Genomic DNA, 72,089 nt, shown 5'->3' with positions numbered 1-72,089 from the left:
TCCTAGGACCCCTATGGACATATGTCATCATCTAATGGGTTGAAGGGGAGCATAGGTCAACCTATGACCTCCTTTGACCATATGGACGATTCTAATATGTCCCTAGGGGTCTTAGGACCCCTAGGGACATATGTAATCATGAAATAGGTCGATGGGGGGTCATAGGTCAACCTATGACCCCCTTTGACCCATAAGAACGATTCTATTATGTCCATACGGGTCCTAGGACCCCTAGGGACATATGTCATCATGTAATGGTTCGAAGGGGGTCATAAGTCAACCTATGACCCCCTTGGACCCACAAGAACGATTGTAATATGTCTCTAGGGGTCCTAGGACCCTTAGGGACATATGTCGTCATGTAATGGGTCAAGGGGGGTCATAGGTAAACCTATGACCCCCTTTGACCCACAAGAATGATTATATTATGTCCTTACGGGTCCTAAGACACCTAGGGACATATGTCATCATTTAATGAGTCGAAGGGGGTCATAGGTCAACCTATGACCCCCTTTGACCTATTTGAACGATTCTAATATGTCCCTAGGGGTCCTAGGACCCCTAGGGACATATGTCATCATTTTTTGGGTCGAAGGGGGTCATAGCTTGACCTATGACCCCCTTTGACCCATAAGAACGATTCTAATATGTCCCTAGGGGTCCTAGGACCCTAGGGACATATGTTGTCATTAATTGGGTCAAACGGGGTCATAGGTACCAATGACCCCCTTTGACCCATAAGAACGATTCTAATATGACCCTAGGGGTCCTAGGACCCCTAGGAACATATGTCATGTAATGGTTCGAAGGGGGTCATAAGTCAATCTATGACCGCCTTTGACCCATAAGAATGATTGTAATATGTCGCTAGGGGTCCTAGGACCCCCAGGGACGTATGTCATTATGTAATGGGTCGAAGGGGGTCATAGGTCAACCTATGACCCCCTTTGACCGATAAGAATGATTCTAATATGTCCCTAGGGGTCGTAGGACCCCTAGGGACATATGTCGTCATTTAATGGGTCGAAGGACCTATGACCCCCTTGGACCAATAAGAACAATTGTAATATGTCTCTAGGGGTCCTAGGACCACTAGGGACATATGTCGTCATGTAATGGTTCGAAGGAGGTCATAGGTCAACCTATGACCCCCTTGGACCCATAAGAATGATTGTAATATGTCTCTAGGGGTCCTAGGACCCCTAGGGACATATGTCGTCATGTAATAGGATGATGCGGGTCATAGGTCAACCTATGACCCCTTTGACCCATAAGAACGATTCTATTATGTCCCTATAGGTCATAGGACCCATAGAGACATATGTCGTCATTTAATGGGTCGAAGGGGGTCATAGGTCAACCTATGACCCCCTTTGACCTATGACCCCTTTTGACCCATTTGAACGATACTAATATGTCTCTAGGGGTCATAGGAACCCCAGGGACATATGTCGTTATGTAATGGGTCATAGGGGGTCATAGGTCAAACTATGACCCCCTTTGACCCATAAGAACGATTCTATTATGTCCCTATAGGTCCTAGGACCCCTATGGACATATGTCATCATTTAAATGGTCGAAGGGGGTCATAGGTCAACCTATGACACCCTTTGACCCATTTGAATGATTCTATTATGTCCCTACAGGTCCTAGGACACCTAGGGACATAAGTCGTCATTTAATGGGTCGAAGGGGGTCACACGTCAACCTATGACCCCCTTTGACCTATTTGACTGATACTAATATGTCCCTAGGGGTCCTAGGACCCCTAAGGATATATGTCGTTATGTAATGGGTCATAGGAGGTCATAGGTCAACCTACGACGCCCGTTGACCCATAAGAATGATTATAATATGTCCCTAGGGGTCCTAGGACCCCTATGGACATATGTCATCATCTAATGGGTTGAAGGGGGTCATAGGTCAACCTATGACCCCCTTTGACCATATGGACAATTCTAATATGTCCCTAGGGGTCTTAGGACCCCTGGGGACATATGTAATCATGTAATGGGTCAAGGGGGGTCATAGGTCAACCTATGACCCCCTTTGACCCATAAGAACGATTGTATTATGTCCCTATGGGTCCTAGGACCCCTAGGGACATATGTCATCATGTAATGGTTCGAAGGGGGTCATAGGTCAACCTATGACCCCCTTGGACCCACAAGAACGATTGTAATATGTCTCTAGGGGTCCTAAGACCCCTAGGGACCTAGGACCCCTAGGGACATATGTCATCATGTAATGGGTCAAGGGGACCTATGACCCCCTTTGACCCAAAAGAACGATTCTATTATGTCCCTACGGGTCCTAAGACCCCTACAGACATATGTCATCATTTAATGGGTCGAAGGGGGTCATAAGTCAAACTATAACCCATTTTGACCCATTTGAATGATTCTAATATGTCCCTAGGGGTCCTAGGACCCCTAGGGACATATGTCGTCATTTATTGGGTCGAAGGGGGTCATAGCTTGACCTATGACCCCCTTTGACCCATAAGAATGATTCTAATATGTCCCTAGGGGTCCTAGGACCCTAGGGACATATGTTGTCATTTAATGGGTCAAAGGGGGTCATAGGTCAACCTATGATTCACCTTTGACCCATAAAAATTATTCTAATATGTCCTTAGGGGTCCTAGGACCCCTAAGGACATATGTCATGTAATGGTTCGAAGGAGGTCATAGGTCAACCTATGACCGCCTTAGACCAATAAGAGCGATTGTAATATGTCACTAGGGGTCCTAGGACCCCTAGGGACGTATGTCGTTATGTAATGGGTCGAAGGGTGTCATAGGTCAACCTATGACCCCCTTTGATCGATAAGAATGATTCTAATATGTCCCTAAGGGTCCTAGGACCCCTAGGGACATATGTCGTCATTTAATGGGTCGAAGGGAGTCATAGGTCAACCTATGACCCCCTTGGACCCATAAGAATGATTGTAATATGTCGCTAGGGCTCCTAGGACCCCTAGGGACATATGTCATCATGTAATGGTTCGAAGGGGGTCATAGGTCAACCTATGACCCCCTTGGACCCATAAGAACGATTGTAATATGTCTCTAGGGGTCCTAGGACTCCTAGGGACATATGTCGTCATGTAATAGGTCGACGGGGGTCATAGGTCAACCTATGTGCCCATTTGACCCATAACAATGATTCTATTATGTCCCTACAAGTCCTAGGACCATTTGAGACATATGTCATCATTTAATGGGTCGAAGGGGGTCATAGTTCAACCTATGACCCCCTTTGACCTATGACCCCCTTTGACCCATTTGAACGATACTAATATGTCTCTAGGGGTCCTAGGAACCCTAGGGCCATATGTCATTATGTAATGGGTCATAGGGGGTCATAGGTCAACCTATGACCCCCTTTGACCTATAAGAATGATTCTATTATGTCCCTACAGGTCCTAGGACCCCTAGGGACATATGTCATCATTTAATGTGTCGAAGGGAGTCATAGGTCAACCTATGACACCCTTTGACCCATTTGAATGATTCTATTATGTCCCTACAGGTCGTAGGACCACTAGGGACATATGTCATCATCTAATGGGTCGAAGGGGGTCATAGGTCAACATACGACCCCCTTTGACCTATTTGAACGATACTAATATGTCCCTAGGGGTCCTATGTTGTTATGTAGTGGGTCATAGGGTGTCGTAGGTCAACCTATGATGCCCGTTGACCCATAAGAATGATTCTAATATGTCCCTAGGGGTCCTAAGACCCCTATGGACATATGTCATCATCTAATGGGTTGAAGGGGGTCATAGGTTGACCTATGCCCCCGTTTGACCATATGGACGATTCTAATATCTCCCTAGGGGTCTTACGACCCTTGGAGACATATGTACTCGTGTAATGGGTCGAGGGGGGTCATAGGTCAGCCTATGACCCCTTTTGACCCATAAGAATGATTCTATTATGTCCCTACGGGTCCTAGGACCCCTAGGGACATATGTCATCATGTAATGGTTCCAAGGGGGTTATAGGTCAACCTATGACCTCGTTGGACCCACAAGAACGATTGTAATATGTCTCTATGGGTCCTAGGACCCCTAGGGACATATGTCGTCATGTAATGGGTCAAGGGGAGTCATAGGTCAACCTATGACCCCCTCTGACCTACAAGAACGATTCTATTATGTCCCTACGAGTCCTAAGACCCCTAGGGACATATGTCGTTACTTAATGGGTCGAAGGGAGTCATAGGTCAACCTATGACCCCCTTTGACCCATTTGAACGATTCTAATATGTCCCTAGGGGTCCTAGGACCCCTATGGACATATGTCATTATTTATTGAGTCGAAGGGTGTCATAGCTTGACCTATGACCCCCTTTGACCCATAAGAACGATTCTAATATGTCCCTAGGGGTCCTAGGACCCTAGGGACATATGTTGTAATTTAATGGGTCGAAGGGGGTCATAGGTCAACCTATGACCCCCTCTGACCCATAAGAACGATTCTAATATGTCCTTAGGGGTCCTAGGACCCCTAGGAACATATGTCATGTAATGGTTCGAAAGGGGTCATAGGTCAACCTATAATCGCCTTTGACCCATAAGAAAGATTGTAATATGTCGTTAGAGGTCCTAGGACCTGTAAAGACGTATGCCATTACGTAATGGGTCAAAGGGTGTCATAGGTCAACCTATGACTCCCTTTGACCGATAAGAATGATTCTAATATGTCCCTAACCCCCTTTGACCGATAAGAATGATTCTAATATGTCCCTAGGGGTCCTAGGACCCCTAGAGACATATGTCATCATTTAATGGGTCGAAGGGGGTCATAGGTCAACCTATGACCCCCTTGGACCCATAAGAACGATTGTAATATGTCTCTAGGGTTCCTAGGACCCCTAGGGACATATGTCGTCATGTAATGGTTCGAAGGGGACCTATGACCCCCTTGGACCCATAAGAACGATTGTAATATGTCGCTAGGGGTCATAGGACCCCTAGGGACATATGTCATCATGTAATAAGTCGACGGGACCTATGACCCCCTTTGACCCAGAAGAACGATTCTATTATGTCCCTACAGGTCCTAGGACCCCTAGAGACATATGTTGTCATTTAATGGGTCAAAGGGGGTCATAGGTCAACCTATGACCCCCTTTGACCTATGGCCCCCTTTGACCCATTGAAACGATACTAATGTGTCTCTAGGGGTCCTAGGAACCCTAGGGACATATGTCGTTATGTAATGGGTCATAGGGGGTCATAGGTCAACTTATGACCCCCTTTGACCCATAAGAACGATTTTATTATGTCCCTACAGGTCCTAGGACCCCTAGGGACATATGTCGTCATTTAATGGGTCAAAGGGGGTCATAGGTCAACCTATGACACCCTTTGACCCATTTGAACGATTATATTATGTCCCTACAGGTCCCAAGACCCCTAGGGACATATGTCGTCATTTAATGGGTCGAAGGGGGTCATAGGTTTGACCTATTTGAATGATACTAATATGTCCCTAGGGGTCCTAGGACCCCTAGGGACATATGTCATTATGTAATGTATAGGGGGTCATAGGTCAACCTATGACCCCCGTTGACCCATAAGAATGATTCTAATATGTCCCTAGGGGTCCTAGGACCCCTATGGACATATATTATCATCTAATGGGTTGAAGGGGGTCATAGGTCAACCTATGACCCCCTTTGACCATATGGAGGATTCTAATATGTCCCTAGGGGTCTTAGGACCCCTGGGGACATATGTAGTCATGTAATGGGTCGAGGGGGGTCATAGGTCAACCTATGACCCCCTTTGACCCATAAGAACGATTATATTATGTCCCTATGGGTCCTAGGACCCCTAGAGAAATATGTCATCATGTAATGGTTCGAAGGGGGTCATAGGTCAACCTATGACCCCCTTGGACCCACAAGAACGATTGTAATATGTCTCTAGGGGTCCTACGACCCCTAGGGACGTATGTCGTCATGTAATGGGTCAAGGGGGGTCATAGGTCAACCTATGACCCCCTTTGACCCACAAGAACGATTATATTATGTCCCTACGGGTCCTAGGACCCCTAGGGACATATGTCGTCATTTAATGGGTCGAAGCGGGTCATAGGTCAACCTATGACCCCCTTTGACCCTTTTGAACGATTCTAATATGTCCCTAGGGATCCTAGGACCCCTAGGGACATATGTGGTCATTTATTGGGTCGAAGGGGGTCATAGCTTGACCTATGACCCCCTTTCACCCATAAGAACAATTCTAATATGTCCCTAGGGGTCCTAGGACCCTAGGGACATATGTTGTCATTTAATGGGTCGAAGGGGGTCATCGGTCAACCTATGACCCCTTTTGACCCATAAGAACGATTCTAATATGTCCCTAGAGGTCCTAGGACCCCTAGGGACATATGTCATGTGATGGTTCGAAGGGGGTCATAGGTCAACCTATGACCGCCTTTGACCTATTAGAATGATTGTAATGTCGCTAGGGGTCCTAGGACCCCTAGGGACGTATGTTGTTATGTAATGGGTCGACCCTTTGACCAATAAGAATGATTCTAATATGTCCCTAGGGGTCCTAGGGACATATGTCGTCATTTAATGGGTCGAAGGGGGTCATAGGTCAACCTATGACCCCCTTTGACCCATAAGAACGATTCTAATATGTCCCTACGGGTCCCAGGACCCCTAGGGACATATGTCTTCATGTAATGGGTCAAAGGGGGTCAAAGGTTGACCTATGACCCCCTTTGACCCATATGAATGATTTTATTATGTTCTTATGGGTCCTAGGACCCCTAGAGATATATGTCCTCATATAATGGGTCAAAGGGGCTCGTAGGTCAAGCTATGACCCGCTTTCACCAATTTGAACGATTCTAATATGTCCTTAGGGTTCTTCGTTATTGGGTTGAAGGGGGTCATAGCTTGACCTATGACCTCGTTTGACCCATAAAAACAATTCTAATATGTCCCTAGGGGTTCTAGGACCCCTAGGGACATATGTCGTCATGTAATAGTTCGAAGGAGGTCATAGGTCAACCTATGACCCACTTTGACCCATAAGAACGATAGTAATATGTCGCTAGGGGTCCTAGGACCCCTACGGACATATGTCGTTATGTAATGGGTTGAAGGGGGTCATAGGTCAACCTATTACCTTATTTGACCGATAAGAACGATACTAATATGTCCCTAGGGCTCCTAGGACCCCTAGGGGCATATGTCGTCATTTAATGGGTCGAAGTGGGTCATAGGTCAACCTATGACCCCTTTTGACCCATATGAACGATTCTAATATGTCCCTACGGGTCTTAAGACCCTTAGGGACATATGTCATCATGTAATGGGTCGAAGGGGGTCATAGGTTGACCTATGACCCCCTTGGACCCATACGAACGATTCTAATATGTCCCTATGAGTCCTAGGACCCCTAGGGAAATATGTCATCATGTAATGGGTCGAAGGGGTTCATTGGTCAACCTATGACCCCCTTTGACCCATAAGAACGATTCTATTATGTCCCTACGAGTCCTAGGACCCCTAGGGACATATGTCCTCATGTAATGGTTCGAAGGGGGTCATAGGTCAACTTATGACCCCCTTGGACCCATAAGAACAATTGTAATATGTCTTTAGGGGTCCTAGGACCCCTAGGGACATAAGTCGTCATGTAATGGGTCGAGGGGGGTCATACGTCAACCTATGACGCCCTTTGACCCATAAGAATGATTCTATTATGTCCCTGTGGGTCCTAGGACCCCTAGGGACATATTTCGTCATTTAATGGGTCAAAGGGGGTCATAAGTCAACTTATGACCTCCTTTGACCCATTTGAACGATTCTACTATGTCGCTAGGGGTCCTCGGACCCCTAGAGACATATGTCATCATTTATTAGGTCGAATGGAGTCATAGATTGACCTATGACCCCCTTTGACCCATAAGAACAATTCTAATATGTCCCTAGGGGTCCTAGGACCCCTAGGGACATATGTCATCATGTAATGGTTCGAAGGGGGTCATAGGTTAACCTATGACCCCCTTTGACCCATAAGAATGATTGTAATATGTCTCTTGGGGTCCTAAGTCCCCTAGCGACATATGTCGATATGTAATTGATCGAAGGGGGTCATAGGTCAACCTATGACCCCCTTTGACTGATAAGAATGATTCTAATATGTCCCTAGGGGTCCTAGGACCCCTAGGGACATATGTCATCATTTAATGGGTCGAAGGGGGTCATAGGTCAACCTATGACCCTCTTTGACCCATATGAACGATTCTAATATGTCCTAACAGGTCTTAGGACCCCTAGGGACATATGTCGTCATGTAATGGGTTGACCTATGACCCCCTTTGATGTATATGAACAATTCTAATATGTCCCTACAGTTCCGAGGACCCCTAGGGACATATGTCATCATGTAATGGGTCGAAGGGGGTCATAAGTCAACCTATGACCCCCTTTGAACCATATGAACGATTCTAATATGTCCCCAGGGGTCCTAGGACCCCTCAGGACATATGTCATCATGTAATGGGTTGAAGGGTGTCATAGGTCAACCTATGACCCCCTTTGACCCATAAGAACGATTCTAATATGTCCCGAGGGGTCCTAAGACCCTTGGGGACATATGTCATCATTTAATGGGTTGAAGGGGTTCATAGGTCAACCTATGACCTCCTTTGACCCATAAGAATGATTCTAATATGTCCCTAGGGGTCCTAGGACCCCTAGGGACATATGTCATCATTTAATGGGTCGAAGGGAGTGATAGGTTAACCTATGACCCCCTTTGACTCATATGAACGATTCTAATATGTCCCTAGGGGTCCTAGGGGTGACCCCTAGGGACATATGTCATCATGTAATGGGTTGAAGGTGGTCATAGGTTGACCTATGACCCGCTTTGACCTATAAGAACAATTTTAATGTCCCTAGGGGTCCTAGGACCCCTAGGGACAAATGTCATCATGTAATGGGTCGAAGGGGGTCATAGGTCAACCTATGACCCCCTTTGACCCATAAGAACGATTCTAATATGTCCCTAGGGGTCCTAGGACCCCTAGGGACATATGTCATCATTTAATAGGTTGAAGGGGGTCATAGGTCAACCAATGACCCCCTTTGACATGTATGAAGAATTCTAATATGTCCCTAGGGGACATATGTCATGATGTAATGGGTGACCTATGACCCGCTTTGACCCATATATAAGAACGATTCTAATATATCCCTAGGGGTCCTAGGTCCCCTAGGGACATATGTCATCATTTAATGGGTCGAAGGGGGTCATAAGTCAACCTATGACCCCTTTTGACCCATAAGAATGATTCTAATATGTCCCTAGGGGTCCTAGGACCCCTAGGGACATATGTCGGCATTTAATGGGTCGAAGGGGGTCATACCTATGACCCCCTTTGACTCATATGAAGGATTCTAATATGTCCCTATGGGTCCTAGGACCCCTAAGGACATGTCATCATGTAATGGGTTGAAGGGGGTCATAGGTTGGCCTATGACCCCCTTCGACCCATAATATTATAATACTATATATATATATATATAATATTTATAGATTATAATACTAATAGGATAATATATTATTATATATTAATGACATAGCTCATAATAATAATAATATATTATATATTATAATAATAATAATATATTAATAACATATAAATATAATATATATATATATATATATATCTATTATAATACTAATAAGATAATATATTATTATATATTTATATATATATATATATAATATTAATATATAATATTAATATATTATCTTAGTATTATAATTTGTAATATATATATTAATAGATTATAATACTAATAAGATTATATATATATATATATATATATATATATATATATATATATATATATATATATATATATATATATATATATATATATATATATATATATATATATATATATATATATAGAGTATAATAAGCATAACATAATATATTATTATATATTAATAGATTATATGTTATATCTTTACGTTATGTTATTTTATATATATAATATATTATAATATATTTTTACATTGTAATATAACTCAAATAATTGATAAGTTATAATCTATAACTCACAAACTCATTTGCCCTCTAAAATGTATGAAGATTTCAAATTTTCCTCCAAACATGGCTTGGTGGGTCACCAAGCCATATCAGATATCCGATTAGGCTTGGTATTTACCAAGCCTACCCGGTCAACCCAAAAGATGTGTTTGAGGAGGGTTTTAGTGATACTCAGACTTCAGGTAGCTGTCTGACAATGTTATTTTGATCGAAATTGAATGAAATAAAAAGAGTTTTTTAATATCGCTCTCGAGATTCCATCGATATAATTTCTATCAAATTCTGAGTTCGATAAGTATTTATTAGTTAATTATCAATGAAGATTATTGTAAAGTGTTGATTGACATATTGATTGAAAAATAGCCATAACTTTAAAACGGTATAACATTTTTAAAATCTAAAAGTTGCGTCACATTCTATGCTTCGCCTAGTATAAGAAAAAATAAAAATTAAATTTGGTTAAATTTTCTATTAGTTAAGTTGGTCAGACACGAGACTTTTTTTTTTCGAATTTTTTTTTGTAGAAAATTCATATTTAATTATTTATTTGGAATAAAAATACTGAAAAATATGCGTCACATCCGAGCATGAGTCTACTTTTCATATCTATAATTATATTAAAAAAATATTATCATTTTATTTTGATTAAGGTGGTTAGACATACACCTACTTTTTATTTTCGCCTTGAAATTTTCGTAGTACTGCATTAAAATTCAAACTTTTGACCAATCAATTATTTTTTTCTCCTTATAAGGCCTTGTAGTTTAGAAACTACATTCAATTTCCTATAGATTATTTTCTTACAACTTTTTGATATAAAGTCCATAACCACTTTAAAATTATGTGTTAAGTTGACATAACCTTGATTTGCTGATTTTTCACTGCAACTTAAGGCCATAGTTTGGTACACCATGATCCTGCACATACCCTTAGTTATTTTTCACATTTCTAAGTATTATTTTCTCGGTTTACAAGAAACATTAGTTACGATCTTTATTAAATCTGTATCCTAATGAATCCTAAAGTTGTAAGTGATTCATAACAAGGAGTTTATAGATCACAATCATATGGCGAAGAATGAAGTGCAAAATTCAATCCTAGAACGTGTGGGGACTTACCATTCCTACATGTAAGTTTCATGTCAAAAAATATATTAAGAGTAATCAAATAGATGTTCTTATGCTCCAAGAAGTGAAAGTTGGCGTTGTTCACTTGGATGCAACACTTGCTTTGATTTGGCTTGTGGCTCATTTTTTGCATACCAATCATATTGACGGTGGTGTTGGGGTTGCCTTGGGCCTTGCCTTGTGGCATGCTAAACATATTGTTGCTAGTGGGGTTGACCCTATTAACCACGTGAAGGTGGAAGCTAAATTGACCCCCCTCCCCCCTGGGTCACCATCCTTATTAAGGATGTGCTTATAGAATTTTGCTCTATCTATGCTCCTAATTCCCCTTTTGATAGAACCATTCTTTGGGAGTAGATGTACAATAACCTTCCTCCTATTGATTGGGTTTTGGAGGGTGATTTTAATATGGTTGAACACCTTTCTGATCGTAGTTGGTTTTCTTTTCTCACCTATCGAGTCCAAAATTTGAAGCTCGGACCTTAACTAGAAATTCTCTTGATGTCCATGATCCTCTTCTTGGTAAAAGTAGCCTTCAAATGCCTCACTAGTATACTTGGAGCAATCCTCGCATAGGGTTCTTTAGGAAATTGAGTCAATTAGATCAGTTTTACATCCCTCCTAATTGCCACATCCTCCCCTTTCCAGGTGGTCAGATGGTCTCCCTTGATTTGTCTACCACTCTCTCTAATCACCTTCTCATATTTGTTACCATCTCCCTTTCAAACTCTACCCCAAATCATAAAGATCTCCTTTTTAAGTTAAATGTTTCCCACCTCAAAAATCAAGATTGTATAGATGGTCTTGTAGCTATTTGGAAGACGGAGCCCCAACCACACATTGATAGATGGATCGGCTAGTGGGAAAACATGATTGCTAAATGTACTTCTTTCCTTCAAGACTATGTGAGGTAGGTTGCGGCTAAACGTCATTGACTTGAGCAAACTCTTAAAGGGCAACTAGAGCATGTACACTCACTTTTAGCTTATTACCCCCATGACAGTTCCATACATCAATCTATTTTGAATGCCGAAAATATGCTTCGTAAATTGAATACTTATAGAGGCACAAGTGCTCAAATACATTCCAGCCTCCAATGGATTAAAGATGGTGACCAGGGCTCCAAATGTTTCTTTCACTTTTAGCTTATTACCCCCATGAAAGTTCCATACATCAATTTGTGTTGAATGCTACAAATATGCTTCATAAATTGACTACTTATTAAGTCTTTCAATGGGTCACTGCAACACAATCAATATGATATCATGAAAATCTATTAATAGATGATTCCAAAGATGACATTCCCCTCCCCATCCTTGAAGAGAGTGTTGCAGCCTGTATTCCTAAGAAAATTGATTTTGGTTATAGTAGATTCCTTGATCATCTTCGGAATATTGAGGACATAGATGAGACCTTCTACTCTATGGCACTAAGAAAAAGCCTGAGAATAGATGGGCTACCAGTTGAATTTTACTGAGCTCTTTGTCTTACTAAGCTCATTGTCAACACCTTGGTGAGGACTTTTACAATGTTTATCTTGAAGGAATTGAAATTGGGTCATTAGGAAACATTATCAATCAAGCGTTGATTAAATTGATTCCCAAAGGTAAGGATGATGACACTGTGAATGGATGGAGACCCATTACACTTCTCAACACCTCATACAAAATAATTGCTAAAGCTTTGGCTCCAAGAATCAAATGTATCGCTCAAGAAATTGTTCACATAGAGCAAAGTGGATTCTTAGTGAGCAGATTTATCTTGGATAACTTGGTGTTAGCTTGGAATGGGCTCAACAATCAGCTCAAGATGTTCCAATTATTAAACTAGATTTTGAAAAAGAATACAATCACATTTGATGACCTTTTATTTTAAAAATGTTAAGATGTCTCAGTTTTGGCCCAAAAATCCTTGATCAAATTAAAATGCTTTTCAAGTATGCTAATGCTAGAGTAGTTGTTAATGGTGTTCTCTCTCCGCAGTTTCCCTTGCAAAAATCTATCTGCCAAGGCTATCCTCTAGCTCCTTTCTTGTATGTTCTCGCTGCTAATGCATTGGGATATCTCGTCCATCATGCTCTTAACATTAAATTGATTAGAGGAATCACACTTCCAAGGAATGTTACAGCTCTTAACTCTCATTTTGTTGATGACAACATGTTGTTTACTGAACAATGTGCTTGACGTTCTGGAGCTTTATTATGCAATTTCAAGTTCAAAATTATCTATGCATAAAAATGAGTTTTTTATGACAAGACCCAATTAGTGCCCTCCATGGATCCCAACTGACTGGAAGGAAGTGAAACATGGTACCATCACAAGATATCTTGGGATACCCTTTGGTGTTGGGGTTTCTCTCAAAGATACGTGGAAGTTGTTCTTGGCCAAAATAAAGCATAAACTCCTAAATTGAACCAATAGGTTTCTTTCCATGGCTGGAAGAATTCAAGTCACTAATATGATCCTATTGGCTAGCCATGTTTATATTAAACTTCCTAGTTACTATCTAAATCATGCTACACTCAGTTAACATAGTTAATTAGAAGCTTCTTGTGGTCTAACTGGGGACATAAGAAAGGTGTGCCCATTACATCTTGAAACCATTGTATACAACAAAAAGATAGAGGAGGATTGGGGATGATTGACCCTTACACCAAAGGCATCTGCCTTACTACTAAATGGATAATTAGAGCCCTCAAAGGTAGTGCTCCCATCTGGTTCGTCATCGAATCCAAACTGCTACAATTTGGAGTAGCTCATGGGATGCAGTCAAATGGGAGGACAAACTTTTGCTTGCTCCTTTCTTCAAGACCCATGGCTCAGCTCCATTTAAGTCAATTTGGTAAGCTTGGCAGAATACTTCAAATAAATTAGTTTGGTATGATCAGTCCTTGAGAGATGGGCTAAGTTTTGCCTCCTCATATGATGGAATTTCTTGGTTCAACTTGGCAATGCTCCTCTGGCTACTATCAAGATTCTGAAAGGAAAACAGCTGTTCAAAAAAGGCATTCAAACCTTTCATGATTTACGAGACTTGGTTAACTTTAATTGGAAATCATGGAATTCCCTTAAGTCAAAATTTGGTCTTTTACCCATTCACAAACCTCTGATTTTACAAATTCAACCGCTTGTTCCTCCATAACATATTTTGTTGTTGTCCACCCCATGCTAGGATAACTTCATTTCTGATTCAAATGACCTAGTAAACAAAGTTGTTGTGCTTTACCACTTAAAGCCATCTTGCCCCAAGTTCACTTGTTCACCTACTTTAATTTTAAATGGCATTGTAATTTTAAGCACTCTAGATGGAATAAACTAAGTGTTCTTATTTGGAAAGCTAAAGCTGATGCACAGGCTCAATTGGTTGATTGGAAAATCTTGCATGTTAAGCTCCCTATTGGTGAATGTCTTTCCTTCATATCTCCCTCTATGGCTTGTCCTTTTTGTGCCAAAAAAGAGACAATAAAACACGTGTTGTGGTTTCTATCCTCATGCTCAATGTCTCTGGTATCAACTTTTCTCCAATCTTCTAGCTCTTTGCCACCAAGTTTGGACTTGGAAAACTATTCTACTTGGCCTTTCGCCACACCATAATGTTATTTCATAGGCTTTCAGGCATATAATCCTAAAATACTTGTGGAAATTTCATTGCTTAGCAGTTTTTTCCCACACATTCTATTCCACTCAATTGGAGTGCTCGTGATTTGTGTGAATCTCTCCCCACATCACTGTCCTCCAGTCTCATACCCAAAACAATGCGAAACTCCAATCCTTCCTAAGTGAGCTGCAAATTCAATTCAATGCATTTGAAGATACCATTATTAGCTCTGATTGTGCATAAGGCAAGCGACTGATATCATTGAAGACTTTGGTTTGGTTTGAAGGCATGTATGTATGAAGAAGAGGGAGAGTGCTTATGTTATACCAATGAATTGGTTTTTTTTATTTCTTAGAAGATGTAATTTTTTTTTCTGACAGGGATGTTTCTTTTCATGATCATCAAAATAGCCATGCTTAGCTAATATGATTTCCAGAATTTGTGAGATTCAAACTGTTGTCCAAAGCATTGTATGGTTGCTTTTTGCTGCTGTATTTCTATTGAATATTGCAATATTCAATCTATTTCTAATGAATATCACAATATTCAATCTATTTCTAATGAATATTGCAGATCTCTGACAATTCTGACAATGACGAGATAGTCAGTGGATGGGCATGGTATGCCATGGTATGAGTATGCATTTGGACACTGGGAGAATTCATCGGCTGCATAGACGGCTCTTTGCATGCAAGGGCTCTTCTCATTAGACAATCCCCTAAAAATGGTGCTGATGAGTTTCTTAAATTGATGATGAAGAAATAGCCTTCAACAGTACAATAAATTTAAATCTGATGTTGGAATTCTTTAAAAATAAGGTTTACACTAAATTTAAATGATATCACTAATAGATTGTCAATATGATTATAATTGGATAAAAATCACTAGAAGGAGAGAGAAACGCTATTTTGAATTGCTAATGGTTGACATCAGTGGAAGGAGAAGAAAAAGGAAGTTGACTTAGAACAAAGGTAGAATCAGACACAATGAACCCATAGTGAACAATGAAGATTCACACTCAAAACTTAAATGATATCAATAGATTGTACACTATTTTAAATTGTTAATGGTTGACATCATTGGAAGGACAAAAAGTTGACTGTTGATTTTGAATAGAGGTAGAATTACACATTGTGAACCTGTTGTCAACAAAGAAGCCTTACACACTAAATGTAAATGATATCAATAGATTGTGCACTGTTTTGAATTGTTAATGGTTGACATCACTAGAAGTAGCAAAAAATGGCCTTTGATTTAGAATATAGGAAGAATCAAACATAGTGTTATTGATAAGGTTGGTTGAAGATAAAGGAGAACCCATTGTTTAACGAAGAACATAGAGATCCAAAGAAACACACCAAAACAATATTGAAGCTAATGACGCTAAAAAATAATTGAAAGCAACAAAGATGGAATGGAGACGTTTAATAGATATTAGAATGCATAAAATTGAAAATAGTGGAGTCGAATTTGAAATGTAGACAAATTTAGTAGATAACAAAACAATTATTCAAATGTGGAAAACTAAAAGCGATTAATGCTAAATGCAAATAGACTAAGTGGATTATTAGAATGCATAAAATTAAAGACCATAAAGCTTGAACACTAAAAATATCAACATAAATTCCAAACTGAAGGAATCTGAATCTGAATCTGAAACCCTGACGGATTCCAAACTTCCAAAGGTACCAAAACATAAAATGCCATAAATACTGAAAAATTCTTGGCCCTATTGGTAAACAGATTTGTCACTTTGAAAATGTACGATTTGGCCCAATGGAGTATGTGGCAAATCGATGTCTCCAACAGTTGGATAGGCCCTTGATATCCGGCCTTCCTCCGCATTTAGAGGGGTAGCTCCCTTGTAAGATAAAATTTGTGCTTTTTCAAAAAAAAGATGAATAGAACTTAGAAAATAAAAGGAAAACCATTGATAGCGAATGCACCACACGCCTTCAATGTTTTCGTAAAAATGATGAAATCTATTAATGAGAGCAATCAAGGACTACACTTGAGAACTATCACTGACACAATGCTAATTCAACCATTCATGAATACTCACACCATACCATGAAAATACTCATAAATGAATCAACACTCCAACCATTCAGATTCCTTAGAAAGAGAACGCCAAATGTACTTCCTTTACTTCCTTGCACCAAGAAAGTAAGAAATAACTGATTACAAAAACAACAATTGTACACACTTTCCAAAAATTGCTTTGTTATCAGAGCATAAGTGTTCCCTGTATCCAAGTCCAAAAAGTCCCTTATTACATTGATTTTCAGAAATTTATAGCCAATCTAGATTAACCAACTTTTCGGGTTCATAACCACTCAAAAAGTCAGAGTTTGGAATTTGGCACACATTTGAAAACTGACTCTAACTCTTACTCATATCAATAAAAACTCTAGATCCTAACTCCAGTTACAAATAAGTGACATAAGTCACTTTTACAAAAGGTATAACATTAAGCCCACATAGATTGAGCAAAAGATAAAGGAATTTACTTATGATAAGTTATGCATTGCATCTTCTCTCAATACAAGCAAAAATCCGCCAACCTACCCATTTAGGAAGGTTCTCGTTGGCTACATCATTATCATCATCATATCCTTCATTCATAAGAATTCCTATGGTCCACTTTATAAACTTTCTTACAAGATGATGAGCATTTGAAATTTATTACCCATTGCTAACCAAAAAGATCCATGTTGGCTATGTAGAAAATGCCTCACAAGTTTATAAGTAGTCAAGAAAAATCATTGTGTCAATGTCAACAGTAATGACTTCAAAAAATGACAACTTGTTTGATGAATTTCTCTGCAATTGGTGCTTCATAAAGGTACTGCCACTCGCTGAAAATAAGTATAAGTCCCAAGGGCAATGATAGGGAATTGTTGAGAGGAACCATGGAAAATTCATTCAAGTTTCCAGATTTTGTGACTTGTTTTGCTACATCTATGAGCCTCCATAATGTAAGTGAGTATGAAGCTGTGAGCAAACAATTCAAAATTTGCCACATATAGCCCACTGCATGAAAGGAAAGATCTATAATGCCTCCACAAATGGCGGATATAATCATCAAGAAGAGGGCAGTCCAAACTTTGTTGTTATGCTTTTTCTTGAAAAGATAAACCTCCCACAGCTGTTATAATATTTGTAACATTCTTCGAAATTGTCACCATGGAAACATTTATGTACTTCAAACTAAAAATGCTTGTGACAAGCATCCCAACAAATATAATATTGACAGGAAGCCAGACTTTAACAAGTTTCCAAGTGAGTGGTTCAGCTGTTATGATGCCAAAGGAGCTCAGTGTCATAACAATTGCCACACCAACAAGATTCTGATAAAACATTATGGAAATTCCACCATCAAAACTATAACTAGATAGAACAACTTTATTAACCAAAATCATGCCACATGATAAAAGGCAATATGTTATCCTAGACAGCAGGGCTTGATTCCAAAATTTAATAAACCCATGCTCCCGCACAGTTTTCTCAACATCTTTCTCCACACTACTATCTTCTAAATCGGCGTTATCATTTATCAAAGGCCTTGCTACTGACAATGATCTGCTACTTCTTCTCCCAGCACCTATCAGGCTATGGATACTCGGTGCCTGACTCAATGTTGCATTAGGAAAATTATTCATTACTTCATTTGATTCTCCATTTATATCTATTTTATTGAAGTCTTCCAATGTAGCTTTATCAACTATTCAACTTCCCATTGCATTTAATGAGACATGTAAAGCCGTGACCCAACGAGCCCTCATAAACTTTCTCCTATTAATGCAAAAAGACTTCCTTTGTTCCATGCAGTGGCTCTATTCCTATTATCGAGTTGGCAATGACATTAAGTCAAACACATCATATTCATGGTCACGTCTGCGACTTTATGTGCTTTGTCTATGTTTGGGACTTGCTGGAAGTCCTGCTATGCATTTGCCGCTTGGATTTTCTTCAGTTCTGTGCATGATGGAGTATTAATAAAACTTAGTTCTCTGCCTTCTAATGCATCAACGCATTGTGTCAAACATTTGGAATACAAAATCTGCTCCAAACTTTCTTCATATTGGTCTGCTCACATGTTTGGTCTCAGGCCTGTATTGACTTAGAAATAGCTTACTTTACACAGGAATTTAGACAAACAATTCGAGTGCCTTTGCTGGAGAATTATTACCAAATGTGTCACGTGCCTTGACTATGTTTCCATTGGTCGATTTGAAGGTGAATTTCCCCTGCCAATAAGCTTGAGAAATGGATATTTGCCACCGGTATTGATCAATTCATGCTGGGTCGGAAGACCAGATCAAAAATAGTTCTTCAATGTGCACAGGGGTTGGCATACTTACAAAAAGAGTGTGAATAGAGAATAATTCAATTCGACATCAAACCCCAAAACATTCTGTTGGATAAACATTTCAATGCAAAAGTCTCAAATTTTGGGCATGCAAAGTTGACCAACAGAGAGCAAAGTGAAGTGATAACTATGTTGAGAGGAACACCGGGCTACATGGTGCCTGAATTGTTGAACATGCATATTATAGAGAAGGCAGATATATATATAGCTTTGGTGTTATGTTGGTCAAAATTGTGAGCTGAAATGACATGAGCCGCCTCCCTTCTTATGTTTTGTCTCTTATCAGCAACTTTAATAATGGAACGAATGCCAGGCCGCAGGTCATAAAGAAAATAGTGCACATGCCTTGTCTATGGTCCCAAGGAATGCCGTGAGTGCTATTTTTTTATTGTTTCACACACGTACAGGATGAATTCTCTCCAACATTAGGAAGTTGCCTCTAACTTTCTTCCTCTGTAGCCTACAAGATATTTGACCAATCACCCAAGTGAAAACCTCTGTGCTTTTGAGTTTTCATGGAATAACTAACACTGGGGAAGTTCGGGTTAGGATTAGGTTAAAAAGTTGGAGTACGTGGAGAGAGAGTACTTTAGTACGTGGAGAGAGAAGATTGTGAATGAGAAAACCCAAACCCGTACTTCTCTCTAAAAGTTTGAGTACGTGGAGAGAGAAAAGTATGGGGAGAGAGAAAAATTGGTTTAGCTGGGAATTAATCTCTCTCTTTCCGGAATTAATATAATTAATCCTCCCTCTAAAATGTCTGGGTAACAGGTCCAAACAAAAGCAAGGGAATTGAAGCCTTCAAATATAAGCATGCGTTTACATGGTAAAACAAAAGCAGAAAGATTGCAAATGTGCTGGAATGACATGCAACTAAGGCTAAAACATCTCCTAATATATATATATATATATATATATATATATATATATATTTGTGGGCTTTGTACTTGTGTAATTTATATTTTGAATATGCTCCTAATGCTCTTACCCGAGAAAGCAATTGACATCCACTCTGCCCAGATTGGGAAAATTGTCAAATTGTCAAACATATTACAAGGCATTATATAAAATTCAATAGCACATGCAGAGCCATATAATGGTCCTTGAGTTAACTCACAACCCATCCTCATATATAAGTAATGGTTTATGAAGGGTGATCATTTAGGGGATTTGGTTTATGAAGGGAAAACAAAGAGTTGAGAGGAGGTTGATGTGAAGTGCTACATTTAGGGGATTTGGGGAAACTATGCTGTTGTGAAAGAGATACCAGAAATGATTCAATTGCTATGAATTGGTCCATGTTTGCTCTGCATCCCCACAATGGCTGGAAGAAAGCATTTATGGAATTTGTTAACGGGCTGAAAACAATTTGTGTTGGTCTTGATTGCAAAAAGTGGGGAGAAAGACCATGCTAGGGTTTTACACCATCTGAAGAGGCCAAGCTAAAGTTCCAAGTCAAAGGTGAGGGACAAAAAAAATTATATATGCTAAGAATACTGTCTTCGAATTAGATTACCAATCTGTCTTTGAAAACCATTTCAAATTGCATCTACAGAAAATTTCAAATACTATTATCGTTTCTTCCTATGCATTGTTAGCTTATCTATATTGCTACGCTTTGTCCACGTTCAAACTGCATTAGAGACATCCAGATCATTCTAGCTCATGTCATCAAGCATTTATTTTTCCTCAGATACTTTCAGCAGATTTCTATAATTTAAGACGACTTAGGGTATGCCCCTATGAAGGGTGCTTTCTCAAATATTTAATGGGTGCTGCTAAATTTTTTTATGATTATTTCAATGAAGATGATTCTATGAAATTTCTAGTTTAGTTTATGTTTGACATTTTGAGTTCTAAAATTTATAAAACCAGTAGTGGTCTCATGGATTGTATTATTTAGCATATTGATTAACAAATAATGAAATAGTAAAAATTGATATGGTTGATAAGTGGCAGAAAATATCTAAAAGCCTAAGTTGGTGGGGTAATTTCTAGCTTTCCACCTTTTAAAGCCACTTAAATTTGTATCTTAAAATAGAGAGACTGCTATTTGCATTTTTTTCTTTTGAAATCCATGGGACCTCCTTTAAGTTAGATCTGAAATCCCCTCCATAGGACTGCACCCTTTGAATCTCAGAGTTAAGTATTAGCCTCCCTTCTTCTCAGCTTGTAAAAATCAGTTCATAACAGAGAACAACACCAGAATTAGACCCAAATCGTTGCAGATGTTGAAGTCACTCAAAGCTCCATAAGTTTCCCAGCCCTAGTCAACAAAGTGCATTATTTCAAATGCATGAGATCTCTAAGCTCCAGTCTTCCATGGAACCCAGCTACAGATCTCTAAATACTTTGTTCAGTCTCTTAAGAAGCCACCCTTAGGCAAGAATCAGCGAACAAAGACCCCATTGATAACCATTCAAGCATCCAATATAGGAGGTACTATTGAAAGTTGATATGCAGGAAAGCAAGTTTTATAATAAAGAGCAATGGACTATGGATTCGCTGTCAAAACTCAACCAATGAAGTGAATGTAATAAAAGAAAAGCAACCCTCTCGTTAGGGGTATCATTTTGGTTTTATTCCCTTCATCCACTATTGGCAATGTGTTGCATGTACCAACAATTTTATGTCCATGTCTAGTAATTTTTAATCTGCACCAATAACCCTGATGAGTTTAGAGTTTAGATCCCAGAGTACTTACAGGAACATGAAACATAGATCCTATATGTGGGAGGAAGAAAAACAACCTTTCTACAAATCAATTGATTCAATGAAAACACTCTCCCAACCCAATAAGGACTACATATAACAGGTAAATGAGAAATAATTAATTCGAGACATTCATGTCTTGATTAGTGATGACCTAGATAACCACATTACCTTTCAATACCAGGGCTTGTTTACCTGTATACTGCTAACCCAGATGTCATTGTCCCTTGTTAAAATGTTTCTATGATTCTATCATTCGTTGGAAACACCAATCTACTCTTCCTACCCCTCTTGAGGTAGGCCATTATGAATGTCAAACCCGAGTCTACTTGAATTGATCCTTATTTGTGTTATATATACTTTCTCTCCCTGTTTCATTTTTTCCCTTATCTCCTGATAATACGTGGATGAAATATAAATAAATAGTATTGTCAAAACGTTGTTGGCTTCATCTATTTTTTCTCTAGAAGGCTATTCCAAAGTTTGAACTCAACTTTAACATAGTTTTTGATGGAAATAATTGAGTTTACAGCAATCAGGTGCCCTTCGCCCTAATCTTATATACTGAATCCATTGAGTTTACTGCAACAAGGTGCCCTTCGCCCTAATCTTATATACTATGTTCAATTTGTTTTTCAGCCATTGAGTTTCTATCTCATTAAAACGTTCTGTAGTATGGCAAACCTTGGAATCTAACTGAACTTTACCAACTGGACTGCACTGTGACTATTGCAAGATGATTCAATGCAGTCATTTCAGACTGGGACAGTTTGATGATATATATATCATGGTAGGCAACACTTTATTATGGGCACTTTTGCAGAAATAAATTTAATGAAGCTTCAATAATAGAAAACAATTCTGGAGCATAATTATTCTCACCTAAAGGTCAGATATAATAAGAAGGTGATCTCAATAATACATAGGGAAAACATCAAATAATTAATTATAATTATTTCTTTGATATATAAGAGGCTGAAGCTGAGATAGATGGATTCATATTGAAATATAAGCAAAATATAAAAGGTCTAATATCTAACAGATGCTCATAAATCAGCTAAAACCAACTATAGCGAAGGGTAATAAATGCTAGTGAATTGGTCTAATAAACTTGCAGGAACAGATAATATTTGTTGGGTCTGTAAACTAGCAACTGCATACTGGGGACCAGCCGAGCCAATCCCCTGCTTGCATCATCCACAAATATACAGTCTTCGTAAATTTCCTAATCGAAGCTTAGGATTACATGATAAACACAAGAGATGATAAATTACCTAACTGCGGAATGGCAAGAACCTGAAGCTAAAACATCTCCTAGAAGTACAGATAACTTTGCAGTATTTATACTTATATAATCAAAAACTTTTGCGGGTTTTACTCATGTTTCAATGATGTTCTTCACCCAGGAGGCAATGGAAAATCCTCTCTGCAATTGTAATTTTCCAAACATTTTTCTTAGCCCCGCCAATTCCAGAGGTTGCCCAACACTCGGGCTATGGAAGGGTAGATGTAACTGTCTTGTCGAATTCCCATTAAAGATTAGTCAATATAACAATGAACTAGATAGAATTTGGTGATTGAAACAAAATGGGATACACCTCAAGAGATAGATATCACCTTTAACTTGAGGATGCCTGCAGAGAGTAGCTTCCCCACATTATACACCTCACGAGAGATGTCAAAAACTCCATGCCCACCACAGCAATGGACCACATTGTAGCTTCGAGACTTCTCATCAGACAATGCCCTCAAAAATGATGGCACTGAGTATCTTGAATTGGCAAAGGAGAGGATTAAAAAATAGCCTTATCTCACAACCCATCCTCCTCACATGCAAGAAATGGCTTATGATGAGATGAACAGAGCATCAGGAGGAGGTTGTTGTGAAGTATTACATCTAGAAGATTTGGGCAAATTATGCTGTTGTGAAGGAGACATTGACAGATGTCAATTGCGATGAATGGGTCCATGTTTAGCAATTTTTATTCTGCACGGTGTCTCCAACGAACCTGGTGAGTTTAAACCCGTAGGATTACTAGGCCGATGACTTGCAGGAACACAGCATATTATGGAATTTGTTAACAGGGGCTAAAAGTCATTTGAAAGAAACATAGATTCTATCTCGGGAAGGAAGACTAACCGCCTTTGTACAAATCCATTAATATGATGAAAATACTCTCCAATCCAATCCGCAGCACATAAAAGTCGCCTCTAGTTTCACGATCTTCACGATCTTCTAATTACTGTGACCAATTTCTGGGCTGTGACAAAACATTGCGATGGGCATTGATGCAAAAACATTATCGTCACTTTCAATAGAGACCCCACTAATTTGAGCCGAGCCGTACAAAACAAAATATCGAAAACAAAGAAAAGATTCACAGAAAGGCCAAATCTCGTTTCGCAAGTACAATTAAGAAAAGCAGTTATGGAAAATTTACTGTTGGCAAACTACTGTAATGACAACACAGAGCACGAGAAATTCTATCAGCATGAAGTATGAACTGGGGAGGAAATCCCTACTAGGGTCTTTATGCAAATCTATGTACAAGGCAAAGGTGAGAAATGGATATATTACCTATGATAATACTTTTGCAGGAACATAGCATATTTGTCAAATGTGGCTGAAAAGTGAAAACATGTCAGCTTACCGATCCTCTGCACAGCGCGACCGAACCGATCCTCTTTCACATGATTAATGCAATGAATCATCCATAAATATGTATAGTTACTAATATAGCCGTTTTGTCGTTTTTTTTCCGTTCCTAGCTAAATAGCCTAATATTTGCACCATTATCATTAGATTTCCATGAATATTCATTATCGTTCTTCTTTTTTATGTGCTCTCTTACAGGATGATGATGATGGATCATGTAGCATGATTCCAAACGTTCATGATAAAAAATACCATACAATCAAATTCAGAAATGATCTAACCAATAGTTGAATATTTGCACCTTAAGTTTTAAGTTTTAAATTAGATTTTAGATATAGCCCTACAAACATGCCTATAGATCTATACAAATGTCCTTTCACTTCTACTTTACGTTTTAATTTAGGTTTTCAACGTCACTCTACAAACATGCCCATATATCTATATGAATGTCCTTTCATCTCTACCATCTGAACATCATACTCCTCCACTGTCCAATGATTTTGGTGTTTCAATAAAAATAATTCAATCATATTTTGATTTTAAGATATAAACTTTGGAATGTTGAATTTTTAATTTTTAATTATTTGTTTAATTTATAAATTAATTTTAATATTTATGTAACCTCTAATATTATGTCAATACTTTTTTGAAGAAAATGTATCACTTCATTCAATTGTATGGCATTTACCTATAACAAGTGCCACGTAGTGGCTTGTATTTGTCATAGATTATAATAGTTTTAATTAATTAGAATAATGAAGTAAAAAGTTTATAATTTTATTACTTATTGATTAATATTTGATATATATTTTAGATAAAAATTTAATATAAAAAATCTAAATTTCACATAAATGTAATGATACTATTATAACTAATGAATTGTATTTTAGTATATTGGTATATTAATACATTAATTTTTTTTTTTCTACTATAGACAACTAAACATTAAGATGTAGAGATTTTGACCCTAGATAATCATAAAATTGTACTAGATTTTAGTCTAATAACATAGTATTTTAAGAAAGATATAATTATTTATATTTTATTTTTACTTTTTGATTTTTTATTATACCCTTTTTCACAAACACTATATTTTAATATATACATTAGTTAATTATCATCTTTCACAAATTAAAGTATTTAAAATTTAATATAATCAAATACTATAGTGACTGGTGATAAAATTAATATTTACAAACCCAAAACTATTTATTTCCATACAATGTTATTTTTTAAAAGTGAATCTTAAAATTCCGGTAGTGCTTCCAAAAAAATCACTCTTATAAGACCCCAAATATAAGAGCCAATCAAGTTCAAGTAAAATATTTTAAAGAAATTTAGAAGTTAAAAAATTCATTATAAACAATCCAAAAATCGAAACTTAAAATTAGAAGGAAAAATAATTAGATCTAATTGGTTGAACTGATTACAAAATAGAGCCTACGACAAATACAATAATAAAAATTCTATGATATTATTATAAAATAAATAATATGTTATTAATTTTTATAATTTTACACTATGTTATTTTTTTTCAAATAAATATTTCGATTTAAACATCTAGTTAATGTGTTATTATTATTTAAAATTTTAGACTTATGTTATATTTTTTCAAATAAATAATCAATTTAAGCTAGCATCTAGTAGGGATAACTTTAAGAAACCCCTCCCAAGAAAAATATGTAGAATGCTGGCCAATTCAACATATAAAATATGCAGGAGAAATTTCTAATCAGGATTTTTTCATTTGGGGCAAGGGAGAAAATTATTTTCTATTGGCAAAATTTTCCTTTTCGTATCAAAATTTAATAATAACTGTGGCGAATTAAGGTGTTTTTTTTTAGTTGGTCATAAACATTTTCGTAATGTAAGAGGTGAATTAATTATTTCATATAACACAAAATATTAATATAGTTGGATAATATGTCAATTTCAAAAGAGATATTATTTAGTTTTTTTGATGAATTTATAGAGTCACAAGCGGTCCATAGCCCAAATGCCAAGTGTACACTATACAGTGTACTTGTAGTATGCCAATCCATTAAGATTCAATTAATAATTTGCCCTTTTTAATTGCCAACTTGGTCATCATCACTTTTAATGTTGTCATTTTTATGGTGAAAGGAATTAATTTGGACCGTTGATGTAATGTAGATCAATGGCTTCAACTCTATTTCGGGCTTAATTTTAAATGACATACCATAAAGTCTAAATCTTCCCAAAATTAGGACACGTGTCCCAGAGACCAAAACATAATATAGTTGGTTGAACGGGGATATTTGGAGACACACACCGGTAAAATGGTAGGCGACACTCAACATGAGAGAAAATATTGTTTTATTTTAAGGGCGAAATAGCATTGTCCAATAAGAAAACATTAGAGAAATGTTGGTAAATTTTTTAAAATAAATGTGTTCTAAATGTAGATTATATTGGTGATTGGGCCAGGATTTGGGACCGATTATGTGTAAACTAATGAGCGATTAGCCTTGGATTTCGACCCAAATTATTTAATATCTTGGCAACATGGTTGACCCCATATGTAGGTTTTATTCACCAAATTGCAAATTTCCCAAAGAGACGGACTAGCTAATTGGCAAAGATTTGCCACTAAAAAAATCACTGGCATCTTGTTAAAATATTTAGTTAAGGTGTGATTTTTACTATTTATATCATATTATTAGTAGATTGCATTTCTAGACTTACTTGAATAAAGTCTTAAATACCATACAATTGAACCAGTTTTGACATTAATTTTTTAAAATATTGATTAAATAATCTAGGTTACATAAATATGAAAATTAATTTATAAACTAAACAAATAATTTAAAATATAAAATTAACATTCCAAATTTTAAAGATATGTAAATAGACACATCATATTTTTTTAGCATTAAAACTCCCAAATCTAAAAGGGAAAATATATATATATATATATATATATATATATATACTCAAATTATTTACATTGAAAATATAAAATCATTGCATGATCTATTCTTGATTCTGGCATTTTCTATCATGTTCAACAAGTATAGGTAAAAGGAAAGTCGTATAGATATGTGGACATGTTTGTGGCATTTATTGTAAGGGTGCAAATATTTGACCAGTTAGGGCCTATCATTCAAATTTAGGAGCTCTCTCTCATAGGGAGATTCAAAATTTGGGAGAGTTATATAGCAACAAAAAAATTCAATGTACAGGGTAAGGGAATTCGAATATCTAACAGATATAATAACTACTAGCGCTTTCACCACAACCAGTGCAAGGTAGAGCCGATAGTTGTATGAAGTTATTGAGAATATAGATCTTTGATTTTTTGTTGCACCATAGAATAATATGTCAATTACCCCTTTTGATTAAATGGCTAGAACCTCCTAGAATTTATAGTGTAGGGTAGCATAACTATGACCTTTACTATCAATAATGAACTTTGGGGAAGCAATAGTGTATAGTAGCCAAAATACAACCCTTATTATCAATATTGTAGGGTAGCATAAATATGACCTTTTCTAGAAATGGCGAACCTTGGGGAAGCATAATGTAGAGCAAATACAACCCTTACTATCAATAGTGTAGGGTAGCATAAATATGACCTTTTCCATCATGACTCACATGGTCAAGAAATTAAATTAATGAGTTTAAATGTTAATAATTTCTACGATGGAAAATATATTCTTATAATTTTTTAACTCTTTTACCAAATGGTGCTTTTTCTAGGCTAATTTGCTAAAAATGAGATCCTTATGAATGAACATGATCATTAAAGCATTTCCACATGGAGGATAAAAATATGGATGGAGTAGTAGGCGTTTGACAATATTATTGTGTAAAAATGATAAGTGTAGTGAATATTTCCAATAAATGTATTGATTGACAGGCAACAATAATTTTGTGCATCTCTTTAGCTTTCACTTTGCACCATGTATATATCCAACTAGGAAAATGTATCTAGCTAAAGCATAAGTTCTTCAAATAGCTAAAGCACGCATATATGGTTAGTGATGATTTCAAGGGATGGTTGATCATTCATTTCGGTTGTACATTTTTTGAAGAAGGTGAGTAGATTTACTTGAGAGATTATGGAGTAAAGTTTTATGATGCTTGTTATTTAACAATCGTGCATGGTCTTCTCTAACAAATTTGATGGAAGGAGGGCTTGGAAGGGACATGTATATAAGTCAGAGGGAAAAACTTGATCTCAAGATGGGGATATAATGAGGGAAGACAATGTGGATCAAATCAGCTAGGAGCAAGAAGCTTGACTAGTTAAGAGGATAGTCTCCCATTAGAGATAATAAAACTATACAATTGATAAAATTACTTCAATCACTATGGATCCATTGTTCACATTACACTCTCACAAAACCCAAAGATTTCAATATCTCGTTGCATGCACAACTATTTAGTTGGTACTTTTAAACCACTGGGGATTTAGGTGCAAATCATTGTAATTAAACCACTATTAGCCAAAAAATTGCTGACCTAGAACTTAATACATCATTGAATATAAGATTCTTTTAAACTATTTTCTCAATATTAAAATTGTCTAGTTGGAAGGTAACTAAAATGTGAAGCTAAATGTGACTTAAAGAGAAAACTTGGGATGAGATGCTATACTATCTTATGGCTTAAGAAACATTGACAAGTTTATTTCATGTATAAAAATCTTTTGTCCATCTGTTTTGAAACTTTTGTCATTATTTCAAAAGACTTTTAAATTAATATTTCCTTTTTATATTATAGTTTATGTTATGTTATAATTTACCAAAATTTGATTCTCCTTTTTGTAAATAAACAATAATTATAGTCAAAAGACAACCTATTAAAAGCTCATCCATAGTCATATTTATGATGCAGTTATAAAGTATTTTCATTTTATCAACCATTTTTGTTGTATTATCAAATCCATTAAAGTAAATCCCAAATCCTACAACTTTTAACATCAAAGGAAAGAAAACAAACCACTAAAAACCATTAGGTTATAAAATCTGGGCTTGTTTAAAAAAGGCAAAATAAACAAAACTTTTCATTGGTAAACTCAAACTAAATCAAGCTTTTAAATCTGTATTTTGTAGACATGGAAAATCTCTCTCTAAGTAGAGTGTAATGGGTTCAAAACCAGCCAAAAGTTAAAATTCTAGCTTCTCAATTTATGCTTTTCATATGAGCTTTTTAGTTTATGTATACCAATATGAGTATTTAAATTAGAGTTTTTTTTGTGATTCGTGTATTTCATGGAAAAGGAAGTTGCAAAGGGTGAATTAATGAAGGAAAAGGTGATTGCACTCATGAAAAGGCAAATTGAATACGATATAATGTGAGATGTTGAAGGTGACAACATGAGCATGGAAAGCCTGGTCATAATTTCTCTACTTCCTCTGCCAATTATAGTTGTTTGCTGGCTGCAATGAGGGAATTTGTCTATAGCGGGTCACCAAAGGTAGGATTGGAAAAAGTTTCCATTAGACAATGTTAGACTAAAATCATGGGTTGTTGGTCTAATGTAAAATCCTATCAACTGATTATATTAGACTATAATGTTCACTGACTTCTCCTACTTATCAATTGATGAGCTTAAGGGGCTTTCTAATGAATGGTTCATAAGGCACAACACTTGGTGAAGGTTTTGCAAATGGGGTTGCAAGCTTTGGGTTTAACCATGGAGGAAACTCCGTAGTTAAGCATGCTCAGGCTAGAGTAGTACTGGGATGGGTGACCTCCCAGGAAGTCCTGGTGCTTCACCCTTGTGAGAATCACCTAGATCCAATGAGTGCTAAGTATTCCATTTATTCTCATGAGAGATGGATTCATGTTGAATCACTACTCATAAAATATGCGTCAATGAATTTGACTCAAAAAATTACACTATTAAATCCTAATAGCAATATCAAAATTTGACTTGTTGTGGAAATTATCTCCTACTTATCAATTTATGAGCTTAGGGGGCTTTCTAATGAATGGTTCATAAGGCACAATACTTGGTGAAGGTTTTGCAAATGGGGTTGCAAGCTTTGGGTTTAACCATGGAGGAAACTTTGTAGTTAAGCACGCTTAGGTTGGAGTAGTACTGGGATGGGTGACCTCCCGAGAAGTCTCAGTGCTTCACCCTTGTGAGAATCACCTAGATCTAATGAGTGCTAAGTGTTCCATTTATTCTCATGAGAGATGGATTCATGTTGAATCACTACTCATGAAACATGGGTCAATGAGTTTGACTCAAAAAATCACACTGTTAAATCTTGATAGCAATATCACAATTTGACTTGCTATGGAAATTATCTCCTACTTATCAACTGATGAGCTTAAGGGGCTTTCTAATGAATGGTTCATAAGGAAAAACATTTGCTGAAGGTTTTACAAATGGGGTCGCAAGCTTTGGGTTTAACCATGGAGGAAACTCCGTAGTTAAGCGTGCTCAAGCTAGAGTAGTACTAGGATGGGTGACCTCCTAAGAAGTCTCGGTGCTTCACCCTTGTGAGAATCACCTATATCCAATGAGTGCTAAGTGTTCCATTTATTCTCATGAGAGATGGATTCCTGTTGAATCACTACTCATGAAATATGGGTCAATGAGTTTGACTCAAAAAATCACACTATTAAAATCCTAATAGTAATATCACAATTTGACTTGCTGTGGAAATTATCTCCTACTTATCAATTGATGAGCTTAAGGGGCTTTCTAATGAATGGTTCATAAGGAAAAATACTTGGTGAAGGTTTTTCAAATGGGGTTGCAAGCTTTGGGTTTAACCATGGAGGAAACTCTGTAGTTAAGTGCGCCCAGGCTAGAGTAGTACTGGGATGGGTGACCTCTCGAGAAGTCCCAGTTCTTCACCCTTGTGAGAATCACCTATATCCAATGAGTGCTAAGTGTTCCATTTATTCTCATGAGATATGGATTCATGTTGAATCACTACTCATGAAACATGGGTCAATGAGTTTGACTCAAAAAATCACATTGTTAAAATCCTAATAGTAATATCACAATTTGACTTGCTGTGGAAATTATGTCCTACTTATCAATTGAGGAGCTTAAGGGGCTTTCTAATTAATGTTTCATAAGTCACAACACTTGGTGAAGGTTTCGCAAATGGGGTTGCAAGCTTTGGGTTTAACCATGGAGGAAACTCCGTAGTTAAGCATGCTTAGGCTGGAGTAGTACTAGGATGGGTGACCTCCCGAGAAGTCCCAGTGCCTCACCCTTATGAGCATTACCTAGATCCAATGAGTGCTAAGTGTTCCATTTATTCTCATGAGAGATGGATTCATGTTGAATCACCACTCATGGAACACAGGTCAATGAGTTTGACTCAAAAAATCACACTATTAAATCTTGATAGCAATATCACAAAGAAAACATTTATAAGTTGCATGTTCATTATTATTATTTTTAATTGAACATTTGTTTCTATAAAATATGATAAATTCATAATTTCTAAAATATAATTAGTAATATTATTATGATTAATATTAGTCTTGATCTTATACATATTAATATTAGTCTATATTTAATTTAGTCTTATACAAATTAATATTTTAAGATATTAAAAAAATTGTATTCTTATAAATTAGTAGAGAGAAGAAATAATAACCTTGGTTAAACCATAAGAACTTACATTGAACCAATTCAAAACTAAGCTTTGAAATTTATATGATATAAAATTGATTTGAAACTATAAGATTGACCTACAATGATTTCTAGGTCGTGTTAGAGTTGAAGGAAAATTTAAAAATAAAATTATGAACCATCAACGATCATGCTTCATCATAAGTCAAAGGAATAAGTATTCCTTTCGTTTACATTTAATTTCCTAAAAATCAACTATTTACCAAACTTCTTAATGAGATGTTTATTGTACTTGTATATAATTAACATAGATAGTTTAAACTAGAATAGATATTTTTTACATTTTGGGTAAACTTGTCAAATCTGACACCATCCTAGGCTTTTAATTCATAATATATGTCTTCATTACTTATGGGCTTTTACATTTTCATTCTCACTAGGATTTGCATTTATGTATCAATTGTTATTTCATTATTATATTTTTTGTTAACAATATATTTATGATATCTCATGTTCTTATCTTACACAATATAAATTGCTTTATTTGTGCCACAAGCTCTACTTGGGACCCTAATATTTCTTTGGCAGGGGCTTGTCTACAACCCCTTATGGATTGGACCACTCTAATGATACTAATATTTTTTTATGCTCATGTTGATAATAAAGTGGATTCAATTATGATCATGGTTCTCATGTTAAGGAAAGTTGTTATTAATAATGAGAATTTGACATATTTAGCAAATGTGATTTATTACATTTTTATCAACAAGCCACATGAGTTAGAGGTCTACATGTTTTGTTGCTTATATTTCTTCATCTAGCTCATTTCTTGGTGCCTCAAATTCTCCCTCTTCATTTACAATTACATCCATTATTGTTCCTTCACATAGTAGTACTCCATCCATAGCCATTGTTCCGTCCCATAACACTAATCTCGATTCCATTATCATGAATTCACCCTTTTTTTACAAAATGTCCTCATTGTACCCACATGCCACACGATTTTCAACACCTCTACTCCTCTTCAATCTAGGAACTGTCCCATTCTATCATTCTTTCTTAGCCACCAATCCCTTGTATACTAGATGCATATTACAAATTTCACATCTCCATCCATTCCCACATAAACCCTTAATATATCTTATCCTCAATAACACTTTCCAAATTTAATAGTTATATTTTTTATCATGTTTATGCATCTAGAAAATTTCTTTCTGTAGCCATGAAATAGTCTTGATTTGTATGATCATTCACATCTCAATTTTATTCTAAGGCAATGAGATTTCACTACTACAATTTTTTCTATCTAATTTAATATTTCCTCTAAGATCATTTTGAATCTCTACATAGAACATTATTTCTTTCATACAACTTCACAATAATCTTGAGATTCTTGTTTTATCTAATTCTTATAGCCCACCACATAAAATTCTTTGATGCCTACTAAGAGAGCTTCCCAACTTACATTGTTATCAATATTCTTATCAAGGCCTTTGTAATGCTACCAACATTTGTTTCTTAAGTTGTAATAATAAAAATAGCCCCCCAAATTTTAATATTTTTGAAGGTGTCTTTTATTTGTTATTTTTTATATTTTTAATAAATATTTATTCATTAATAAGTTGAATATATAAATATTTTTTTATACATAACATTAAATTAAATTTAACCTAATAAATATTCTTATTTATGATTTTTGTTTGATAGAACATAAAATTATTATTTGTTTTTTTTAAAATGCATCACCATGTTGAATGACACTATCATGATTGTTTCATAAGTATGTTACTTTTTTAGAAACATGGAAAGATATTTTCTTTGTGACGTAAGAGCATCTCCTTGACCTATGTCACATAAAGGCATAACAAAGAATTATTAAGCAGACTACAACTAAGAATGGACATAGAATTTCAGCCTTATTCATTGAGAAATAAACCATATAAAAGTTATAATTTAAAGAATAAAGTAAATATGTGTGGCATATTGGGATAAGAAAACAAAACAAAACAAAAGGTTCTTTTATAGTCCATGATATTACTTGCATATTTTTTAGTCTACAAATAATGACAACAATATGGGACTCTAGGGAAGATACATAGCTTGGAAAATCCTAGAAGTTTCCAAAGGCTTGCATAAGAGGAATGGAAATAATAGTAGTTACAAATAACAAATATTAAACATGGAGAAATAAACCGTGTCAAATAAAAAAACCACAAAAAATATAGGTCATTAGAATGAGAAGATTAGAAATTCAAATGAAAGGAAAAGAGGTTATAGTAAAGGAAAGTATCCATACAAAGTAGCTCACTTTGTAAATTCCATATGCAACATAGAGATGAGGAGAACTCAATTTTCTAATTAGAGAAAGAAAATCAGGGTTCAAGGGGGAAGATAAAGTGGAATAAGTGAAAGCAGTATGCAGATGAAATCACAAAAGTAAATGAATATGTAGAAAATAGAAGAATAAAAGAGAAGCCCCAGAAGGAAGTTGTAAAGTGAAGAAGGGAAAATTAAAAATTGTATAGAAGGTGTAGTGTCTACCCCATTTTTCTTTTAGTTATATTGTCAAACACCTTTAAGCTAGTTTTCATGCTATGTTATTTGATCTAGTGGTACTTGGTTACTTTGTGTGTTGATACTATCTTCATGATTTGATTATATATTTGATGAGCTACTTCACACTTGAGATATCTCATGTGATATTGTCAATCATGGTTATTCATGTGATGATGTTTAAATGCTTTGATATAATAATTATAGGTAGATTCATGATGATGTTTTATATAGATTTTGGCTACTTACCCCATACTTGCATGTGTATGGTGTACATGTCTATTTTTACTCTTGATTGACATATCTAATGTGGTTGAGGGAGGGAGACGTAGTCACATATGATTGAAGACCTACTCAATGTACCACTCCTTACCATGCCTACACACACACACACACACACACACACACACACACACACACACACACACACACACACACACACAATCATGCTTGGCTTTTATGTAGGTTATAGGTACCAGATATCGACTTCCCTGAATTGCCAAGATGAGCATGCCCTATCCTTAACCTAGGCCTATTTTGTCTTGTGATAAAGGACATGTATCTATTGTCTCCACTCTTCCAAATTTTTCAAGGTGATGTGAATTTGAGAACTTAAGTCTTGAGTTTAAAAAAAAAATGTTTTGGACATGTTTGTCGAGTTTCTTTTGAGTATCTGGTCTACTTCAAGTGGTTGCAAGTGTAATTAGATGACTAAGAGGATTAATTAGATAAATAATTTAATGGAAATTTTTATGAAGGAAAAAATTATTATATTATATTTAATTAATTGAGAATTAATTAATTAAAAGTATTAAAATTGAAAGACTTGATTACAAAGTCTAAGCTTAGAATTAATAGCAGTTAAAATTGCCAAAGTTAAAGTTGGCATAATTATAATTATTTAATTTTAACAATTATTAATTTAGAAGTTCTTTTTTAAATAATGAGATTTAAATATTATTTGGAGTTAAAATAATAATATTATTCTTTAAAAGCATCTTGCTAAATTAAAACAAGTAGAAATTATAAAATAATATAAAATTTATTAAAAGGAACCAAGTGTGCATGAATTATTTAATTAAAATTAAAATAATAAGAAAATTAATAAAATAAGAGGTCATTTGGAAAATAGAAACCCTATCTAGGGTTAGAGGCTTTTAATAATGAATTTAGCTCATTCCTCTACATATAGGTTTGTAGGAGCAACTTGAGAATTGAAAGGTGGGAATTTCTCTATAGGCTTTTGGAGAAAAGAATTTTGTGAGCACAAGGAATGACTTGATTATTAGCATCGAATTGAGGCAAGGTTTTGTAGAAATCCATTTTAGAAAATCTCTCAAAAAATTATGTCTTCTTCATGCCTGCAACAATGGAAATTTACTATGGTAGATTTGTGAGAATTTACATTGATATTGTTGCCATAATTCTTGAGGAAGAATTGGAAACCCTTGTTTGGAAAACAATTGTTCTTCATTATTGAAACATCCATGAAAAGCAAGATTGAAACCCTCATTAGAAAAGCTTAAATTTAGAAATTGAATTCAGTGGTAGGGTTTGAAAATTGAGAAAAGATTTTTATAAAATTAAATTCATCTGGTTGATCATATTTCCTCTATTAGATTTACCATGGTAATTACTATGGTGATTCATATTGTACATTGATTGTGATAGGGAGCATATATATATAGAATAGGGGCAGGGGGTCCCAAGTCCCACCTCTGTTAGTAGCCTTAGAAGTTGTTGTGAGCAACACCAAGGTTGCCGTAGTAGCCCAAGGATTGTTGTGTGCAACATTGGTGCTACCACAAGAACACTAAGGACTATTGTGGGCAACTAGCCCCTCATTATGGTTGGTAAAAAAATTATTTACAATTTTTTTTAATTAAAATTTTTCTTTAAAAAAACTTTATTAATAAATATTTTAATAATATTTAAAAGAATGATATTTAATATTTTTAAATTTATTTTAGTTTTATTAAAATTTAGTTAAAATTCCATGATCTATTAAGTTTAGTTATTATTAATTGAATTTAATGTTGGTAGGTTGGTGCCTCCATCCCCTCTAGGTGAAGGTATCATTCAACATAGATAGATGGATGTGTGACATGTTCTTAACTGCCTCATGCGGATCCTTGTCTCTGGTTGTTGTGACATTCATTGAAAGCTCAAGATTTTGGTGTAACACCCACGGTGATTCCTATAAGTGGTATTAGAGCATTGGATTATAGGTTCAAATCCATAGGGTCATGCCAAAGGGGGGATTGTTGGGAGGTTAGTGCCTCTATCCCCTCTAGGTGAAGGTATTGCTCAACATAGACTGATGGATTTTTGACATGTGCTTAACCACCTCCTATGGATCCTTGTCTTTTGTTGTTGTAACATTCATTGAAATCTTGAGCTTTTGGTGTAATGATAACGATGATTCCAACATTTAATATATTTTAAATATGATCTTATTACTTAATTTTATTATAATTAGATTTTAAATATTTTTAAATATGAAGTTTTATGTGATGATTAAATCAAGTAATTATCCTTGTGGATTATCATTGTGTTCTATTAATGACATGGTTTATTAGGAAATAATATGGATGCTTAAACTAAGGAAATGAAACTTATTTTTTATGATCAAACAAAACTTTGAAAATTGTATCTATTGGGGAACTTTTGCAAATGAAAACTCAAACTGTTACTCAAATCAAACTTTAGGAAAAGATATCAGAATAACTACATGACTAAAAACTACGTGTGTTTTAAATGTCCTTTGTGATGCGTTTACCTGGTGATAGTTGTTTTGGGAAACCTTGTAGTTAGCCAAATGGGAATGTTACCAGAGCTGGGTAGTTTCTTTGTAGTGTTTCATGTAAGGTTTGACTATTTTGATGTGGTTTCTATGATAAGATCTGATTATTTATGTAAGGTCATGTATTGTGATTCTTTTGATGTAACCTATGAGATTTTTTATTTATGATTTATTTGTGATTACAATTGCTTGCATAGAAATAATGTGATTATGGTGATTTTATGTGATGCATTTCTATGATCTTGGGTTAGGTTATCTATGTGTATGTTAGGTAGTGGATTGTAATGGGAGTTGGAGCCCTAAAGAGGTTGGCAAGGCAACTCATTGTAAGTAGTCTTAATAAGTGATAACATTCTCATTAATGGTGTTTAAATGAATTAACAAGAGTCAATTTGTTACCTTGCTCATGCCTTGAGTGCTAGTATAATCTAGGATGGGAGTAGAGAGGATGCTTGGTTACAACCTTGCCTCTTTGGTATGCCCCTTCTATAATAAAGGATATTGATGCCACATGGAGTCACTGAGGGGTCGGAGTCTTAAGAGATTTCTAGGGTAACCTTAGAGTTGATTCCTACGTGTCTTGTTGCCTCTGGGATTAGATGTTACCTTGTGTACTTAGTACCTTTGAGATAGATTTCTTTCAAGATTCCTTGACTTAGATTCTTGTTGAGACTTTTTGGGTTACTATCCATTTGGGACTTGAGATAATCTCCTTAGCATAGTAGGAGTGAGGCCACTTAGGTTCCATGAGGTCAGGTGGTAGTGATTCTTTTTCTGTTAAGGTCTAATAGATGGACATTGATGTTGGATGTACCTTTGTTGTGGATGTTCTATTCTTTTTACCTAATGATTAAATGGTGTATGTTGATACTATGATATTTTATACTTTAATTGTTGATATATTACGAGATGATGTATCCTATCATGATGTATAATCTTTTATGATTTCATACCCTACAACATGTGTAGTGGATGATTATGTACCTCTTATACTTGTTTATGTAATAAACTTAAACTTATTAAAACTTATGTATGTGATTCAATATTATGGAACCCTCGAGGAATGTAAATGTATTTATTTACTTATGTATGTATTTGATGTGTATTTGAGTTATTGGTCCCTTATTATTATCTCTTGAATAATCTTTCAATTAAAAAATTGTTCAACAAACTTGGCATCTTTATAGGTGAATTTCTCTTGGGTTCTCTAGTGGGACATTATAGAAGGCATAGATGAACTGTGATGAATAACTTGGTTATGAATATACTTGTAATAATAGAGTTATAATTTAGTAAGGTATAGTTGTTATTTGATTTGGGATTGATAGAACTCAACAAATAAACTATGTTAGGGTTTTTCTTTTAGAATCAAAATTATTTTGAATTTAAAATATATCATTTTTAAAAGAATTTTTTGGCTACAAATTTGGACAATGTGATAAGGTTATTTAGGTATGATCTTAATCAAATGGTATCATATCTAAATAATTGGATAGGTGATGATGAAGGGTGCTCCCCATAATACCACAACAAAAAATAGAAACAAAGAACAACACAAATTGAGAGAACAAAATATGGACCTAATATTATCAAGATGAATGCAAAATTATAGAATTACAATATACAAACCCACATGGGTGCCTTCCTTACAATAGTCTACAAGATAGAGCCATGAGCATCATGCAAAAATTCCCTAGATAACATATGGGCCTTCCTTATATGGGCACTATTAACCACCTGGGAAGGTTCTAGACACTAAGCCCTAACCCTTGAGGTTGACCAACATCATATTATATTATTTCATTAAACTTTATTACATATAATTGACTCAAGACAATTACAAATTATATTTTCATAAGGGCCCACTTTTGGAGACCATATATAACTAGCAAATTGTTGATTTGATGGGCTATTATAATTCCATTCCAAAATCCTCTAGTAGTGATCTACAGTGGTTAAACTACACAAGTAATCTTCAATCATGGTTTCACCTCATTTTAGAGTCATTTAGGCCTTCATCATTGACTTGAAGTTTGGATATCCAAAATTCATACCAAAAATCTATAATAATGACACCAATACATATGATACAACAATAAAATTTATTTGGTTGACTAATATGTCCAAGATAAACCTTCACATACGAGATTACAAAAATCTAAGCACATAATACCAACTTACTAAAATTAGCAAGCTCCTACAAATATAAATTCTATATAGGAATAACCCTTATTAAAAACACAAAACTAGAAAAATGGAAATAGAAATATTTTTGGCTGATGCAAGATTTCCCTTACATGCAAGATGCTCCTACATCACACACCTGGGGTAATTTGAGAAGTGACCCTGTCACATCTCAAGTAGTCAGAGGAAAACCAAGATGGTCAACCTTCTCCTATGCTAGCCATGATGAATCCTCCACTGGCCTCCCTTTTCATTTGACCAGATACACCTCATATGTTATGTTCCTTGTACTTCTTTCCATATGATTGTCCAATATCTCCTCAACCTCCTTTGTTGCTGAAGTAGATGCCAAAACACTCCATTGTGCTTCTATAACTTCATCTCCATCACCTTCCTCATAATATTATGTCAAATTAAAAATTTTAAACATTGATGAAATATTCAATTCAGTAGGCAACTCTACTTCATAGGAATTTCCAAAATTATGCCTTAAAACTATCTTGCATGGTCCAAACTTCTTCATTTTTAGCTTATTATATCTAGCCACTAGAAATATATCCTTCCTCAAATGAATCATGACTTCATCACCAATATGAAATTCCTTATAGTTCTTTTTCACAAATTTTTTTTCCTTATATTGTGTATTCATCTTTGTCATGTGCTTCATCACCTCCTCATGGATGTTCTTCAAATGTTCATCATAATCCTCTGCTTTAGCACTACTTATCTCTCCTTTATCCAACTATCTCGATTTAGAAGCATTTGTGGGACTACTCAAATATACAATCTAGAATGGTGATTTACTACTCTTGTTAACACAATTATTGTATGCAAATTCTACCTTTAGTAAAATCAAATCCCAACCTTTTGGTTTATCTCCAACCAAGCATCTCACCAAATTGTTGGAAATACGATAGGGAAAGTAAACTATAAGAGGGAGGATGTGAATTAGTCTTTCAAAACTTTAAAAACTTTAACCATAAAATTATTCACCACACATCCATCTCATAATTTGCATGTAAACTGAAATAGCTAGCTAAACATATTCATCCATAGCATGAAAGCAAATGACATTCAACACATATATGACACAAGACATTTGGTACCCAAAAACCCTCCAATGAGGAGGTAGAACTAGGGTAGGGATGACACCCAAAAATCTTCACTACTATAGTTGTGAAGTGTATCCAATGAAGGTTACAATGCTTGATCATAAACTACCCTGTGAAAGTTTTGCCCTACTTATAAGATTGTTAGATCTTACCCTATTAAAGGATTTCAACACCTTGTTACAAGTGTGCTTGATCAAAGGACTTAAACTTATAGTGAAGTAAGAACCCTATTAAAGGATTTACAATAGCCTATTAGGACTACTTTGTTAAGAGATTTAATTGATTCACCTATTAGAATGTCTCAGCAATGATCATGCATTTAGCACTCTGCCACTAGATAATAGATCGGCTCTTTCCTAATGTGTACTTGATCCTTTCTGATCAAATGTGTCACTTTTTCCCTCTAACTCCTTTCCCCTATTATCCTCTAACTATTCTACAATGTATAAATCAATTCACAACTCCTTAGCCACCATGAATGCTCTGTTTGCACATGCAAACTTCTCTCTCCACACATATAATGTTTAGGGTTTGCCTTCCTTAAGGAGACCTAGGCATCTTAGGGTTAGGTATGAATCAATGATTGTGATTCACCTATTTTATCACTTAATCCATCCCTTTTACTGATTGGTTGCATGTACTACATAGGGATCCTCAATATAGAATCATCCTTATGATCTAGAATTGCAAAACAATCCTTAAGTTAGCTAAAAAATGATTTACATAGAAGTTTGTGCCATTACAAACAATTACATCCAAAACTATTTTACTCAAAACTTGAAGTCTCTGATGCTTGACATCCAATGTATCTTCAATGTTGTAACTTGACCTCTGAATGACTCAACATCCATTGATCACTCGGCATCAACTGTCTGCTCAACACTTGAGTGACTCGACACTTACTAGTTACTCAAAACATAGTATATATCTCACTCAGAATATACTATCTAACAACTTATGCTCAGCATACATTACTTGTTTAGCATGAACTAAGTTCTATCTTGTAAATGACTTAAGTGTATTGCCACTCATATGTCAAAACCAATCTAAGATTAACAATCTCGTCCTTTGACATGAGTGGCAAAAATACTTGGTTATGCATGAACATCCTTAACTTATGAGCATAACTCAAATAATCTCCATTTAGTACTTGGATTAAATACAAAATTTCAAAACTTCAAAACTTTTTAAAACTTGTGACTTATCAGTCATACCTCAAAATTTTATAACTCCCCCTAAGTTGATTGTTCTTTTCTAAATCTAAATACTCTTGCTAAGTAGATCTATTGTGTTGGCTCTATTCTGACTCCCCCTTAGTTTGGACTCCCCCAAAATTTATACATTCTCCCTTTTTATTTCATTTTCCCCCTTTTTGAGACTTATGTCATGGTGTGTTTGTCTGAAAATCATTTGTGGACCTCCATTATGAACTTTAGTGTTACATCCTAGCTGTCACACACTACCTCTAAAGATTTGATTTGAATAGCTAACTCAGAAACAAGATTAACTAGGCCTTCATGAGTAGAAAGATGAGGATCTTTCTTCATTAGTGTTTTTTCAAAGGCTAGTTCCTTGTGTAACACCTCCATGTGAGGGATCAACATGGACTTAATGTTGATTAGTGTAGCCCTAGTGTTGGCATCTTAAGCTTGCAAAGCTGCTAACTGACCTTGTGCTGACAAAAAATGTCTAAAATGAGACTGAATTTGACTAGGATATTTTTGTATGATTTTACCTATTGACTTCAAATCCTCCTCCAGATGGTCATTGTGTCTCTACACTTCTTGTGTGAATAAGGGTACATCACACAACTTGGTGTAAAGAGAGAAAATGTTCTCCAACACTTTCTTCACATCATCAATTTTGGTTGCTAACTCAACCTAACTAAGTGCAATGGAACTTGATATCCTTTTAGTTACCTTGATATGAAATTTCTTCTCAGACTATTCTAACAATTTGACATTTGTGTCTAGGTCTTCATCATTGATCTTATCCACAATATTTTTGAACTGCTCAATGATTGGCTTGGATTTATCAAGTGCAGATAGGTTGAATGCATCAAGAAATATGTCCTTAATATCATGAAGTGCTTGTTTCTACCTATGCTACCTTCTAAGCAGTTCTTGGTGTTTCTTTCTTGCTAAAGCATCCTATAATATGCCCATTTTCTCTATAGTGATTGATGTAAGATCAAACTTTGGTAGTTCAATCACCTCATCTAAGTTGATATCACCATAAGATGTAACCTCATCAACCTTAGATGTGTTAGGACTAGTCCTTGATGATTGCAATGGTGTAGCTTCTACACTTGGCCTATGAAGTGCTTGACTAGGAATAGGAGTAGCAGTATCTTGTAGGGTAACCAATGTCTGAATTGCTATCACTTCCTTTGGTTTTGTAGTCAAGACTAAATCTTCAATCCTATCCTTCTCATTTTCCATGACCTCTTCATCACCTTGTGCTTGTGTCATAGATGCATGACTGGCTTCCTGACCTATTTGGAATGGTGTCCCATCTTTCTCATATGTTGAAACTGCATGTACAAAAACATTTTGCACCAATGTGTTGATATGTGAGGACATTGTGTCCTTCCTTTGATATAATACCATAGGCATGGTAGGTTTCACTTCTATAGATTTAAGGGGGGCTCTGAATAATTCTTGAGTTTTCTCCCCTGTAGATGCCAATTCTACCTTCTCAATCTCATCCACACTCACCAAAATAGAATGGATGCATAGTTTTGCCTTGGTGGTGGAATCAACCAATATCTTCTTCATATCCTCCTCTATTAAGGGATTCATGTTTTGAGTGGAGTTGTCAGAGACATCCTTGATCTTTACTGTTTCTATTTATTGATCCTCTTTATCCACATGAGGTGGACTGACACTTGACATATGTACCTCTAGTACATTCTTTTCTTGTTGTTGCTCTTCCTTATCTATGGCCTTTATAACTACTTCTTTTATTGTACCTTCCTCATGTCCTTCCCTTATAGATTCATCCTTTTTAATCTCAAAAACCTCGTGTTCTACTTTTTTTTCACCTACTTCTATAAGTGTCTATTTGATTGACTCAGATGTTGCCAACCCATATATCACTTTCCATAGTTGGGCAGTCTTTTGGACCACATCCTCAATATTTTTCTATAAAATGTTAAAGGATCTATATTTAGGAGAAAAATTTCCCTTATGCTTATTAATTACCTTTTCCATTGTAGACTTGTCCAAGTCTAGCATCACTCTTGCTAGAGTAGTTTCTCTAATGTTCCTTTTAATTGAGAGACTATATTTCCACCTTTGCTAAACTCTGTCAGATAGACTTTTACGTAAAGAGTTGGCAATCTCAATTGGAGTAGTCTTACAAGTTTCCATCATGGCATACACATATTCTTCTACTTTATTCATTTCTATTTTTCCAATTTTATCAAATTCAACATGTGTGATCTTTGAAAAATTAACATTATTCTTGATACTATCACACAAGCTATCCAAATCAAAAGAGGGACTATGACTTACCACTTTGAATTGGTTGTTGTCATTTGATTCGGTCTTCTCCTCATCTGATTCAGTTGGAGCTATATATTTCCTCCTCTCTTTTCTCAAGTTCATCTTCCTTATTAGTTGTACTAGCTCTCTTGCCTTTAGGCTTCTAAACTTCCTAAGTCTTCTTAGTAGTAGCTCTTGTGCTAGCCCTAGTGATCGGAACTATTGGCTTTTATTGTGAAGGTTTCATAACTTTCTTGGGTTTTCTTGCTACTAGCTTCTTTGCTTTTCTCTTCTTATTTTTTGTAGCAATAGGTGCTTCATTGGCTTCTTCTCCCTCAACACCTTCATCAAATTCTACTTCTTCTCCTTGGTCCTTACCTTGACCTTGTGTGAGAGCAAGTGGTGCTTGGCCAAGTGTTTCTTCTTCATCTCCTTTTGCCTCTTCACCAAATTATTCCTTGAGCTTTTTCACAATTTTGTTCTTCTTCCTCATCATGGAAGTTATCTTCAAGTCCATTGCAATTTTAGACTTGGCTACATCATAGTTTCCAAATGTAGTCGCATTCTTATCTACTTCCTCTTCTAGTAAAGTAGTGATGGATGTAGATGCCTTATCTACATTAATTTTATAAGGCAAAGGCCAAAGCCATCTAACCCTTGGAACAATAGCTTGAACATAAGTGAAATCAACATCAACTAGAGAACAAACATCATTGAAATTTTTCTCTACTAGTGATACTAGTATCCTCTATCTTTGTTTCATTGACTGCTTAAAGTCTTCAAAAACACTTTTCATTATAGTCTCAAAATTATCTCCAAGTTTCTCTATGTATTCTCCAATATGCACTACAATAGAGCTGTTGATCTATCAAGCAACTTTTCCAAATGAGGGAAAAGTGTTATGCACATAGAAAAATATAAAACAAGTATTAAACAAAATTTTCATTGTGCACTTTTTGTATTAAACCAAATATACAAACAAGTAGATTAGATAAGAGGTTGGAAGGAGGCAATCCATTATTAAGTGCAAACCAAAGGATTAGGTACTAAATTAGTTTTGATAGATTGAATCAATGCAAATCTCTTAATAGAGTGGTTTTAACAAACCTTTTGTAAATATCTTAACCAAGTCCTTACTTTATTGTAAGTGTAAAATCCATTAATCAAGGTAGACCTCACAATCTTACATCTTTTAACATAGTAGAGACCTCACAAGGTAGATCATCATAAATGATCAAAATTGTAGTCCTAATAGGATAACTTTGTTATTGCAGTAGTGAAGATTTGTGGGTGTCATCCCCACCCCATTTTAACCTTCACCTTGGAGAGTTCTTGTGTAAAAAAAATATTTTGTGTTATGTGTTTACATATCATAGATGTGATAGTTATATTTAATTCAACATTTAATTTTTCAAGTTATGTTATACATAAACTAGATATGAGATGGTTATTATGGTGAGTACAATCAATATGTTTTAAAGAACAATTTTTTTATAGATCTCGATTCACCCCCCTCTCAGTATCTGATTTTCCCAAAAAATTTCCAACAAATTGGTATTAGAGAATTGGTTCTCTTGAAATAAGTATAACAACTTGTGAGTTTAGATGTTGGAGATGGAGTCTTACAAATTGGGAAAGACCATCAAATGATTGAAATTCAACTCATACTAACCAACTTGGAGCAACAAAAGAAGAATTGAGGAAATCCCTAAGAAAGAGGAAATATATTGCCATACAATAGAATGACACACCTTTGTGAAGAAGTTGATACTTAAGGATTTCTTGACATTGGAAATTCTAATGAAAGTGATGTAGCTATTGGAGATCTACTAGAGAATAACAATATTCTGAATGAAGAATTCAAAGGATTGAAAAGAGAACATGAAATTTAGTTTGTAAAGCTATGTGAAGTGACCAAACAAAAGAAGAAAGTAGAAGAAGACAAATATGTGGCTGACGAAGACAAAGACAAATGGCTATTAGTTGAAGAAAGGTCATCTAATGTACAAAATCTTACAAACACACATGTCGACATGATGAATCAACCGATGCTTGTAAATCAAGAATTGAACAAAAAGGACATGAAGATAGAAAATTTGAGATCATAAAGTGACCTACTGAGGAATGAGTTAATATTTGAGAAAGAACTTGTGGAAAGGATGAATAAGCCCACTAAAGCAATAAGATAATTTGAAGAAATAATTAGATCACCTAAGTCATGTGGCAGCACTTTTGGACTAGGACATGTAAAGAAACATTCATTTACCAAAAAAGGAGAATCATCCAAGAGTGGAGAACTAAGGAATGAAAAATCAAAATGAAAACCTACATGATATCATTGTGGTAAACTTGGACAAATTGTAATCATTTCTAGAGGCAAGAATGGTATGTAAAAAAATCTAAACCTAAGTATACTAGTTATTTATTTTATGCAAAAAAAAGGACATAAAATACATGAGTGTAGATCAAAGATGAAGAATAAACCTATTGCACCTAGATTTGAGGAAAATTCTCAAAATTTTGGACATAGAGCATATGAATATAGATCATAGGAAAAACCTAACTAGACAACTAGAAGGAAGAGCAATGCATCTAAGAAAGTTTGTTATAATTGTCACAATATTGGACATGTGAATAAGAACTATAGGACCCGAGCACCAGTACTAAACAATTAACACATCAAGGGTAAAGAAAAAATAGATGTTGAACAAAGAAAAAAAGAGATGAATCAAACCTAGAAGAAAAAGGTGGAAGTTAGAAGTAGTGGAACAAATAAAGCTAAGATCATCCAATCTAAAGGAGAAGGTGATCACACCATCTCGATTTGATCAAGAAAGGTATGTAAGGAACTATATACTTAATGATTTATCTTACAATTGTTCCTAACATAAATTGTGCAAAAGATCATATCTACATGAGAAAATATGCATTAGACCATATCTATGAAAATAATAGTGCAAAAGAAACATTTACATTTTGGGTGGAGTGCATCAGTAAAACTGTCTATATTGACTAAGTATTGCAATATGGACTGAGTATACCAATGTCAAAATGATGTATAGGCCAAGTTAGATGGAATTTACCAAGCTATATAATAGATACTTGAGTTCAAAATTCTAATGAGAACTAAGACAGTTGGATTCCACCTAACAGAGGATGCATCATTTGTGGAGACTCTAACTTGAATCAATGAAGGTATATATTGAGAATTTGAAGACATTCCACACACCTTGTATTCAAATTTCAAGAACACAAAGCAATTTGAGAAGCTTGAAAAGTAATTTTAAGGTGATTGGAAGCAAATCAACAATGGAAGAGTGATTGAGTATTGATCTCAAGTTGTGCTGAGTTTTTTAGAAAGAAAAGCTTCAAAAACCTAACATGAGAAAATGGCATCTTCATCATCATTTGTAGCAAAGAATCAAGAAGAGGTAAGAAATTTTCAATTGGTAAAGAGTGACACTTGTCCTCCACCTAAGTTTTGTGTTATTCCTAAAATTTCCATGAAAGGAGATTTAATGGGTGTGTTATCATTGATTCCACCTAAAGTCATTATGGTTCACAATGTGAGAAGTTGTTATATGTGCAAAATCAGTGAAGTTGGAGACAATGAGATTTGTGTGGCTTACAAAACATTGTGTGATGAAGGAATATTAAAGGAAGAGTTTAAAATTGTTGAGAGGAAAGGGTTAGTTCATACCCTAGATTTCTTGATAAATTCTAAAATTAAATGGATTAAAGTTATGTTGAGTATAATTCATGACATGGAGTTATGGCCAAAAAATGGACCAATTAAAATCACAAAGAAGGTGATTCACGATGTTACTAGTTACCCAAAATTTGACAAGAAGAAGACAATGTAGTGCCAAAGAAAAGAAGCTATGAAGGCGACTACCAAAGCTGAGTGGAATGGATGTGTCATGTTTATTTCTAACATCATTGGTCCATTGATCAAGTTTTTAATAAGAGTAATATCTCACAAATTTAATCAGTCTAGCCAACCAAATAGTGTGTCATGTATGGACGTTGACCAAGCATGGAAGATTGTGATGAAGGATCATGAATATGATCTTTGCCAAGTTACAACAGTTTCAAGAAGTAGAGAACCTAGTATCAATAAGGAAAGAAAAGAATTCAATGTGTAAGTTTGGATCATTGATTATGTGTATATTCTTTTACACTTAGAATTATTATCTAGCTATTAGGAATTTTGTATGGGAACAAGATAAAAATGATACAAGGTAGATTAGTGAGTATATGACACATTTGGGAGAAAATTTTGAGAAAATTATAGATGGATATTTTGAAGAATTCAAACTAAAAATGAGAAAGAGATTAAGAGTTCTTACATCCTTAGTTGAGAAACATTGTAATGATGTATGTTTTTTAGTTGACATTGATAACAAATTTGTATAAGTAGTTAAGTTGAGGATAGCCTAGCTTAAACCTTTTGGCTATGAAATAGAAATTGATGATGTTAGTGTAGTGCCTGCCCTAGTTCGCATTTTGCTGTTGTTGTCGAACTCTTTTAGGATAGTTTTATGATGATGATAATTAGTAACATTATTTTGAGATTATCAGATATTGTTTTAGATTCAATTTATTATATGATGAGATCATTTGGTATTCTATATTTCATGTATGGATGATGATTATTGCAGTGTTTGTAGTTATTAATGATGATTAGTTAGTTGATTTATTATCATATGTGTCTTCTTATGGATACTGACCCCATACTTGCATGTGTATGGTGTGCATGTTTGTTTCCTTTCTGTATGGCATTTCTAATGTGGTTAAGGAAGGGAGTTGTAGTCACCTGCTAGTCGGGATCTACACAATGCACCACTTCCTGCCATTGCTTGTTTAGCTTAGTATATATTGTGTATGTACATGTGTGGTTTTTTTGCAGGTTGTAGGTATCGAGTATCGACTTCCCTGAATTGCCAGGATGAGTGTACCCTATCACATTATCTCAATGGTAGAAGAGGGGAGATAAATTATCAAGTCCAAATCCCAACCCTTAAGCCATTTGTCCTAATTGAAAATTAGGACAAGTATCTAAGTTGAGTACCCTCCGAATACGTCATATGACATAATTCATGATATTGACCCTTTTGGTTTGATTTTGTATGTGTTTTACTAAGATGGGTTTTTGTATTTTATTTTATGAGTCTTTAGTGTATTTTCTATTAATTAAGCCTAATTAAAAGATTTAATTAATGGTTTAATTTAATGGAAAATTAACATGATATTTTAATATTTAATTTTACTTAATTAATTGGGAAATTAATTAAATAAAAAGAATTAAATTTTAAGATAAAAGTCATAAGTTTAGATTTGGAATGTGATAATATTTATTTAATTTAATACTAATATATTTAGAGTTCATTTTTAAATAAATGCTAAATAATATTATTATTTAAGTTAATAAATATTTTATCAATTGAGTTTCAAAAATAAATTTAAAAAGTGGAAAGGATATTAGAATTATTAAAAGATTCTAGATTGCATGATGTGTGCATGTGATATATATATATATATATATATATAGAACAAGTGGATTTAATAAAGTGAGTGCATGAGATTTAAGAATTAATAAATTAAATTGGAAAGAGTAAAGTGAATATTAAATTAATTAATGTGCATTATTTTTAATATTCATTCACATAGGAGTATGCGAACTCTCGGGAGTTGTCATGTAGACCACACAAGAGTTTGCACTCTAATTATGCACGTGTTGTCTACACTAAGGAGTTAGCACATTATTTGAGCACATGGTGTCTACAACATTTTAGAGACCTCATCATCTTTATCTTCTTATCATGGAAGTTATGTGCTTAGTTGTCACGCTTATCTCCTAGTTCTTTCTAGACACATTCTAGATGCATCTTAGAGGCCTTTATATAGAGGCTCTCCTAGTGTGTATGGACAAGCTTAAATGCATTTGAGAAGCTCATATGCTTCTACATGCTCATATGCTTCCACAAGCACTTCTAGTCACTTGGGGGTTTCAGTTGGTTTAATTGTTAGAGGAATGGCGAATGTTGGAGAAGGAAGGGATTTATCTATGGACTTCTGAGGCATAGAAAATTAGCATCAGTATCCAAGTGCACTCATGATTTTCACATATTCCATTTGCACTCTTTCTTTTCCTGTCAAAATGTAATTCTAGATTTATAATTTTGTATGCTATCTTCCTGTCGCCACTAGACTTCTTGTCGCAATGCAATTCTGGATTTATAATTCTATATGCTATCTTCCCGTTGCCACTAGACTTCTTGTCACAATGTAATTGTGGATTTATAATTGTGGATTTATAATTCTGTATGCTATCTTCTTGTTGCCACTAGACTTCCTATCGCAATGCAATTCTGAATTTATAATTATGTATGCTATCTTCCTGTCGCCACTAGACTTCCTGTCGCAATGCAGTTCTGGATTTATAATTCTGTATGCTATCTTCCTGTTGCCACTAGACTTCCTATTGCAATGCAATTCTAGATTTATAATTCTATATGCTATCTTCCTGTCGCCACTAAACTTCATGTCGCAATGCGATTCTGGATTTATAGTTCTGTATGCTATCTTCCTGTCATCATTAGACTTCCTATCGCATAAGATTTCTGTTATGCCACTGTAGTAGGTTTGGGTTCGAATTAAAATAGAATCTTATTTTTATGCATTAGTTTAATATGATTTATTAACTAATCTAATTAAATTAAATTAAATTAAGATTAGTTAATAGTAGAAGAAGTGTAATTAATTATTAGTCAATTTAAGTAAATGGGTTTTTTAATGAGGGAAAATTAAAGGAAAAGAGATATTAATAAGTGGACATAAATAATTGAATTTGATTTTACTTAAAATCAATGAGGATTATTTTAAATAAATGATTGTCCTTGAAGTGTTTAAAGGAAATTGTAAACTAATTATTTGAAAGTTGATAAGTATTATTCTAATGTTTTGAATAGCGTGAGTGATTTTATCTAAAAGTCAATGGGTGCTAGTGCAATGATTTATACAAGTATATAATTATCTTATAATTATTTTAGAAAATTGTTTTAAGATAATGGAAGGATAATTCTATGTTTTATTCAAAGAGATAAGTCGGTTGACTTGTAGAAGAATCTTATACTCTTGAAATATACTTGAAACAAAATTAGAAACCTCATATTTGGCTTAATCATGTGATTGCAAAGGCAAACCAAAACATGTGTTTGTATCTTGTTTCTCTATGCTATATGTGTTTTGGGGTTTTGGGTTTTTTCCTAGCTTTGACCAGTCTTAGGTTGTTACTAGAGGCTTGGGAGTTATGCAAATGTGATGGCATGTTGATGTTATTTGATCTCGATCTTTTTAAAACCCAACCATGGTAATGTGATGGTATGCTCTATGAGATGTTTGTATTTACTAATTTTCATTGCTTTCCAGTCTTCTTGTGTGAAGCTGAGATTTAAGTGTATGAGACACTTGACTTAACCATTTTTGAGTCATTGATCAGTTATACTTGGGTTACTCTCCAATCATCTTGATGGGACTAAAGTGTTTATTTGATTTTGATGATGTCATGTTGTGACATGTTTTGACTTGACCATTTTGGAGTCTTCGATAAGTATTACTTTGAGATACTTTTTGGTTGCTTTTTGAGAACCAATGGATATTGTGATTATCAATGATACCTTCAGTTGCCAATAGAAGACTGTTGTGGTCATGATTATTAATGGATGATTTTTAGTTGCTCATGGATATTTGATGCTCTTTTGTGGATTATCTTTTGGTATTTTTCTAGTCGCTTGTATGGGACTGTGGTGATTTTGTGATTTATGATTCCATTAGCCTAGGGTAGGTTATCTACTTGTAGTGTCAGGAAGTGGCTTGCAATGGGGGCCGGGTCCCTAAGTGGCTGCCAGGGCAACTCATTGTAAGTTTTATTAATAAGTGAAAACATTTACACTAAATGGGGATTAAATGAATCTAATAAGATAATTGTATGTTCTCGCCCATGCCTCGAGTGCTAGTACAGACTAGGATGGAAGTAGAGAGAATGCTTGGTTGCGACCTTGCATTCCATAGTATGCCTTGTCAGTACGAGAGGATATTGTGATTATCAACGATACCTTCAGTTGCCAATAGAGAACTGTTGTGGTCATGATTATTAATGGACGATTTTTAGTTGCTCATGGAGATTTGGTTGCTTTTTGAGAACCAATGGATATTATGATTATCAATGATACCTTCAGTTGCCAATAGAGAACTGTTGTGGTCATGATTATTAATGGATGATTTTCAATTGCTCATGGAGATTTGATGCTCTTTTGTGGATTATCTTTTGGTATTTTTCTAGTCGCTTGTATAGGACTGTGGTGATTTTGTGATTATGATTCCATTAGCCTAGGTTAGGTTATCTACTTGTAGTGTCAGGAAGTGGCTTGCAATGGGGGTCGGGTCCCTAAGTGGCTGCCAGGGCAACTCATTGTAAGTTTTATTAATAAGTGAAAACATTTACACTAAATGGGGATTAAATGAATCTAATAAGATAATTGTATGTTCTCGCCCATGCCTCGAGTGCTAGTATAGACTAGGATGGAAGTAGAGAGAACACTTGGTTGCGACCTTGCATTCCATAGTATGCCTTGTCAGTACGAGAGGATACTAGTGGCCACATAGGGATCACTAGGGGGCTGGGGTTTATTGAGAGACTACCAGGGTAACTCTAGTGTGATCCGTGTGATGACACTTTCTTGCTTACATAGTAGGTTTCCTACATCTCTTTGTTGTGCCTCTAGGTGTAGATGTCGATTTGTGTGTTGGAACCTTTGAGTTAGTATACTTTTAGGATTCCTAGACTTAGAGAGTACTTGTGTTATTTGATTTGATATCTTGTTTGGGATTTGAGACTATCTCCTCAGCATGGCGGGAGTGGGCCATTTAGGTTCCACGCAGTCAGGTGGTAGCGTTTTTTCACTCTTACCATTTGAGATCCATCTGAGACACCGTGGCTGGAGTATTCTTTGTTGGTATTTATCTTCATTCAGTTCTTGGATCTTATGATGGATGTTATTTACTAGTATGTTTCTTTATATTGATTATTAGCATGTGATAGATGATGTTATCTGCTTTGTAGGATCATCTTATGCGTTATTCTTGCATGTTAGATTTCTTTATGCATATGTTGTAGCATGTTAGATTTCTTTATGCATAGATTGTAGTATGTTTAGGAGTGACATCCCTATTTATTATAATACCGATGATCTCTTCGGTGACTTGAGATTTTATGCACGGAGGGATGGCTAGGGCCCACAATGGTCTAATGATACTATTGATGGTTGGGAGGAACCATACACTTAGTTAGTTGTGTTTGTGATGTATGGTTATACTTTACGATGGATGTTTTTATCTTCTATGATGATGTATCATGTATGGAATTTGGTTTCATTTATTTTATTGCACTTGCATCATGGATTAGAATAGGATGATGTACTTTATTTCACATATGTATATTCTTTTATGCTTTTCATACCCTATGGCATGTACAATGGATGATTGAGCACTTTGTGATGTAATTTATTAAGGGACATTTGGAAAAAAAGTATATTGTTTAAGAACATTGGAATTTTCACTATTCTTTCATGTGGATGTGGTAGTTGTTAGACTTAGTATTAATTAGATCAAATGAGGCTCAACATCTTGGGATACTTAAGGAATGTAACCTGTTATGTATGCTTATAGTTGAATGTATGTTATTGTTTCCACTACTATGTGTTAGATGTGAATGAGTTATCTTTCATGTTTTAAAAAAAAATTGTTTGGAAAACTTAGTAAAATTTTAGGTTAATTCTTTTGGATCCTTTGGTGGGGCGTTACAGTTAGTGTAGCCATTACTACACTACTAAAGGAAGAAATTGATGCAAAGGCCAAGCCCTTTGAAAAATATGAAGAAGAAAAAGATAGAATAATAGTAGATATCAAGATTGCTTCTACTAATAAGAAAAGGAAAAAAATGATTGAAAACCTAGAAAGAAAGCAAGACACATGAACAAAAGGAAAAGAACCTTTAATGCTAACGTAAGGTCTTGGAGAAGATACAAAAAATGATAGTGATGTTCAAGAACAGGAAGAGAGTGTAGAAAAATAGGATAAAGATCTAACACTTGTCACCCAACCTGTTAAAAAGGATAAAATAATGAAAACCATTAAGCCTAAGGTGAGGAAGGATGCAAAGAAGGTAACACATAAGCCCCTCTCTCCTCCTGCACCACAAAGACCAACAACTTGGACAAAAAAAAAAAAGAGTGTCGAGTCACCAGTCAAGAAAGGAGTCGTAAAGATCACAAAAAAAATTGGCACACTTGTAGTAAAGAGGAACAGTGCCAGTCACTATAGGTCAGCTAAAGAGAAAATGACCAGTAAAGGAGAAAGACATTTTAGAGGAAGATGTAGAGAGGACATAGTCTGATGAACCTAGTCACCAAAAAGTCATTGTGTCTACAAAGACTAAAACTATTGATGAGAATAAAATTGAGGTTGTTGTAAAATAGAATGAATTGTTATGGAAGAGCATTTTTGGAATAACTACAAAAAAGGTTGACAAGATTGGAAAATAGGTTGAATAAAAGAAAGAAACAAAAATAATAACCATTGAAGATGTTCAAAGTGATGAAGAAAGTTTAGGTACATCAAGCCCATAGGGAAATGTATCACCTATTCATGATACTACACCTAATATTCCTATATTGCAATAAATAAGGGACTATCCTAAGGATAGAGAAACACCAATCAAAATTATTGATTTCAATGAACAACTAAAATAGATGGAGCAACAATGAAAATAGTCTACTCAAGTCAAAACTATGGTAATATAAGTCAAGGAAAAGGAAAAGGAAGTAGAACAAAATGAGCCAAATAAAGATTCAAATGTAGAGACATTTACTATAGGTTAAATAGGACCACACGTCTTAGGACCTCAGGATGAGGGAGATAATGAGACTGAATAGAAAGAAGAAATGAAAAAAAAAGAGAATATTGTGTTGAGTGCCACTATTTCTTTTCCCAATACTGAAATGCAAGTGAGACTGAGTGGTGATGCCCCTTCACCTACTCAAACTCTAGTTGTGCCAAGCAGAAACACTCTGAAGACAAGAAAAGGAAAGAAGAAAAATGATAGTTCTCTAGATAACACTATTACTCTAGATGAAGTAATTGAAATGCAAAAATGGTATTTAAACAATCTCACATTCGAATAGATTGTAATCTTGCAAGATGTTCTAGCAAGAAAGAAAAGACAAGAAGAGATGAGGTGAGAATAAAAATAGAAACAAGTGTTGCATGATATCAAGGACATATTTATTGACACCTTTGATATTAAAGACATTGATGAATATGCCGCTATCATATCTCAATTAATGCAAATTATTGAAAAAGTCAACACTAAGGATTATTGAAGAAAATTAAAAACTTATGGCCTAGTGTGAAAAGAAATTTTAAAAGAAAGTAATAGAGAAAGTTTCTATGTAATTGTGGTAAGGAAAGTAGAGTTGTAAACACTAGTAAAAAAAATTAGAAGAGCTTGTGAGGAAGGTACAATATCTGTACAATATTCTTTGTGATGTGCAAAGATTTACAAATGAATTTTAGGCAAACTTTTAAAGGATTCAAGCTGACATGAAGCTATCTTGAAGTTCTATCTTTCAGTCACCTAAATCAAGCTCAATGCATTACAACAGATTTTTGTTTGCACAAGGGAGGTTGGCAAAGCTACAAACAACATATAGCCAAATGAGGTCAAAACGTATCTCCATCTCGTCAATGATGATACCTCATTTGGAGGTTTTACAATGAGAGCTAACTTCAACAAAGGATCTATTTCAAAGAGATCATAATCTTTCTATTGAGGATAACTTAATTGACTTGGCAGTGACTCTAGAGATATAGATTCATATTTTGGAATCAATAAGAACCACATGGGATCATGCTCTTTCCTTGATTATTCAAGCCCATAAAGCATTCATTGAAAAATATGGTTTGATTCCACCTACTCCACCCCAACAATAGACATAAGTGTCAAAAACAACAGGGATAGATGATTTAGAGGATTCATACAAGGAGGGATGGAATGGAATTAAAATGAAATGAAATGATTTAAAAGATACTAGAATGGAAGAAGTCATACAAGGTATGGCAAAGCTACAATCAAACTATTTTGAGTCATTTAAATACTGTAATATATGTATACTATATTGTAAAAGAAATTTTTTAAGTTCTATAAGAACCAAGTCATAGGCTTAGGGGGAGTACAATTATTTTTTTACTGTATAGTTGTAATCATCAAAAAGTTTTTCTACCACTAATGTCAAAGGGGGAGATTGTTGGTATCTCTAAGGTTTTTTTGTCTATTAGTGTCAAACACTTAGTCGTATATAAGGCAGATTTAGTCGGTCGCCACTGTGACTAAGTTGCTCTATATAGGTCAAGTATAAAGACCTGTAGATAATCATGTATATGATGAGATCTATGGAATCGAGAAATACTTTGGTCATTGAGTACTTTTAATATAAGCTAAGTATAGTAAATGCCAAGTAGACAGAGCACATAAATGTCGAGTTATATAGAAGGAGCTAAGTAAGTTAAGGCCAAACAATAGTAGGAAGAACATTTACAATCGAGTATCAGAGACACTATGTGTTGAGTAACACAGTGAGAATAAAATGTTTGAAATGGTACAAAATTTGAGGTAAACCTTTTCGAGTGGACATGAAAATAACATTTAATGATTGTAGATTTTGTTATGATGGTTGTTATGCATTTTGACATCGATCATCAATCCATATGAAGAGAGGACACCCAATCATATAAAGAGGAAAAAAGGGAAGCTTGTAGAAGACTCTACATATCTCTTGAAATAGGAAGATCCAAACCCTATTTTAAAAGAAGGTGATGGAATGAGATCATGCATGAGAATTCAAAGTATTGTTTTAAGGAGTTAAGGTTTGGATGTTAGAAGAGATAGTTGTGAAGAAAACAAAATTAGCAACTTGATTGAAGCAGTGAAGGATAAAGTAAAGATATATAAGATAAGAGATCATATCAAAGATTGGAAGGAGGAGATTCGTTATCAACATTGTAAATGCAAATCAAATTAGGATAAGAATTTGAATTAGTTTTGATCAAGTGTAAAATCCTTTAATCAAGGTAGACCTAACAATCTTATATAGCTTTTAAAAGAGCATACCCCTCATAGGGTAGATCATTAGAAGTTATCAAAAATAGAGTCTTAACAGGCTAACTTTGTTACTACAATAGTCAATATTGGTGGATGTCATACCCACCACAGTTTTACCTTCACCTTGCAGGGTTTCTCGGTAACCAAAATCTTGTGTTATGTGTTTACATTTCATGGATGTGATAATTAGTTAGATTTAATTCAACATTTTATTTTTCAAGTTATCTTATGCTTAAGCTAGATATTTGATGGTTAATATGGTGAATACAATCAACATGTTTTGGATACAATTGTCTAATTGTGTGTTGTCTTTGATGTTACAAAAATGTCATATCAGTTGTTAGCCTATGCTTTCCGAGCTCACTTGGTCAGCAAGGCAATTTTCCTTGTCTATCGAGCATTCCTGTAGATTACTCTACGAAGACAGTGTCTACCAATCTCACTTTGGCATTGAAGGAGATTATAGTAGAAAGTAGTGTTAACTGAGCTTTCATAGTTAATGAAGGAAAGTTGGTCAGAATTAGTGTTCACTGAGTTCACTCGTTTGCTAAAGGATTCTTTCATGCTAGCAGTGTTAACCAAACATTTGTTGGTCAACAGAAGAAATAATGTCAGGATCAGTATTTACCAAGCAGGGTCAACCAATAAAGGATTTTTTTAATTTTGGATTATGAAGTTTAATTATCTCAAGTATTGATTCTAGCCAGCTGTGGTAATGATTATTGGTCATTGTAAATTGTAATTAAGTCGACTTGATAATCTAGATGGTATATATGAAAGGTCAAGAGGAGATTTTAGTGTGTGTGGGGTATGCAAGTGTATTGATTGATTAAGAAGGAAAGTGTGTGAGCAAATTTGAAGGATGGTCAGATATCCTTGTGAAGTAGCAAAGTAATATTCAATCAAGAAGGATCAAGCTTTCATGAATAGAACAATGATCTGGATTCAGCAATTCAGTTGCATTTCAAATAGTTCATTTCATTATTACTTTCTTAACATTGTAGCAGTGATAAAAAATCTCTTAACATAGTTGGTTTTATAGCCACTTGTAAATCTTATAACAAGGTGACAATTCCATTGAATTATTTTAAGACCTCTTGCAATGACACTTCTAATAGGCTGATTAAATCCTCTAACAAGGTCACACTTAACAATGTGTTTTGTAACCTTTAACTAGGTTGGATCCTAATAGGGATCACTACAGAAGAGTAAAAAATAGTAACTAGTTACATTGGTGGTTTTTTCCATATTAGGTTTCCACATTAAATCTTATGTCTCTTATGTTCATTTCTTTTTTCTCATGTTTGCAAATTATTAATATTGATAATAGATCTGTTAAAGTATAACATAAACTGCACTTACCGAGTTACAACATTTTTTAGTATGTTTTTCGAGTGACAACATTAAATAATTTTATCAGACATCTAAGGGATCTATCGATATGTTTTTGTGGTAACTAATTCACCCCCCCTCTTAGTTACTCCATCTATATTTCCAGCAATTGGTCTCAGAGCTGTTGGTGCTTGCAAGAAAGGTTTCAAGGACCTAAGCTAAAGATCAGGATGTCTTACAAGAGAGAAATTCCAAAGCTTAAGAAAGATAAATTTTCAGCACGGTAGGGACTTATGAGACTTCATCTAGCTCCCATTGGTGATTTAGGATGCAAATACCTTGATGAAGAATACACAACTCCTACTGGTACATGATCTATTGGTGATATTGCTAAGAAAAAGAACCATCACACCACGATGATAGATATTGCATATGCTCTTAGCTATGAGGAATTTGATGATATCAAGGACTGCAAAACTGCTTTTGAAATGTGGAATAAGCTAAAGGACATCTATGGTGGTGATGACAATGTGAAGAGAGCCAAAGTAGAAAGCCTTAGAGTACAATTTGATTAGATGAGAATAAGATAAGATGAAAACATTGCCAAATATGTTGAAAGGATAAAAGCAAGTGTCAGTACAATGAAAGCTTTTGGAAGAGATATCAAAGAAGAAATTGTTGTAAGTAAAGTTCTTAGAACATTGCTTCCTATTTATGCAACAAGAGTATCTACTATTCAAGAAAGAAGGTGTCAGACAAATCATAAGATAACTTTGGATACCTTAGTAGGAAGATTGACAGCCTTTAAGCTAGACAATTATGACAATTATGTTCCATCTTCCAAGAATATTGAATTTGCATTTGAGGCCAAGCTTTCACTTAAGGAGAAAGGAAAGAAAATAAAGGGCATTCAGTTAGAAAGTGAAGAATAATTAGAGGAAAGTTTTGATAGTGACCTTGAAGTTCTTGAAGCTCTACTTGCAAGGAAATATTCTAGAGATAGAGGAAAATAAAAAAGTAAAGTTCCCTTAATCTATTTTTCATGTGAAGAAGTTGGTCATATTGCTGTCAAGTGCCCAAACAATGATAAGGATGAAAAGAAGAGTCACAAGTACAATGGCAAGAAGGATTTCAAAGGTCCTAAATCATTTAAGGATAAAGATAAGAAAACTTATTTTATGGCTAAGGACTCTGATAATAGTGAAGAGGAAATAGTTTACATTGCTGTAAAAGATGAATCTAATGATGAAGAAGATAAGATGGCACTTATCTCTCATGTGAGCAAAAATGATACATGGATCATAGATAGTGGATGTTCAAATCACATGACTAGTGATAAAACAAAGTTTGAACACTTTGAAGACTATGATGGTGGTAGTTTAAGGTTTGGAAACAATGAACCTTGTTGCATAAAAGGGAGAGGCCAAATCTCATTACCCAAAGAACTTGTATGTGACAATGCCTATTGGGTTGAATGACTAAACATAATCTTTTGAGTGTGGCACAACTAATCAACATTGGATTCAAGGTAGAATTCATGCATGGAAAGGCAAGACTATTGGATGACAAAGGAAAACTAATTGGTTCAGGCAAACAAACAAAAGGTAACCCATTTTATCTTGATCTTGGTGATTGCTCATGTTTTATTGCTTGAGTTGAAGAAAGATGGTTAATGCATAAAAGGTTATTTCATGTGAATTTTCATAACATGGTGAAAATAAGCAAATTCAGGAAAGTAAGAGGCATTCCTAGTTTGAAGAAACTAGATGTTGGTTTATTTAAGAATTGTCAAATTGGCAAAATGGGAAAGACTAGTTTTAAAAGAAAAAAATATTAGTCTGAAGATATCTTGGAAATTGTGCATAGTGATTTATGTGGACATATTGGAATAGAAAGCTATATTGGACAAAAATTATTTATTCTTTTTGTTGATGACTATTCAAGAATGATGACTGTTATGTATCTTAGAGAAAAGTCAGAAGCATTTGAGAAATTCAAATGGTATTTGGCAAGAGTAGAGAAAGAAACAAGGAAAAGATTGAAATGCTTTAGATCAGACAGAGGTGGTGAATTCATCTCCAATGAATTCAATAAATTTTGCATTGAAAGAGGAATCAAAAAATAACTATTAGCCCTAGGAACTCCCGAGCAGAATGGAATAGCTGAAAGAAGAAACAGGTCTATCATGGATTGCACATGGACTCTAGTGATTGAAAGGAACATTATTATCAAATACTGGAAGGAAGCTATCAGCATTGAAGTTCATTACTTAAACCGAGTATAATTGAAGAAAGACTCCTACGAAACTCCCTATGAGCTATGGTATGGCTATAAACCTAATGTAAGTTACCTGAAAGTATTTGGAAGTAAATGTTATATCTTGAAAGAATCTAAAAAAGGTAAATTTCATGTGAAAGGTGATGAAGGTATATTATTACAATATTCTTGCAAAAGTAAGGCATATAGATGTTTGAATTTGTCTACTCATAAAATCATAGAAAGTGCACATGTAAGAATTGATGAGTTTGTAGAAAGAACTAAAGAAGAAAGCAAAAAGGAACCAGAAGACTACGAGAGATTTGTTTACATCGAACTTGATACATTGCCAAACACATCTGTCAATATGGAGACCTCAACTCATGAGTCTTCCACAGTCACCAAGTCACAAGAAGTTCAAATTGAGTCACAAGGACCCAAGTCACAGTCTAAAGATAATGAGCCAATGCCTACCAAGTGTGAAGGACCCGAGCCATAGATAGAACAACTAGAGCTAGAAGTTGAAATTCAAAATGAAGACAATGGAATTCAGTCAAAAGGAAAAGAATCTGTATTGGCCAAATATGTTAGGAGGCATCATGCGCCAGACCAAATTATTGGAGATAAATCAAAAGGTACTATGACAAGAAGTAAGCTAAAGGGTACATGTTTACTTGCTGATTTAAAACCTAGAAATGTTAAAGATGCATTGAAAAATGAAAGATGGATTGAGGCCATGAATGAAGAAATAGAGAAAATAGAAAAGAAAAAAATGTGATTGAAACAAAATGGGCATTCAAGAATAAGTTGAATGAAGATGGTAAAGTATCAAGAAACAAAGCTAGATTGGTATGTAAAGGCTACTCTCAAGAAAAAGGCATTGATTATGGTGAGACTTTTGATCTTGTTGCAATATTGGAAGGTGTTAGGACCTTACTTGCATATGCAACACATAAAGGATTTAAGGAATATTAGATGGATGTTAAATCTGCATTTCTCAATGGTATTCTTGCTGAAGAAGTCTACATTGAAAAACCAGAAGGTTTTGTTAATCTAGATGGAAGGGATATTGTCTGCAAATTACACAAAGCATTGTATGATCTTGAACAAGCTCCTAGAGCATGGTATGAGAGGTTGCACAACTACCTTATACAAATTGGTTTCCAGAGAACTAATGATAACAATAGTTTGTACATCAAGGAAGGGCCAGATAACAAGATTGTATTGGAAGAAATATTTGTGAATGATACTTTATTTATAGGGAATGATGATCTATGTAAAGAATTTTTAGAGCAAATGAACAAAGAGTTTGAAATGCCTATGTTTTGTGAGATTAAGTTCTTTGTTGGATTACAGATATAGTAGAGAAAAATGGTATCTACATCACCCAGTCTAAGTATATCAAAGAGATACTCGAGAAGTTTGGTATGTAAGATTCTAAATTAGTTGGAACCCCCATGTGTACTGGACTAAACCTTACCAAAGATGATGAATCAATAGAGGTAGATTAGACCTTGTATAGATCAATGATTGGAAAGTTACAGTATGTGGTTCATAAAAGACTTGATATTGCTCTTGTAGTTGGTATAGTGACAAGATTCTCGACAAAACCCAGAGAAAATCATATGATGGCAATCAAAAGAATCTTGAGATATTTGAAAGGTACTGAAGTCTATGATCTATGGTATAAATTTGGAGGAAATATGGATGACAGAAAGAGTACAAGTGAAGGAGCATTCTTTCTTGGAAAAAGATTGGTATCTTGGACAAGTAAAAAGCAAAATTGCACATCCCAATCCGCAACAAAAGTAGAATATGTTGTAGTAGCAATAAATTGTTCTAATATTGTTTGGTTTAAGTAATTGTTGGAAGGCATGAAGGTTGAGATCAAAGAACCAGTTCTCATGTTTTGTGATAATACTAGTGCAATTAACATATCTAAGAATCCAATGATGCATTCCAAAACCAAGCATATTGCTATAAAATATCACTTTGTCAGAGAATTGGTGAAGAAAAAAGAAATTAGATTGGAATATGTGCATACAAAAGAACATATTTAGACATATTTACCAAGCCATTACCTAATGATTCATTCTTGTATCTCAGAGGTAAGTTAGGGGTCATTCCCCTATCTAAAGCTCACTAAAATAAAGTTTCAGTGATGCATCAACAAGAACCAAGTTGAAGATCTATCAATTAATGCAGCATAATCAAGAGAACATTGCAAATGAATTAGTACTCAAGGTACATTGATACTCATTTGGTATGTGTTGTCTTTGGCATGTGTTGTTAAAGAGGGAGAGTTTATTGTCATATCTTTTTGAAATTTGTTTGAAGAAGAAGCTATATAATTCCTTCACAGAGGGAGATTACTACATAAGAGAATTTGTGGTATGAAATCTAAGAGGGAGAAAACTTTCTATTAGAGAAAATCTTGTTTTCAAATTTCATTGTGCTATGACATGTTGTGTTGCCATCAATGCCAAAGAGGGATATTGTTGGATACAATTGTCTAGTTGTGTGTTGTCTTTGATGTTACAAAAATGTCATATCAGTTGTCAACCTATGCTTACCGAGCTCACTTGGTCAGCAAGGCAATTTTCTTTTTCTATCAAATATTTTTGGAGATTACTCTATGAAGACAATGTCTACCGATCTCACTCAGGCATTGAAGAAGATTATAACAGAAAGTAGTGTTAATCGAGCTCTCATGGTTAACGAAGGAAAGTTGGTTAGAATTAGTATTCACCGAGTTCACTTGGTTTCCAAAGGATTCTTGCACACTCGCAATGTTAACCAAGTGTTTGTTGGTCAGCACAGGAAATAATGTTAGGATCAGTGTTTACCAAGTAGGGTCAACCAATGAAGGATTTTGTTAATTTTGGATTATGAAGCTTAATTATCCTAAGTATTGATTCTAGTCAATTGTGGTAATGATTATTGTTCATTTTAAATTGTAATTAAGCTGACTTGATAATCTGGATGGTATATATGAAAGGTCAAGAGGAGATTTTTGTTTGTGTGTGAGTCTGCAAGTTTATTGATTGATTAAGAAGGAAAGTGTGTGAGAAAATTTGAAGGATGGTCAGATATCCTTGTGAAGCAACAAAGTAATATTTGATCAGGAAGGATCAAGCTTTTGTGAACAAAATAGAGATCTGGATTAAAAATCTCTTAACAAAGTTGGTTTAACAGCCAGTTCTAAATCCTTTAACAAGGTGATAGTTCCATTGAATTGTTTTAAGACCTCTTGTAAGGACACTCCTAACAGGGTGATTAAATCCTCTAACAAGGTCACACATAAAAATGTGTTTTGTAATCTTTAGCCAGGTTGGCTCCTAACAGGGCTCACTTTAGAAGAGTGAAAAATAGTAACTAGTTACATTGGTGGTTTTTCCCATATTAGGTTTCCACGTTAAATATGGTGTCTTTTGTGTTCATTTATTCTCTCTCATGTTTTCCAATTATTAATATTGATAATAGATCTATTAAAGTATAACATACACTGCACTTACTGAGTTACAACATTTTTCTATATGGTTTCCAAGTGACAACAGTAAATAGTTTTATTAGATATCTAAGGGATTTGTGGATATGTTTTTGTGGTAACTGATTCACCCCCCCTCTCAGTTACTTCATCGATATTTCCAACAATTGGTATCAGAGCTCTTAGTGCTTGCACGAAAGGTTTCGAGGACCTAAGCTAAAGATTAGGATGTCTTATAAAGAGAAATTCCAAAGCTTAATAGAGATAACTTTTCAGCATGGTAGGAACTTATGAGACTTCATCTGACTTCGATTAGTGATTTAAGATACAAATACCTTAATGAAGAATACACAGCTCCTACTAGTACATTATTTGATATTGCTGAGAAAAAGAACCATAACACCATGATGATAGATATTGCATCTGCTCTTAGCTATGAGGATTTTGATGATACCAAGGACTGCAAAACTACTTTTCAAATGTGAAATAAGCCAAAGGACATCTATGGTGGTGATGACAATGTGAGGAGAGCCAAAGCATAAAGCCTTAGAGGATAATTTGATCAGATGAGAATGGGAGAAGATGAAAACATTGTCAAATATGTTGAAAGGATCAAAGCAAGTGTCAGTGCAATCAAAGCTTCTGAAGGAGACATTAAAGAAGAAACTATTGTAAGTAAAGTTCTTAGAACATTGCTTTCTATTTATGCAAGAAGGGTATCTGCTATTCAAGAAAGAAGGTGTGAGACAAATCATAAGATAACTTTGGATACCTTAGTAGGAAGATTGATAGCCTTTAAGCTAGACAATTATGATAATTATGTTCCAACTTCCAAGAATATAGAATTTTCATTTGAGGCCAAGCTTTCACTTAAGGAGAAAGGCAAGAAAATAAAGGACATTCAATCAGAAAGTGAAGAAGAATCAGAGGAAAGTTTAGATAGTGACCTTGAATTTGTTGAAGCTTTACTTGTAGGGAAATATTCTAGAGGTAGAGAAAAATACAAAGGTAAAGTTCCCTTAATCTATTTTTCATGTGAAGAAGTTGGTCATATTGCTGCCAGGTGCCCAAACAAAGATAAGGATGAAAACAAGAGTCACAAGTACAATTGCAAGAAGGATTTCAAAGGTACTAAATCATTCAAGGACAAAGGTAAGAAAACTTGTTTTATGGCTAAGGACTCTGATAATAGTGAAGATGAAATAGTTTATACTGCTGTAAAAGATGGATCTAATGATGATAAAGATAAGATGGCACTTATCTCTCATGTGAGAAAAAATGATACATGGATCATAAATAGTGGATGTTCACATCATATGAGTGGTGACAAAAAAAAAGTTTGAACACTTCAAAGACTATGATGGTGGTAGTGTAAGGTTTGGAAACAATGAACCTTGTTGCATAAAAGGGAGAGGTTGAATCTCATTAACCAAAGAACTTGCATGTGACAATGCCTATTGGGTTCAAGGACTAAAACATAATATTTTGAGTGTGGCAAAACTATTCAACATTGGATTCAAGGTGGAATTGATGCATGACAAGGCAAGATTGTTGGATGACAAAGGAAAACTTATTGGTTCAGGCAAAAAAACAAAAGGTAACCTATTTTATCTTGATCTTGGTGATTGCTCATGTTTTATTGCTCAAGTTTAAGAAAGATGGTTATGGCATAGAAGGTTATGTCATGTGAATTTTGATAACATGGTGAAAATAAGTAAATTCAGGAAAGTAAGAGGCATTCCTAGTTTGAAGAAACTAGATGTTAGTTTATGTAAGAATTGTCAAATTGGCAAAATGGGAAAGAATAATTTTAAAAGAAAAAGCTATTAGTCTGAAGATATCTTGGAAATTGTGCATATTGATTTATGTGGACCTATTGGAATAGAAAGCTATACTGGAGAAAAATTATTTATTCTTTTTGTTGATGACTATTCAAGAATGATGACTATTATGTATCTTAGAGAAAAGTCAGAAGCATTTGAGAAATTCAAATGGTATTTGGCAAGAGTAGAGAAAGAAATAGGGAAAATACTGAAATGCTTAAGATCAGACAGAGGTGGTGAATTCATCTCCAATGAATTCAATAACTTTTGCATTGAAAGAAGAATCGAAAGACATGTACTAGACCATGGAACTCTTGATTAGAATATAATAGCTGAAAGAAGAAATAGATCTATCATAGATTGTGCAAGGACTCTAATGATTGAAAAGAACATTGCTATCAAATATTGGAAGGAAGCTATCAGCACTACAATTCATACCTTAAATTGAGTATAGTTGAAGGACTCATACAAATCTACCTATGAGCTATGGTATGGTTATAAACCCAATGTAAGCTACCTGAAAGTATTTGGAAGTAAATGTTATATCTTGAAAGAATCTAGAAAAGGAAAATTTGATGTGGAAGGTGATGAAGGTATATTCTTAGGATATTCTTGCAGAAGTAAGGCATATAGATGTTTGAATTTGTCTACTCATAAAATCATAGAAAGTGCACGTATGAGAATTGATGAGTTTGCAGAAAGAACTGATGAAGAAAGCAAAAACAAACCAAAAGACTACAGGAGATTTGTTTACATCCAACCTGATACATTGACAGACACATATGTCAATAAGGAGACTTCAACTCCTGAGTCTTCCACAGTCACTGAGTCGCAAGAAGTTCAAATCGAGTCATAAGGACATGAGTCACAGTCTGAAGCTACCGAGCCAATGTGTATCAAGTCTAAAGGACCTGAGCTATAGACGAAACAACTAGAGCTAGAAGTTGAAATTCAAAATGAAGACAATGGAATTCAATCAAAAGGAAAAGAACCTATATTGGCCAAATATGTTAGAAGGCATTAGACCATATTATTGGAGATAAATCAGAAGGTACTATGACAAGAAGTAAGCTAAAAGGTAGATGTTTACTTGCTGATTTTGAACCTAGAAATGTTAAAGATGCATTGGAAAATAAAAGTTGGATTGAGGCCATGAATGAAGAAATAGAGCAAATAGACAAGAAAAAAACCTGGACTCTTGTACCTAGGCCTAAAGATAAAAATGTGATTGGAATAAAATGGGTATTTAGGAATAAGTTGAATGAAGATGGTAAGGTATCAAGAAACAAAGCTAGATTGGTATGTAAAGGCTACTCTCAAGAAGAAGGCATTGATTATGGTGAGACTTTTTCTCCTATTGCAAGATTGGAAGGTGTCATGACTTTACTTGCATATGCAATACATAAAGGATTTAAGGTATATTAGGTGGATTTTAAATCTACATTTCTCAATGGTATTCTTGATGAAGAAGTCTACATTGAACAACTAGATAGTTTTGTTGATCCAGACAAAAGGGACATTGTCTGTAAATTACACAAAGCATTGTATGGTCTAAAACAAGCTCCTAGATCATGGTATGAGAGGTTGCACACCTACTTTGTACAAATTGGTTTCTAGAGAACTAATGATAATAGTAGTTTGTACATCAAGGAAGGACTAGATAACAAGATTGTATTGGCAGAAATATTTGTGGATGATACTTTATTTACAAGGAATGACGATCTATGCAAAGAATTTTTAGAGAAAATAAATAAAGAGTTTGAAATGTCTATGTTTGGTGAGATTAAGTTATTTTTTTAATTACTTATACAACAGAGCAAGAATGGTATCTATATAACTCAGTCTAAGTATATCAAGGAGATACTCAAGAAGTTTTATATGTAAGATTCTAAACTAGTTGGAACCCCCATGTGTACTAGACTAAAGCTTACAAAAGATAATGAATCAAAAGAGGTAGATCAAACCTTTAATAGATCAATGATTGGAAAGTTACAAAATGTGGTTCATATAAGACCTGATATTGCTCTTTTATTTGGTATAGTGGCAAGATTCTCGGCAAAACCTAGAGAAAATCATATGATGGCAATCAAAAGAATCTTGAGATATTTGAAAGGTACTGAAGACTATGCTCTATGGTATAAACCTGGAGGAAATTTGGACCTAAAAGTGTTCACTGATGCTTATTGGGCTGGAAATCTTGATGACAGAAAGAGTACAAGTGGTGGAGCATTCTTTCTTGGAAAAATGTCGGTATCTTGGACAAGTAAAAAGTAAAATTCAGATCCCAATCCACAATAGAAGCAGAATATGTTGCAATAGCAGTGAATTTTTCTAATATTGTTTGGTTTAAATAGTTGTTGAAAGGCATGAAGGTTGAGATCAAAGAACTATTTGTCATGTTTTGTGATAATACTAGTGCAATTAACATATCTAATAATCTAGTGATGCATTCCAAAACCAAGCATATTGCTATAAAATATCACTTTGTCAAAGATTTGGTGTAGGAGAAAGAAATCAGATTGGAATATGTGAATACAAAAAGAAAAAAATGCAGACATATTTATCAAACCATTACCTAAGGATGCATTCTTGTATCTAAGATGTAAGTTAGGGGTCATTGCCCTATCTGAAGCTCACTAAAATAAAGTTTTAGTGATGCATCAATGGGAACCAATTTGAAGATCTATCAATTGATGTAGCATAGTCAAGAGAACATTGCATATGAATAAATACTCAAGGTACATTGATACTCATTTGGTATGCGTTGTCTTTGGCATGTGTTGTCAAAGAGGGAGAGTTTACTATCATATCTTTTTGAAATTTGTTTGAAGAAGAAGCTATGTAATTTCTTCACAGAGGGAGATTACTACATAAGAGAAGTTTGTGGTAAAAAATCTAAGAGGGAGAAAACTTTCTCTTAGAGAAAATCTTGTTTTCAATTTTCATTGTGCTATGACATGTTGTGTTGCCATCAATGCCAAAGAGGGAGATTGTTGGATACAATTGTCTAATTGTTTGTTGTTTTTGATGTTACACAAATGTCATATCAGTTGTCAGCCTATGCTTACCAAGTTCACTTAGTCAGCAATGCAATTTTCCTTCTCTACCAAGCATTCTTGGAGATTACTCTTCGAAGATAGTGTCTACTAATCTCAATCGAGCGTCAAAGGATATTATAGCAGAAAGCAGTGTTAACCAAGCTCTCATGGTTAATGAAGGAAAGTTGGTCAGAATTAGTGTTCACTAAGTTCACTCGATTGCCAAAGGATTCTTGCACGCTCACAGTGTTAACAAAGCATTTTTTGGTCAAATTAAGAAATAATGTCAAGTTTAGTGTTTACAAAGCAGGGTTAACCAATGAAGGATTTTGTGAATTTTGGATTATGAAGTTTAATTATCTTAAGTATTGATTCTAGCCAATTGTGGTAATGATTATTGGTTATTTTAAATCGTAATTAAGTCAACTTGATAATCTGGATGGTATATATGAAAGGTCAAGAGGAGATTTTAGTGTGTGTGTGTGAGTATGGAATTGTATTGTTTGATTAAGAAGGAAAGTGTGTTAGCAAATTTGAAGGATGGTCAGATATCCTTGTGAAGCAGCAAAGTAATATTTGATCAGGAAAGATCAAGCTTTCGTGAACAGAATAGAGATCTAGATTTAGTAATTCAGTTGCATCTCAAATAGGTCATTTCATTGTTACTTTCTTACCATTGTAGTAGTGATCAAAAATATATTAACAAAGTTGGTTTAACAACCAGTTGTAAATCCTCTAACAAGGTGACAGTTCCATTGAATTGTTTTAAGACCTGTTGCAAGGCCAATGCTAACAAGGTGATTAAATCCTCTAACAAGGTCACACCTAATAGTGTGTTTTGTAACCTTTAACCAGGTTGGTTCCTAACAAGGCTCACTTCAGAAGAGTGAAAAATAGTAACTAGTTACATTGGTAGTTTTTCCCATATTGGGTTTCCACATTAAATCTGGTGTCTCTTGTGTTTTTCTCTCATGTTTGCAAATTATTAATATTGATAATAGATCTGTTAAAGTATAACATACACTGCACTTACTGAGTTACAACATTTTTTAGTATGTTTACTGAGTGATAGTAGTAAATAGTTTTATTAGACATCTAAGGGATCTATGGATATATTTTGTGGTAATTGATTCACCCCCACTCTGAGTTACTCCATCTATATTTCCAGTAGTTTTAAAGGATACAAGTTTTATAGATCCTGATTCCCCCCCCCACAAGTATCTAAGTTTCCCAATAAACTTTCAACAACACTTGCAGCCTCCTAGCCATAGATAAATAAGAGGAATTTAATTTGTCAATTATCATATTGATTTTATCTCCAAACCCGTTTTGCATATCATTAATGTTTGGATTAATAGCGAGCATGGTCCCAAGGTACTGCACAACATGGCTAGGACACCCCACTAGTTAATACCATACTTGTATTAAGATCTAAGTTGCAAAAGAGAATTACATGGGGGGGGGATAGGGGAATGGCTATGTGTGTGCATGAAAGAGATAGAGAGAAAGTAGGAGATAGGAGAGGAGAGAGAGTACAAGATGGGAGAGAGAAAGTGAGAAAGAGTAGGGGTGGAAAAGAGAGTATAGGATGAGAGAGAGAGAGAGTAGGGGTGGAAAAGAGAGGAAGTGAGAGAGAGAGTAGGGGTGGAAAAGAGAGAGTGTAGGATGCGGGAAAGAGATTTAAAGTAGGGGATGGGAGAGAGAGGAAGTGTGAGAGAGAGTAAAAGTTGGGAGAGAGAGATTAAGAGTAGGGGATGGGGGAGAGAGAGAGTAGGCGATGGGAGACGGAGTGGGAGAGGAAGAACTTGAGAGAGAGGATGATGGGAGTGCATGTGTGTGAAAGAGAGAGAGTATGGAATGGGAGAGGGGGAAGAAAAAGTAGCTCAAGAGAGAGTAGGGGATGGAAGAGAGAGTAGGCGATGGGAGAGGGAGTGGGAGAGGGGGAGAGAGGGGGGAATAGAAATGTGTGTAAGAGAGAGAGAGAGAGAGAGAGAGAGAGAGAGAGAGAGAGAGAGAGAGAGAGAGAGAGAGTAGGGGATAGGAGAGAGTGTGAAAATTTAAGAGAGACTAGAGGGTAGCAGAGAGAGAGAGAGTGGAGAGGGAGAGAGTGAGAGTGAGAGAGAGAGAGAAGGCAGTGGGAGAGGGAGAGAAAGTGAGAGAAAAAGTAGGGGATGGAAGAGGAGAGAGGGGGGATGGGTGTGTGTGTGTGAAAGAGAGAGAGAGTCAAGAATGAGAGAGGGGAGAGAGAGATAGAGAGAGTAGGCAATGGTAGAGGGATGGGAGAGAGAGGGAGAGAGTGAGAGAGAGAGAGATAGTAGGTGGTGGGAGAGGGAGTGGGAGGGAGAGAGAGGTGGAATGGAAGCATTTAAGAGAGATAGAGTAGGGGATGGGAGAGAGTAGGCAGTGGGACAAGGACTGTGAGAGAGAGAGAGGGGGGGAATGGGAATGTGTATTTATTTATAAGAGAGATAGAGTAAAGGATGGGAGAGAGTGTGGCAGTTTGAGAGAAAGTAGTAGGGGATGGGAGAGAGTGTGAGAGTAAGGGATGGGAGAGAGAGAGAGAGAGAGTAGAGAGGAAGAAAGAGAACTTGAGAGAGATAGATAGTAGGCGGTAGGAGAGGGAGAGGGAGAGGGAGAGGGAGAGGGAGAGAAATAGGGGG

The 72,089-nt window shown here is 35.1% G+C and overlaps 1 long non-coding RNA gene and 1 pseudogene across 1 annotated transcript; both read right to left on the bottom strand.

The window, feature by feature from the left end:
- Positions 1-17,075: 17,075 nt before the first annotated feature.
- Positions 17,076-19,956, bottom strand: LOC149561439 (GDP-mannose transporter GONST1 pseudogene; annotated as a pseudogene).
- Positions 19,957-22,981: 3,025 nt separating this feature from the next.
- Positions 22,982-24,603, bottom strand: LOC149561438 (uncharacterized). The gene is made up of 2 exons (XR_016363436.1): positions 24,490-24,603; positions 22,982-24,172 (listed from the first exon to the last, which is right to left on the bottom strand). It is a non-coding gene; the product is annotated as an uncharacterized LOC149561438 (long non-coding RNA).
- Positions 24,604-72,089: the final 47,486 nt, after the last annotated feature.

The sequence above is a fragment of the Cupressus sempervirens genome, chromosome 4, assembly GCF_028749045.1.
Source record: "Cupressus sempervirens isolate cs-2001-9-10 chromosome 4, ASM2874904v1, whole genome shotgun sequence".
Classification (NCBI taxonomy): Eukaryota; Viridiplantae; Streptophyta; class Pinopsida; order Cupressales; family Cupressaceae; genus Cupressus; species Cupressus sempervirens.
The sequence above is the reverse complement of the archived record's forward strand: the minus strand, read 5'-3'. Positions and strand labels throughout refer to the sequence as shown.